This window comes from Triticum aestivum, chromosome 5B (genome assembly GCF_018294505.1).
Source record: "Triticum aestivum cultivar Chinese Spring chromosome 5B, IWGSC CS RefSeq v2.1, whole genome shotgun sequence".
NCBI lineage: Eukaryota > Viridiplantae > Streptophyta > Magnoliopsida > Poales > Poaceae > Triticum > Triticum aestivum.
In genome coordinates, this window is record NC_057807.1 from 670,431,972 (window position 1) to 670,504,060 (window position 72,089).

At 46.0% G+C, this 72,089-nt stretch overlaps 3 protein-coding genes and 1 pseudogene across 3 annotated transcripts; 1 reads left to right on the top strand and 3 right to left on the bottom strand.

The window, feature by feature from the left end:
• Positions 1–27,210: 27,210 nt before the first annotated feature.
• Positions 27,211–30,484, top strand: LOC123114073 (zinc finger CCCH domain-containing protein 25-like; annotated as a pseudogene).
• A 276-nt stretch (positions 30,485–30,760) lies between these two features.
• LOC123114072 (anthranilate synthase alpha subunit 1, chloroplastic) lies at positions 30,761–34,956 on the bottom strand. The gene is made up of 11 exons (XM_044535435.1): positions 34,649–34,956; positions 34,324–34,517; positions 34,000–34,192; positions 33,597–33,748; positions 33,315–33,430; positions 32,967–33,213; positions 32,817–32,873; positions 32,379–32,531; positions 31,975–32,055; positions 31,702–31,788; positions 30,761–31,477 (listed from the first exon to the last, which is right to left on the bottom strand). The coding sequence occupies exons 1-11, from the start codon at positions 34,866–34,868 to the stop codon at positions 31,139–31,141; spliced, it is 1,839 nt and encodes a 612-aa protein (XP_044391370.1). The 5' UTR covers positions 34,869–34,956; the 3' UTR covers positions 30,761–31,138.
• A 9,822-nt stretch (positions 34,957–44,778) lies between these two features.
• LOC123115230 (pectinesterase inhibitor 12-like) lies at positions 44,779–45,330 on the bottom strand. The gene has a single exon (XM_044536450.1). It carries the CDS (start codon positions 45,328–45,330, stop codon positions 44,779–44,781), a length of 552 nt encoding a protein of 183 aa, XP_044392385.1.
• A 1,815-nt stretch (positions 45,331–47,145) lies between these two features.
• LOC123117543 (pectinesterase inhibitor 12-like) lies at positions 47,146–47,702 on the bottom strand. Its single transcript, XM_044538273.1, has one exon. The coding sequence runs from the start codon at positions 47,700–47,702 to the stop codon at positions 47,148–47,150; it is 555 nt and encodes a 184-aa protein (XP_044394208.1). The 3' UTR covers positions 47,146–47,147.
• Between the last annotated feature and the right edge of the window lie 24,387 nt (positions 47,703–72,089).

The window sequence follows — 72,089 nt, forward strand, 5'->3', positions numbered from 1 at the left end:
GGCAACGACATTGATGTGTACCTAAGGCCATTAGTTGAAGAACTATTACAGCTGTGGAATGGAACAGGTGTACGTGCGTGGGATGAGCACGGACAGGAAGAATTTGACCTAAAGGCGTTGCTGTTCGTGACCATCAATGATTGGCCTGCTCTCAGTAACCTTTCAGGACAGACAAACAAGGGATACCGCGGATGCACGCACTGTTTGGATGATACCGACAGTATATATTTGGATAGTTGTAGGAAGAATGTGTACCTGGGACATCGTCGATTTCTTCCGACAAGGCATCCCGTAAGAAAGAAAGGCAAGCATTTCAAAGGTGAGGCGGATCACCGGACGAAGCCTCGCCACCGTACTGGTGCTGATGTACATGATATGGTAAAGGATTTGGAGGTAATCTTTGGAAAGGGTCCTGGCGGAAAACCTGTTCCGAAGGACGCTGACGGACGCGCACCCATGTGGAAGAAGAAATCTATATTTTGGGACCTGCCATATTGGAAAGACCTAGAGGTCCGCTTTGCAATCGACGTGATGCACGTGACAAAGAATCTTTGCGTGACCCTGCTTGGCTTTTTGGGCGTGTATGGGAAGACAAAAGATACACCAGAGGCACGGGAGGACCAGCAACGTATGCACGGAAAAGACGGCATACATCAGGGTCAGGCCAGCTACGCTCTTACCAAAGAAGAGAAGGAAATCTTCTTCGAATGCCTGCTCAGCATGAAGGTACCGTCTGGCTTCTCGTCGAATATAAAGGGAATAATAAATATGGCAGAGAAAAAGTTCCAGAACCTAAAGTCTCATGACTGCCACGTGATTATGACGCAACTCCTTCCGGTTGCACTGAGGGGGCTTCTACCGGAAAATGTTCGATTAGCCATTGTGAAGCTATGTGCATTCCTCAATGCAATCTCTCAGAAGGTAATCGATCCAGAAATCATACCAAGGTTACAGAATGATTTGGTGCAATGTCTTGTCAGTTTCGAGTTGGTGTTCCCACCATCCTTCTTCAACATCATGACGCACGTCCTAGTTCACCTTTGCGAAGAGATTAACGTTTTGGGTCCTGTATTTCTACACAATATGTTCCCCTTTGAAAGGTTCATGGGAGTCTTGAAGAAATATGTTCATAACCGTGCTAGGCCAGAAGGAAGCATCTCGAAGGGCCATGAAAATGAGGAGGTCATTGAGTTTTGTATTGACTTCATTCCTGACCTTAAGCCGATTGGTGTTCCTGAATCGCGGCATAAGGGCAGACTGGAAGGAAAAGGCACGCTAGGAGGGCATCAAATAATATGTATGGACGGGCATTCTCTCACTGAAGCACACTACACAGTTCTACAGAATTCCGCCTTGGTGGCTCCGTATATGGAGGAACACAAGAATTTTCTACAGTCCAAACACCCGGAGAAGTCTGACGACTGGATTACACGCGAACAAACGAGGACTTTCGCCGGTTGGTTGCAGAAACGTGCCCTGAATGATGGCGATATTCAAAATGACCTGTACTCGCTGTCCCAGTTACCATCTTCGAATATAATGACTTTCAAAGGGTACCAGATAAATGGGAATACATTTTACACGATCGCCCAAGATAAGAAGAGCACCAACCAAAACAGTGGTGTCCGCTTTGATGCAACAACCAACACGGGAAAGGAAACATATTATGGTTACATAGAGGACATATGGGAACTTAACTATGGATCAGGTGATTTGAAGGTCCCTTTGTTTCGGTGCAAATGGGTCAATATGACACGAGGCGGGGTAACGGAAGACCCGCAGTACGGAATGACAACAGTGGATCTCAACAATCTTGCGTATGCAGACGAACCATTCGTCCTAGCCAATGATGTGGCGCAGGTTTTTTATGTGAAAGACATGTCTTCCAGGCCGAGAAAAAGAAAAGATAAGGAAGCGAATGGATCATACGACGAGCCAAAGCGCCACATAGTTCTTTCAGGAAAAAGAAACATCGTGGGAGTGGATGACAAGACAGACATGTCAGAAGATTATGAAAAGTTTGATGAAATTGCTCCATTCACAGTGAATATTGACACGAGCATCCTGTTAAATGATGAAGATTTTCCATGGTTACGGCGCAAAGGGACACACGCGAAGAAAAAGTTTCACACCGAAAGATCTGGGATGTGATCGGCTTCACTATCATCACTTTCTTCTGTGTTTCACACCCAGGAGGGAATGTCTGTAATAATTAGGGTAGTTATGTGTTTTGGCATTTGAAACGCGAAGAAATTTTATGTGCAAACAAATTCTTTTCATGCATTTACTGATTTTTTCCAGCTAAATGACCCTGAAATTGAAAAGCATTTCAAATAAACTCAGAAAAGGTTGAAAGTTGGCATGGTATCATAATTTCATACAAATAGCATGTGCAAGAAAGTAGAGAGGGTTACGGCAAAAACTGGATGCACTTCGTGTATAAAATGGACAATCTCTTTCGAAGTATCAGGGTTTCCGACGAAAACTGAACTGTTACAAAGGCATTTCATTTTTTAAATAACCTAAGCATTACCAAATTGAATATAATGATAAAACACACTAATATTAAACATAAGAAAAAAGAATCACTGAAAAAACTTTTTTCAAAGTTAAGTTATTCACAAACTAGTGATTCACACAAATTTCAAATAATTCAAAATTTAAACTATTCAAATTTGAAAACTACCGGCACTAACAGAAAGTTTGTAATTTTTTGTACCGAAAGCAAAAATATTCACAAAGAAACTCTAAATACAGCAAAAAACAACTCAAAAATAAATAAAACAAAAATAAATAAAGCGAAAAAAATTAAGAAAAAAAAGCCCGCCTACTGGGCCAAAGCGGCCTGCATACGACTAGCAACACAACCTTTTGTTGGGCCAGGATGCAGGCCCGCAAAGGCCCAGTAGGCCCACTGGGCGAAGAGGACAGGTAGGCCCAGTAGGCCAGGTAAGGAGAGGAGCTCGAGAGAGCTACCGCACTGGGGCTTATAAACCAGTGCGGTAGCCCTTCGACTAGCGAGGTGGGACTAAACTTGCGCACCGCCTGGAGCCAGCGCACCCCCTTTAGTACCGGGTCGTGGCTCCAACCGGTACTAAAGACCCCCCCCTTTAGTACCGGTTGGTGCCACGACCCGGTACTAAAGGGGGTGCGCTTCCCGCCGCTTGGCCTGGCCAAAACAGACCTTTAGTACCGGTTGGTGGCTCCAACCGGTACTAAAGGTCCATCCTATATATACTACACTTGAAAAAAATTTAGTTTCCCTCTGTTCTTCCCTCTGTTTCCCTCCGTCGCGCCGCCCGGCCCCGATCGTCGCCGCCCCCGCCCCTCGTCGCCGACCCCGGCCGTCGCCGCCCCTCGTCGCCGACCCCGGCCGTCGCCGCCCCTCGTCGCCGACCCCGTCGACGTTGCCGCCCCGGCCGTCCCCGTCCCCGTCGCCGCGCCCCGCCCCACCCCGTCGTCGCCGCCCCGTCCCGTCGCCCCGGCCGCCCCGCCCCGTCGTCGCCGCCCTGCCCCGTCGTCGCCGCCCCATCCCGTCGCCCCATCGTCATCGCCTCGCCGGTGAGCTCGCCCCGGCCGCCATGTCCACTCACACACACTACACACACACACACACACACACACACACACACACACACACACACTACACACACACACACATTAGTTTGTTTGTTATAAATTTTTCTGTTTTTTAGTTATAAAAATGTTAGAAATTATTCTGTTTTTAGCTATATAAATATTAGAAATGTTAGTTTTATAGAAATGTTATAAATGTTTTCTGTTTTTAGTTATAGAAATATTTATAGAAATGTTAGCAATTTTTCTGTTTTTTAGTTATATAAATATTAGAATTGTTATGGAAATGTTAGTTATATAATCAGAAAATTTTAGAATTAGTTTTAGTTAGATGAATTAGATTAATGTCAAATTGTTAGAATTTGCATATATATAGAATTTTAGTTATCACAATCCAATCATTTAAAAAATGTTACTTTTTGCGGGCATATAGTATTTGTTCTCGACGATATGCCCGGCCCGCATCCTCGCCGTCGACCCGTTCGCGACGACGTCCTGCTTGAGGGGACCCATGTCCGGGACTGGGCTCCGCCGGGCTGGCACTGGGAGGTGCTACCTGGAGGGGCGCGCCGCTTGGTGAGGAACCCGACCTCGGGTCCCGTCGTCGACCCTGATCTTCTTTGGTGGCGTTCGCGTGGGCCACATTCGGTGCAGAGGCAGCCGGCCCCGCCGGAGGTGGTGCGTCGCCGTATCAGGGAGGAAGATGAGCACGTCCATCGCTACATGGCTGCTATGGACGACGTCAGGTTCTCCACTACTTGGCGGGTTCTTTGGGCAGATGACCGGAGATATGATCCTGTGATGGTTCCTTCTCTTTGGGTGTGCACCGCCCGCGCCCCAGGAACCGCGAGTGGCGCCCTAGATTCTTCTGTAGTACTCGATCTTTATTAGGTACCTAGCCAGTGATGTATTCGATATATAATATTCGAGACGATGTATTCGAGATTATATATATTAAGACGATCGATAATGTATTCGAGATTATATATTCGAGACGATGTATTCGAGATTCAGTTTTCCTTATTGATTAATTGCATCCATGCATTGTAATTTGAATACTAAATTGTTTTATATTTCTTCTGTATTATTAGTAAAGTAAAAGCTATGGCGGACAATACCGGCAGAGAGAGAGAAGAGGAATTGTTCGACATCATACGCAGCCCTCACAGGCTAGATGATCTGAATGAAGCAGATGACGGCTCCCAATATCTTAACAATACCGGAGAGGGTGATGAAAAGATATTCGATCTCGACGACCGGGCTGATGAAGTCATGAACTATGATTATGATTATGACACAGACAATGTTTGTGATGACACAGACAATGCTGATCTTCAAATAACAAACACTACCGGCGAGGTATATTTATATAAGCATGCATCATGGTGATCATCACATGTTTTTTTATTGAAGATATATTAACGAATCGATCTTTCTTCTTTCAGCCCTCCGGATCGAGCAAATCTGCTTCTACAGACAGCAAGACAAAGCGAGGCCCGGGCAGATTGTTGAAGGATGGTGTAAAGTACCACATCGAATCCATCAAACCTAGTGGCGAACCCCTCACGCCTAAGAACATTGCGAACAAGTGGACTCGTCAGTGCGGAGTTCTTGTGAAGGACAAACTCCCTATCTCCATTCAAGAATGGAAAGAGCCAAAGACTAAACGTCCAGGTGTTACTTGGGTCGACAAAAGAGCCAAAGAAGACCTGGTGAAATCTCTGATGGAACATTTCACCCTACCAGATCATTTCACTAAAGCAGATGTGGACAAAGTCAAGGCCGCTGCTCTTAAGAAGATGGCAATTGCATTCAACACCCACAAGAAAACTGTATGGGCCAACTACCTCGCTAATGAAAGGAAGACTCCAGATTTCACGGGAACACTGGAGAAGCAAAGAGAACACTGGGACGATTTCGTGACCTTCAAGGATTCAGAAATATCTACGGAACGGTCGATGAAAAACAAGGCAAATGCCGCAAGAAAGACGCAGTTCCATAGGCTGGGTCCAGGTGGCTACGCGGTGGGATTGCCTAAGTGGGATAAGTCTGAGCAAGAGATGGAGGATGCAGGGGTCACTCCGATTACCCGGCACTGGCCCCCAGGTGCAGAACTTGGTTCTATGTGCATGGGGGAGCGTTGGACCCGAAGACAGGCAGAGTTTCAAAGAAGGCAAGTCTAAAAGGAGCCGAACAAAAGATAATTGACGCAATAGATGAAGCTCGAAGGGGGGTGTTCACGCCCAACAGAGAGAACGACGAGCTTACGCGCGCCCTGGGAAATCCTGAACACCCGGGAAGAACACAAGGCATGGGCGTTATTCCCTGGTATGAGGGCTTTTCAGAATGGAACGAGGACTACAGGAGCCGTGCAAGAAGGAAGATGGAGGAGGAGAAGAAAAGGAAGCTGGAGGAGGAGCAGAGGAAGCAGGACGCAGAACGCCTTCAAGGCCTAGAAGCAAGGCACGCGGACCTGGCACTCAAATTCCAAGCAGCAGCAACAGCAGATCGACTCACTTAGCCAGGAAAGGGGGTCTCAGCAGCGGCAGCAGCAAGCGGATGATCGTCCAGCATTGGATAGCACCGTCCCATCCATGCCGAGAAGCAGCGTTGGTTCTGCCCCGGGCGACACACTGCTGGATAAATACGCTGTGGATGACATCATAGAGAACACTAACTGTGAGCTACACTCCAAAATGAAGAACATATCCATGAAGGTGATGGACGGTGTTGCTTTTCCAGTTACCCCCGAAGCAACCTACCATTGCATCCCGATTCCAGAGGGCTATGCTCGTGTCATGGTTGATGAAGTGGTGGACCCATATTCGGGGCTAACGCTTGATATTCCTGGAGGTGAAGACGAGCGCACACTGGGAGAGGCCATACATCGTATCATCCTATGGAGAAAGGATTGCATCATCTTTCGAAGTCCACCGACACCGCGTCGTCTGCCGACTCCTCGAAGTCCGCCACCGAGTCAACAGACTCCCGCTCCTCCAAGTCCACGAACGCGTGAGACGACTCCTCCTTGAAGTTCGCCACCTCCTCCAAGTCCCCGAACGCGTGAGCTGACTCCTTCGGTTTCAAGCCCGGCACGGCGTCATGCCACTTCTCCGGTTGCAAGTCCGGCACCGTGTCAGGCCACACCTCCTGCTTCAAGTCCGGTACATCGTCAGGCCACTTCTCCTGGTCCAACTCCACGTCAGCCGTCTCCGCCGACTCAGCAATCGCAGAAGAGACATCCCGCAGCTTTGGTGCGTAGCGGCACGAGTCGAGGTAGTTCAGGAAGTACAGGCGAAGGCAAGCGATATAAATATGGTCCAAGCCTCGCTCCTCTTCCTCAGAGGCCTTATGACATGACTAAGGAGCAAAACACAGCGATAGTGCAAGCCCAAGTGGACGCCCATTTTGGACCGAAACCGGAACCACCGCCAAAGGAGAACGTGCCTGAGAAAGTAATTGACCACTTCATTCGTATGGCTAGAGAACCAGCTCCCAAGCCTGTTGACACGGACTATGAGCGCCAAATCAGGAAGGCACATCGAGCACGACTACAGAAGGAAGCGAGCTCAAGCTCGAGCCAACAAGCAGCTGGCAAAAAATGCGGGAAAACCGTTCCCCAGTTGGGAGAACAGGCGGCGCAAGCGATCCCCCTGCTTGTTGTGCCAACAACACATGAGAGGAGTAGTACGCGCGCCAAATATTATTGTGGGCAAACCGTTAGCGTTCCCCAGCATGGCGATGTGGTAATAACAGAGGATCATATAATGCAGGCTCAAATGCTCAATATCTCTGTTGGACAACTCCTCGAAATCGAGCCCATGCCTACGCTTAAAGAATCGGAAATAGCATGGCAATATGTCCGGGGCAAACCTTTGGTCCATCCAGACAAGGTCAAGGACCTCCCAACGAGAATGTATCAATTGCATCAATGGTACATGAACATTACCAAGATTTCCAATCGAGAGTCCCTCATGGTGAATGTCAAGCATGAGCATTATTACCATGAGAAAGCTCTGGCCATTGAGTATCCAGAACTATTTCAGTTATTTCATCAAGACGCACTCGACAAGTCTATCGTCAGTTGCTATTGTCTATAAGTGATTTCTTTCTGTAATTTAAGTCTCAAGCTAGTTATGTAGTGATAATTTTGATCAATCATTATATGTAATTATCCTAACTATATTCTTTTTCTGTGGTATTATATGCAGGATGAAGATGTATGAAATGAAAAAAGCTGGACGCTATGGCGTTGGGTTCATTGACCCAAATACCATTAATCAGGAAATATGGGAGATTGAACATTGTCAAGCTGCTGTAGAGGAAAGCATGCTAGAGTTCTTGAAGCGCCTCAATACCAATGAAGATATACTACTTCCTTACAACTTCCCGTGAGTCACACTGTCTTGTACTACGAATTCTGTTTTTGCTTACTAGCTAGCTAGATGTTAATAATTGAGTGTAGACGGTTTATGGTAGTTGATTAATTTTATGCACATGCCCGCTTAATTAAGACATGCAAACGTGTGCGTATGCAGTTGGCACTGGGTCTTGTTAGACATTAAAGTCGAGGAAGGAAAAGTTGAATTACTGGACTCACTAACTAAAGAAGATAAAGACTACACCATCGTGAAGGGGATAGTCAATAGGTAATTTCAATCATTATTAACTATTAGTTCCTGATATGAACTATTTAATAACCCCTTTATTAATTTTCTTTGCCGGCGGGCAGGGCATGGGCAAAGTTCATCAAGGTGACTCCAGGCACATGGCCAAAAAAGTTGTTTTGGCATCGACCCAAGGTAAGTAATTAAGTAGTACTAGCTATCTCTTTAATTCTTGTTTCAATATCATTAATTAATTATCATGCTTGATTAATCATTATCTGATTCGATTCCATTCTCATAAAGGCCCTGAGGCAGGCGTCGGGGAATAATCTGTGTGCATTCTACGTTTGCGAGAACATTCGTATGATGACGTGCGAAAGGAGCAGATCTGATAGACAGGACTGGGTACGTTTTTGTCAGAACACTATTCACACCATTATCGATATCTAGTCACACAACTAACACACATGCATATTGATCTCCTTCTTAACAGTTCAGATCGGTGCGGGATAAGCTCCTACCATCGGACCGCATACAAGCACTTCAAGAGGAAATAGCCGGATTTTTGCTCGACCAGGTCATAGATCCCAAAGGAGAATACTATTACCCGCTACCGCCCCCATGAACCACTTGTCATCGTGCTCCGAAGGCACCAAGGCAACATGTAGGAGAAATTGTATATGTATATACATGTGTATGTGTGAATAGTTAATGGTGTTGGCTGTGAGACATTCGATGATATATATTATATATATATATATATGCGGTTCTACATACGAGAAAATCTATTTAATATATATGCATAACGTGTACAATTTGTAGTATCGTGAAATACCAGCAAACAAAAAAGAATTAAATGGAAAATAAAGCCAAATTGAAAACACAAAATTAAAGCAAAAATTTAAAAAAAACACCCAAACATTTAGTACCGGTTGGTGTTACCAACCGGTACTAATGTCCTACACGCACACGGGCCTGGCTCATGCCACGTGTTTGCACTTTAGCGCCGGTTCGTGACGAACCGGTACTAAAGGAGGGGGGGGCTTTAGTCCCCACTCTTTAGTGCCGGTTCGCCAACCGGCACTAAAGGCCGTCACGAACCGGCACTAAAGCCCGGTTCTGCAGTAGTGTACTAGGGGAAACCTTATGCACAGAATCTTAGCAGTAGCACCGGACAAAAAGGGGCGCTACTGCTAGCAGTAGCGCTAGCCGCAAACATGCGCTACTCCTACCTACTTAGCGGTAGCGCGGCTCGGTAGGGCCACGCTACTACTATAATTCCCTAACTGTTCCTGCCACGCTAGGTTTAGCAGTAGCACGCCCGCGCTAACCACGCTACTGCTAATGTAATAGTAGTAGCGTGCTTTTTTTGCAGGTCACTATTGCTAATTTTGAACCTGGCCACATGGCGAGCCCCGCTTACCAGTAGCGCCTCTTCCAGAAGCGCGCTACTGCTTTATTAGTAGTAGCGCATTTTACACCCAGCGCTACTGCTAAACTGTAGCTATACCACCTTTTTCCTTCCCCCTCCCGCATCCTCTCTTCCTTCACTTTCCCCTAGCTCCCACCTCCTCTCTCCCTCACTTTGCTTCTTCCTCACTACTTCTCCCCCCCCCATTACTCTCCTTATTCTACCTATCTTTCTCTCTCTTTATTACTCCTAACTAACCACACACCACCTCTATTAATGCATCTCCTTTCTATTTTTCCTTCCCCCTCCACTAGTTGAACTTGTCTCCTCTCAAACTAGCTAGCTAGGTAGATCTAGCATTTAGTGAAGTGACATATGTACCTCCCTAACTAGGTCTAGCCTTGTCAAGAAGAGCTTTGTCCATTTTTTATCATTCCATAGGTTGTGTGGCGACACCTAGACATCATCATCACCGTGCTCGATCTCGAGATAGATGATTAAAAATTTATGCTTTTGCAAGAATGGAAATATGTGTATGTGTGCGATATGACATAATCGGGCGATATGATGGAAATTGTGTGTATGGCATGAGTTGGCGCCGGATTGTGCTTGTGAGTTGCCTATGTTTTGCCAAAATGTTGATTTATTTTCGTTTCGGCGAATTCCGGGCAAACTCTATATGTCCTATTTTTAGGGAAGGTCATGCCGAATTTTTGTATGACTTTGATGCATGCATACATTTTTATAATCAATTTGTTTATTATTATCACGCATGCGTTCATGATGGTCAGTGGAACGATGGTGGGCAGGTGGTTGCGGTCGGCGGTGCAAGACATGAAAGAAAATAACCTGGCAGAGATTTATATGTCTATGTCAAAGATGCAAAGGAGGGGTTTGGCTCGACCCCTATGATGATGGTCGTGTGATGGCGCACCTACTCATGACTGGTTTATGGATGGCTATACTCGATGGATAACTGAAGATGAGGATGATGATGTTGAGGACGCCGACGGGGCGGGCAATGAGGACACGGGGCAAGACGAAGAGATGATCGATAATGGCGGCGGGGAAGGGGCCGGACATGGCAGCGGAGAAGGGGTCGGACATGACGGCGAGAAAACATGGACTCCACGCCGCAGACTTCATCGGTACTAAGTTCAATCGTGCAGGACCCTCATGTTCAAACACTGCTTCGCAAGGAGACGACTACTGACAGAGCTGCTTCTAGAGAGGAGGCCAAGAGGCAGCAACGGACCAGCATTGAAGCAGCGAGCTCCACCCACCAGCACTGCGACTCCCAAATGGTCGTCGTCCTGCCACCAGGCACCCTGGATCCCATCCAAAGCCCGAGCCTTGGACCGACCGGCAATACCCAACCACCGATGGAGCCGACAATGCCTACCTAGACCAAAGTCAATCTAGCACCAAGAGCCACTAGGATGGGGAAGGTGTGACGCCCAAATAATTAAGCTATAGTAACCCTTTGCTAACGCTGCCACGTCACCACTATTACTATAGTTAAACTTGCGAAGATTCAAATCCCATTCAAATTCAAATTTAAAACAAAGGCAAACATCAAAAGTTTTCAAACATTAAAACTAAAATGTTCAAAATGCAACAAATAAATCCTAAGTCATTATGGTGGAGGAACCACATTTTTGTAAAAGGATTAAATGCGCTAAAATGATTCAAACAGTAGGGGACATTTACATCTGTGCCCCTAACTCGAACCCACTACTCAGTTTTGCCCCTAGTTTTCGGGTATGCTCAGTTTTGTCCCTCTGTCGTCAGTGCCACTTATAGAAATGCCCCTCCGCTCTATTTCCGTCCAATCAAGGCTGTTTGACCGCTAACTTGCCATCAGTTTGACATATTTGCCCCTTTTCTTACATGTGGGCCCTCTCTTACCTCTTCGCTTCACTCTCTCTGTGTGCTCTTTCTCTCGCTCGACCCTAACCCTAGCTCTCTCTTCCCCAAATCGCCCCCTCACGTGAACCCTAGTGGCTTCGATCCCCACCATGGAAAACTCTAGATCAATGGCGGGCACGGTGGAGATTCGGTTGACTTGACTCTTTATGTGAGTTGTGCTGCGATTCGGAGCCAACCGCTGCGGATGGAGGTCAACGGTGGTTGCAGCACCGGCGGCGGCCATGAAGGGAGCACAAATCCGAAGGGGTAAGTGCAGTACTTTCACATCTGAAGCCTGCTATACATATTATACTTCGATTTGATTCCTAGTGTTCATCTGCGTTCGTAGTGCTCATTTGGTTCGATTTTTTTTCCTGTTTTTCATTGTCATTCGTAGGGTGGACTATATATGTCTGGATTGTAGAATGGAAACAACTCTTCTAGTTCCTACTGGTACAAAAGCAGGGACCACGGGATTTTCATTTCCTTTGGTAGTGGAGAGCACACTGAAGTTTGTGCAGTTTAGATCTCATATATGTGCTAAATACCCGTGGGGAATACATGATGCAGTTGAATTCAAGTACTGGTATATTGATAGTTCAGTTTGGGTCCCAGTCCAATGTGATGCTGAGTTAGAAAAAATGTTTAGAAATCATGCTCATTTCCCAGTCAAATTGGAAATCAATGTCATACAAAGAAAAGGAGGATTGACATAGAGCAGTGGCAGAAAATCACAATCTACTAGTTCTAGAGGTAGGAGCAGAATTTCCAGGGGGAGAAAAACAAGTGTTAGCAGTCAGAAGAGAGCTTCAGATGTAGGAGAGAGCTCTATGCAGGTACCAGGAACACCATCAGAGCAAGTGCCTATTTATGCAGGTCCTACTCAGAGCAGAGATTCTGTTGATCCAAATATTGAGGAGGGACTTCCTGATGACTGGCCTACAGATGATGAGGATGAAAGGCTTTTCCCTCAGTTTGTTACAAAACAGAAGTCCAAGAAGATAGATGATGATGGGGATGAAGATTATATTCCACCACCAGAAGGAATGTTTGATGAGCCAGGTGAAGATGAGTTGGAGGAGGACCAGGACATGGGATATATTGAGGATTCTGATGATGGAAGGCTAGATGTGCAGTACAATAGAGATGATCCTTCTTTAAAAGAAGGAACTATATTTTCCAGTGCTTTAGACTGTAGGAATGCACTAGCTACATTTTCAATTAAAACTCAGAGTGAGTATGTAGTACACAAGAGTGATCCTACCAGGTTGACTGTTCATTATGCTTATAAGAGGTGTAGATGGAGGATGCATGCCTCCTTAATGAGAAATATCTCATTGTTTTAGGTACAAACAGTAGGTGCATATGTAGTTACATTGCAAATATTTTTCAGTTATTTGTTGCAGCAAGTATGTCTGACATGTAATTGAACTTTCAATATTGCAGGTCAAAGTGAACCAGTCTGCACATACTTGTCCAAGTGTAAGCAGAAGGCAAAGAATAAAGTCAGCTAAGTGCAGATGGGTTGCTGATGCAGTGAAGCATTGGGTTTTAGAGGATTCAGAGGTTGGAGTTACAGAGTTGAAAAAGAACCCGAAGAAAAAATATGGCCTGCAAGTCCCATACATGAGAGTGTTCTATGGAAAGCAGATGGCACTGGATAACATTTATGGTAAGTGGACTGACTCATTTCAATTGTTGTACACTTACAAGGCAGAAGTTGAGAAAGCATCTCCTGGAAGTGTAGTTAACATTGACAAGCACACTGTAGAGTACAAAATAGCTGGAAAAGCTAGACAAAAAGAGTGCTTTAGAAGAGTGTTTGTTTCTTTCAAAGCATGCTGGCAGGGTTTTTTAGATGGATGTAGGCCCTATCTTGCAGTAGATGGCACAACACTGAATGGCAGATATAAAGGCCAACTTGTGAGTGCATGTGCAGTGGATGCTTGCAACTGGATCTTCCCAGTAGCAGTTGGAGTTGTTGAGTCTGAAAATACAGATAGTTGGACATGGTTTTTCCAGAATTTAAAAGAACTAATAGGACATCCACCAGGTCTTGTCATCCACACAGATGCATGCAAAGGACTAGAGACTGCTGTTGAAGATGTATTCACAGGAGTTGAGCACAGGGAATGCATGAGGCATTTGGCAGCTAATTTCTCCAAAAAAAAATTAGAGGAAAGTTTTTTGATGATAATTTGTGGCCTTGTTCATTGACATATAGCAAGAAAAAACACAATTATCATCTTAGACAGCTATACAGCAAACCTGGTGTGAGAGAGTACCTAGAAGAGCATCATAGCAAACTATGGGTCAGGGCCTTGTTCAATGAAATATGCAAAGTTGATTATGTCAATAACAATTTAGCCGAGTCATTCAATTCCAAAATCAAGAAGTGGAAGGGGATACACATTGTGGACTTGCTTGACAAAATTAGGCAGTTCATAATGGAAAAGTTTGACTTGAGACAGCAGATTGCAGCTGGGACATACAATGGGCACATCATAATCCCAAAAATCATGATTATGCTTCATGCAAAATCAAAAGACCTTGATATGTCCATAGTGAAAAGAAGCACATTAGAGGCAGAGATTACTGCAATTGACAAGGAAAAAAGAGAGTGGAGATATCCTGTTAATTTGCAAACACATACTTGTAGTTGTAGAAAGTGGCAAATAACAGGACAACCATGCATACATGCATTGTACTTTATCACTTCAATGAGAGGTCCAGTTAGTGAGATTGATCAGTATGTTCATGAGTATTTCTCTGTGGAAAAATTCAACTCTACTTATGCTGATAATCTGCCACTTCTGGAGGGCAAGCAACAATGGGATGTTGTAGACCCAGGATTTAAACTGAGTGCTCCATTGCAAAATAGACCGCCTGGTAGACCTAGGTAGACAAGAATTAGGGCTAAATCAGAGGGAAAAGGACTTGGAGGAAGAAAGAATAAGTGTTCAAGACGTGGAAGATTGGGCACAAAGGCAGCCACTACAAAGAGTCCATTGACCCTGCATTTGGAGAGGAAGAACATTGGGGTGCTGATAATGCCAATGATGAACCTCTAGCTAAAAATGATGAAGCAACTAATGTTGCTATTGAAGCAACTGATGTTGCTATTGATGCAAGTGCTGAAGATGTTGCTATTGAAGCAACTGATGTTGCTATTGATGCAAGTGCTGAAGATGCTGCAAATGATGTAAGTGAAAAAAATGCAGGTGCTGGAGATGTTGCTAATGCAAATGCAACTTTTGCAGATGCAACAATAGTCAGTAGTGCAGTCAGGTACTTTTTTGGTTTATTTTTGAAGTTATTTCTTAAATTCTTCAATGTTTGCTAACTGGCCTCTCCCATTTATTTGTGACTTTGCAGCCAAGAAAGAACTACAAAAGACCAGCTGAGAGGGGACAGTCACCACATAAGAAGAAGTTCAAAATTGCAGAAGAGGAGATTATAGGTTCTGTCACTGGAAGCAATAATCCTACCAATTCTTCTACTCCAAACAAGGTTGTGAGCAAAACTGTGAGCACCAGGAGGAGTTCTAGGCTCTCTTCAAACCCAGCTTGCACTACCAGGAGGAAGAAGAACAAGTAGATGTGGTAGTACTTGTAATGCTGTGAAAACTGAAAGGTCATGTACTAGATTTGAAGTTTGTTGTGGCACAATGTTGTGAACTCTCTTATGTCTCAATGTGATCATGTCCTATGTTTGGTCCAGTTGCTAGTGTGCCCATTTAACTGTCATTTTTGTCACATTACTGCTGCACTGTCACATTACTACATTGCTACAAAATGGAACACAATATACTCAAAATAGCAAACTCATTTCCAGTTACAACTTGTCACATTACACCAGATGAAACTCATTTCCAATGTGCTTTGGAACAAATACAACTAATTAAGATAGCTCACACAGCAATACATTACATTTGATTACATACCATAATCCAGCTAGTATGGATTCTTAAACCACTCAGAAAAAACTGATACCAAAATGCTAATGCAAATTACTATGAGAAATCCCCATGTTTGCATAAGTTCATTTCTCTTCTTGATCTCCAACTTGAGTTTCTTGTTCTTCTCTGTTAAGTACATCAACCTCCTCTCCAAATGATGGGACTTTAGCCAGCTTTTCTCCAATCCAGCATGAAGTTCCTCAAATGCACGAGCAACACAATCTGTGGGAGGGGGATCAATCCAAACTACCCAGTCGCATTCATCAGGGAGCTGCAGAATTAATCTTACATTATACAACAACAAAATGGCAAATAATGACAGCAAAATGAGAGGACAGACAGAGCGAGAATGAGAGTTAATCTTACATCTAGGGGGCAGCCTAAGAATCTTCTTCCCGTGCTTGCACCTCCCCAGGCGACGCGACGAGCGGGGATGAGACCGTGCCCTGCGCACCGCCGCGTCATGCTCATCTCCAGCCCAGAGAATGACGGATGGGGGAGGTAGAACTCGGATTGAAACTGAACAATCCCAACACCATCGACCTAAACGCAGGAAATCCCCAATCTGATGAACCCTAATTGGGACAGAAATCCCCCCAGATTGATCCACCGACGAGACACACTTACCTCGCAAGCCACCGACGAGCTCGACGTCGACATGCCGCCGCCCTCCAAATCGACCCACCGTCGGCCTCTGAATACTGTTGTGGTCGCTCTCTCCCCTCTCCAAATCAAGCCGTCGAGAGATTGAAGAAGAACAGAGAGGGGCAAATATGTCAAACTGACGGCAAGTTAGCGGTCAAACAGCCTTGACTGGACGGAAACGGAGTGGAGGGGCATTTCTATAAGTGGCACTGACGGTAGAGGGGCAAAACTGAGCATACCCGAAAACTAGGGGCAAAATTGAGTAGTGGGTTCGAGTTAGGGGCAGAACTGGAATTGGCCCCAAAAACAACTATTTAAACGCCTTTGGTATTTTATAAAATACTAAACTATTTTATATCGGGCCAAAACTTTTTACAATAGTGGATTGTTCTGAAACGTTATTTTAGGGGCTATAGTCATATTTTACTAAACTAAAATTAAACATGTAACTAAAATAAAACAAAAGAGAAAAATAACAAAAAGTAAAACTAAAACAAACAAAAAGAAGAAGAAGAAAAGAGACCAAACCCTCCCCCGGGGCCAACCGGCCCAGCTGGCACCAGGCCAACAACCGGTCGGCCCATCCCCTGGCCTATACCCCCTGAGGGCACCGAACCCTAGCCCCACGACCACCACTACCCCCCACTCACTCGCTCTCCCCCTCCCCCGATCCAGATCTGGATCCGGGATGAAACCCCCTCGCCGTCGTTCCCCATCGCGCCCGACACCTTGCCGCGTCGGAGCCCCACCTCGCCGGCGGTGCTCGTGCCTGAGGAACCACCGCCTCGCCTCCTCCCCGATGCGCCCCGACGCTACTTGCCGTCCCCAGCGCCACCTCGTCGACGCCGCATCGCCACCCCTTGGAGGACGACCTCGCCGGACCTCCTCGCTGTCCTGCCTCCTCCTCCCCACCGGCCCGCTTCCTCTCCGCCGTCGTCCTCGTCGTCCTCCCCATGCCCCACTGCCCCGTGCCCTACAAACCCCGGTGAGGCCCCCGGCCTCTCCTCCTCTCCTCCCACCGCGCCCCGGTGGCCCTTGCACCGGCCATCGCCCCGTGCGCCTCTGCGCTGCTCGCGCCCGCGACGCCTAGCTACTCCTCCCGCTTCTTCCCTGGTGCTGCTACCGCTGGAGCTCCACACCGGTGCTCCGCCCTGCCCCTGCTCCTGTGGCCATGCACTGCGTGCCGTGGCCGCCGTCGTTCCGCTTCCCCCATGTGGCGCCGCTCGGGTCCACCCCCGATGGCCGACGCCCACACTGGCCAAACGCCACCGCGCCCCGATGGCCTCGCCTCACCTCCCCGATCGGGCTCGGCCGTGCACGGGTGCGCCCGTAAGCGCACCGCTGGTGCCCGCGCCCGCTAAGGCCATGGGCCACTGACAAACGGGGCCCACGCCCAGAACGATTAAAAAAAGGAAATTAAGAATAAATAAATAAATAATAAATAAATAAAAATGTTAATTAATTAATTAATTAATTAATTAAATTAATTAACTTAATTAATCCTATTTAATTAGACTAATTAAACATTAGTTACTTATTTAGCTTATTAAACTAGTTAATAGGTTAATTAGGTTATTGTACCTATGACATGCGGGACCCACACGTCAGTTTGACTAAGTCAACACTCTGTTGACTGCTAACGTCAGGCTGATGTCATGATGATGTCAGCGAACACTATTCTGAATAATATTGATCTAAAATAATTAAATAAAATCTAAAAATGATTAAATTTTTAAAAATTAATATAAAATAAATCGTAGCACGGATGGAAAAACTTTGTACATGAAAGTTGTTCAGAACGAAGAGACGAATCCAGATACATAGCCCGTTCGTCCGCCACGCGTCCCTAGCATAGTGAACCTGCAACATTTCACCTCCGGTTCATCTATCCGAAAATGCGAAACGCCGGGGATATTTTCCCGGATGTTTTCCCCCCTTCGTCGGTATCACCTACTACCGCGTTAGGGCACACCTAACACCGCGTATTGTCTTGTTACGCTTTGTGATGCTTTGATTGCTCTGTTATTTATTGTGTTCCCTCTCCGTTACTTCTTTCCGATAGACCCCGAGACTGCCGGCGACCCCCAGTTCGACTACGGTGTTGACGACTCGTCCTTCTTGCCAGAGCAACCAGGCAAGCCCCCCTGGTCACCAGATATCGCCTATTCTCCTCTATACTGCTTGCATTAGAGTAGTGTAACATGTTACTGTTTTGATTAATCCTATTCTGTTGCATGGCCTGTCATTGTTGCTACATCTGTTGATACCTTACCTGCAATCCTAAATGCTTAGTATAGGATGCTAGTTTACCATTAGTGGCCCTACATTCTTGTCAGTCTGTCATGCTATACTATCGGGTCGTGATCACTCGGGAGGTGATCATGGGTATAAACTATATATACATACTATACAAATGGTGACTAAAGTCGGGTCAGCTCGTTGAGTACTCGCACGTGATTCTAATGTGGGGGCTGGAAGGACAGGTGGCTCCATCCCGGTAGAGGTGGGCCTGGGTTCCCGACGGCCCCCGACTATTACTTTGTGGCGGAGCGACAGGGCAGGTTGAGACCACCTAGGAGAGAGGTGGGCCTGGCCTGGTCGGCGTCCGCGGTTACTTCAAAATAACACGCTTAACGAGATCTTGGTATTTGATCTGATTCTGGCCACTGGCCTATACACACTAACCAACTACGCGGGAAAGATATGGGCACTCGACGTCGTGGTATCAGTCGAAGCCTTCATGACGTCAGCGACTGAGCGGCGCGCGCAGGATTGGAATGTAAGCCTGCTCTTGTATTAAGGGGGCTAGTTCTGCTTCCGGCCGCGTACGCAACGTGCAGGTGTGCAATGGGCGATGGGCCCAGACCCCTGCGTGCATAGGATTTAGGCCGGCGTGCTGACCTCTCTGTTGTGCCTAGGTGGGGCTGCGACGTGTTGATCTTCCGAGGCCGGGCATGACCCAGGAAAGTGTGTCCGGCCAAATGGGATCGAGCGTGTTGGGTTATGTGGTGCACCCCTGCAGGGAAGTTTATCTATTCGAATAGTCGTGTTCCTCGGTAAAAGGATGACCCGGAGTTGTACCTTGACCTTATGACAACTAGAACCGGATACTTAATAAAACACACCCAGACAAGTTCCACAGACAACCCGGTGATCGCTTTTCCACAGCTTGACGAGGAGAGGATCGCCGGGTAGGATTATGCTATGCGATGCTACTTGGAGGACTTCAATCTACTCTCTTCTACATGCTGCAAGATGGAGGTGGCCAGAAGCGTAGTCTTCGATAGGACTAGCTATCCCCCTCTTATTCTGGCATTCTACAGTTCAGTCCATCAATATTGCCTTTTTACACGTATACCCATGCATATGTAGTGTAGCCCCTTGCTTGCGAGTACTTTGGATGAGTACTCACGGTTGCTTTTCTCCCTCTTTCCCCCTTTTCCTTCTACCTGGTTGTTGCAACCAGATGCCGGAGCCCAGGAGCCAGACGTCGTCGTCGACAACGACTCTTACTACACTGGAGGTGCCTACTACTACGTGCAGGCCGCTGACGACGACCAGGAGTAGTTCAGGAGGATCCCAGGCAGGAGGCATGCGCCTCTTTCGATCTGTATCCCAGTTTGTGCTAGCTTTCTTAAGGCAAACTTGTTTACTTATGTCTGTACTCAGATATTGTTGTTTCCGCTGACTCATCTATGATCGAGCACTTGTATTCGAGCCCTCGAGGCCCCTGGCTTGTATTATGATGCTTGTATGACTTATTTTATTTTTAGAGTTGTGTTGTGATATCTTCCCGCGAGTCCCTGATCTTGATCGTACACGTTTGCGTGTATGATTAGTGTACGATTGAATCGGGGGCGTTACAGAAGGGGAGGTCATGTCCACGGTGCGTCGGCAATGGGTGGCCCGGCCAACTCAGCGCCACCCTCCCGCAGGCCTCCCCACACACCACCCCGGGATGCCCCACTATGGCGCTCCTAGCCCAGATCCGTGAGAGGCCAAACCCAGCCGCTCACCCATCGACGAGGGGCGCTAGACCAACCGCAACCAACCGACAAAGAGAGCCTCGAGGAGCAGCACCACAAGCCACCCGCAGACGAGCTGATGCTGGAACCGTGACCAACCGTCGTCGCGGCCAGCTCCACACTGCGATTTTGATGCACCACTGCCAAGAGCCCACATCGCCGGGAGAGCTGCCACCGCAGACCATCTGAAGCCAACACTACAACCATTCATTTGACTAAATCAATAAAAACTTCCGTAAGGCCTGGACATAGCATGCTCGATTTCGATGATGATTTATAACATGGTTTGCCTACTATTAGGACCAGTTTTTACGTTATTTATTATTTGAAATGTGCTCCTCAATAAACCTTAAAACTAAAATATTGTCCATATTTCAACCCATCTACGGCCCATGTGCGCATATATGGCACAACTAAATTTTGAAAACTCCAATTAGTATGAATTTGCTAAGGCGAACATAGTGGAGCTCAAGCTATGTTCGAAACTCCTATAGATATTTTTTTTGCCGGGATCAAAACTCCTATAGATGCATAGCAGGGGAGAGACTTTGGCTATATATACACGTGTGTACATGTATTTGAGTATTTTCATGTGAATATCCGTGTGATTTTTGTGTGAAAAAAAGGAGGAAGAGTCAGTTTGGTTCGGGAGAACAATTTTCTTTTTGCTAAAATAGTGCCATTATCGACCTTGGCTATATGATTTAAGTTGATTGATTAAGGCCTAGACATAACATGCTCGATTTCGATGATATTTTATAGTATGTTTTGCCTACTATTATGAGTAGTTTTTACGTTATTAATTTATTTGAATTGTGTTCCTTAATAAATCTTGAAACTAAAATATTGTCCATATTTTTCCAACGTCTTCACATTATGCACGACATCGACCCTCTAATCGACTATACTACATACAATCTTCATATATAACAAATCTATTTATAAGTTATATAAGAAATTATATGAGACATTTGAACTAATGATATCATTCAATATAAGCCAAAATACTACTCCCTCCGTTCCTAAATATTTGTCTTTCTAGATATTTCAACAAGTGACTACATACGGTGCAAAATGAGTGAATCTACACTCTAAAACATCTCTATATACATCCGTATGTGGTAGTATATAGAGTCCACCTTTTCCTCTAGGGTTTCCTAGAGTCCACCTTTTCCTCTGGCGGCGCCGCCAGAGTCCACGAGGATTCTTCGCCAAATTGCCAGATCTCGCCGGCAAAACTAGGGTACGAGATGGGACCAACGATCGGAGCGCATGGAGAACTGCAGCGCCGCGGACATGGGAGCGGGGGGGGGGGGGTCGAAGGAAGGCCAGGGGGTAGGAAGGAGCGGGGATAGAGTTAGGGAGGTTGGAGGGGGCGGCGACCACGCTGCATCCCTTCTGGAAGGAAGTAGAGAGGATGATTGGGAGGTGAAGGAAGATGACGCAGGTAGTGAGGAGGAAGAAGAGCTTGGATGGGATCACTATGGCGCAAACCCTGATCTAGAGGACGCCTTTGAAGGTCTGAATTTACATGGAGAGGAGGAAGAGAATCTGGATCTTTCGGGAGAGGTGGAGGAATTGATCAGTGAGGTTCGTTGGCTTGCCCTTTTTAGGGTTCATACTCTGCGTCTGTTCAGCCACGCGGCGTTGTTGAATTCTATGAGGAACGCGTGGACATGTGCTCAAGGCGTAACCTTCAATATTAAAGGACCAAATTTGTTCCTTGCCCAATGCCACTGTTTGGGAGATTGGAAGAGGGTGATGGAGGGAGGACCATGGCAGTTTCATCGCGATCTAGTGGTGCTAGTGGAGTATGATGGCTTCACCAATGTGGCTGACTATGCTCTTAATATGTATCCGCTGTGGGCGAGAATCAAAGGCTTGCCAGATGGTCTCACGAGGAAGAAGGAACTAGCAGAGAAGGTTGCGAAGAAGGTCGGTGATCCACCATTTACAGTGGTGGTTAATGAAGGGAGGATTAACCCTTCAAACTTTCTAAGAGTGAGGGTTTTTGTAAATGTAAACCAGCCACTAGTGAGGTTTGTGCCAATCACATTGAAAGAGAGGAAAAAGTACCCCGTAAGGTATGAGAAACTGCCGGATTTCTGTTATTACTGTGGCTGCATGGGCCATGTTGTGGAGGAATGTGGAGACGGTGTACATGACCCGGATGACTGTGAGTGGGGGGATTGGTTGCATTGGAGTAATGACTCGGAGGGTGCAAGTGATGCTAAAGGAGGCAGGGGTGGTTCGTGGTCGAATGCAGCTGGAAGAGGAGGAGGAAATCCTGGTGCTAGTCAAGGAGGGGGTAGGAGTGGTGGAAGAGGAAGGAGTGAGAGAGGAGGGAGAACTGGGGCAGTAGGAGGCCGGGGGGGGTGATGACTCAAGGGATGACGTTATGGAAAATCCTAATGAGCCAATCGGGGGAGAAGGAGGTAAAAGTGCTCGGAAGAGACTCATTAATGCAGATGGTTTAGTGAGTATTAGAGGGCAACAAGTGTCGCACCTTGCTGGGAAAGTTTCAAACACAGTGTTGTTGCTAGAGATCGGAAGCGGGAGGGAAGGCAATGGTGCGGGTGGCCTGCAAAACGCTACACCAGGAAAGGTGCCTATTGTTAAGAGGAGGAAGCAGGGGGAAGATCTGGTGGAAGGAGAGGATGTCTTAATGGTAACAAGTACGGCGGCCTCCGGCACGGAGGGCCGCCAAGCCCAATGAATCTTATTAGTTGGAACTGCCGGGGAGGGGGGAATACCCGGACAGTTCAAGAGATAGCGACCATCTCGCAGTCGCATTCCCCCACGTTTGTATTTTTATGCGAGACAAGGCAAACAACAAATAAAATGAAGAGAATCAGGAGCAGAATTGGTTTGAAGGGGTCCGAAGGAGTAGATAGTATTGGGATGAGTGGTGGACTAGCAATGTTTTGGCACGAATCCTGCGACGTCAACATTTTGGACAAGGATGATCGCTTCATCGATGCGCTAGTGCGGGTTAATCCGGACTCAGTGCAGTGGAGACTGACGTGTGTATATGGAGAACCAAGGGTTGAGAATAGACACATGATGTGGACAAAACTAAAGAACCTGAAGAATGCCAGTAATCATCCATGGTTAGTAGTGGGAGACTTCAACGAAGCTCTCTGGGATTTTGAGCACTTGTCAGCGACACCAAGACCTAAGGCTCAAATGTGAGATACACTGGAAGTTTGCGAGTTGGTGGACTTGGGGTTCTCGGGGATCCCCTTCACATACGATAATAAGCGCAGCGAGAATAACAATGTTCAAGTTCGGTTGGATAGAGCAACAACGACTAATGCATGGAGGAATCTTTTTCCTTACTGCAATGTTATGCATGTTGTCTCCCCTTGTTCAGATCATATAGCCCTAGTGTTGAAAGGTGAACCAGAATCAAAGCGGTCAGGACCAAAAACAAGGAGATATGAAGTTTTCTGGGAGCGTGACGAGAACCTACCGAAGATCATCAAAGAGGCCTGGGACTCGGTGGGGGCTGTGGATAATCTGGAAAAGCTACAAACTGCGCTGCGGAAAACTATGGCCACCCTTGGTGTTTGGAGCAATCAGCGGTTTGGTAATGTTGCAAGAGAATTGGCTAAGTCCAGATCACAGCTTGAGGAACTTATGCATATGAATGCGGATCGGCAGGAGATAAGGAGGATAACGGACAAAATGAACAAGCTGATCTACCAAGAAGAGATGCTCTGGATGCAAAGATCAAGAATCTCGTGGCTCAAAGAAGGGGATCGCAACACCAAATATTTCTAGAGTAAAGCGGTGTGGCGCGCAAGGAAAAATAAAATTAGAAGTCTCACGGATAGCATTGGAAACATTCATACAGACTTTGTTGAGATGTCAAGCATGGCCACAGAGTATTTCAAAGGTGTTTTTGCTGCTGATCAGAATCTAGATGCGTCAGAGGTGCTAGACCTGCTGGAAGCAAGGATTTCGGAGGAGGATAATTGTGAAGGAGATTGAGGATGCGATGTTTCAGATTGGTCCTCTAAAAGCTCCCGGTCCGGATGGATTCCCAGCTAGATTTTATCAGCATAATTGGAGTACGCTGAAGAACGGTGTGGTGGTTGTGGTGAAGGAATTCTTCGAGACCGGGATTCTCCCGGAAGGGGTAAACTCAACGGCCATTGTGCTCGTACCCAAAATTCCCAACCCAACAATGCTTACACACTATAGGCCGATAAGTCTTTGTAATGTAATATACAAAGTCATCTCGAAGTGCTTGGTTAATCGTTTGAGACCTTTGCTGGATGTCATCATCTCCCATGAGCAAAGTGCTTTTATACCGGGTCGGCTAATAACATATAATGCACTAGTGGCCTTTGAGTGTATTCACCATATTAAGCAAGAGAAGGACCCTACAAAGAGCTTTTGTGCATATAAACTTGATCTCTCAAAAGTGTATGATCGTGTGGATTGGTCGTTCTTGAAGCGAGTGATGCAAAAGCTGGGATTCTCTCATAGATGGGTGGACTGGATAATGTCATGTGTCACATCTGTGAGTTACTCTGTCAGATTAAATGGAACCCTCTTGGATTCATTCGCACCGACGCGAGGTCTTTGGCAAGGCGATTCTCTCTCACCTTTTTTATTCTTATTCATGGCTGATGGTTTATCTTCTATCCTTAAACATAAGGTTTCAGCTGGCGTAATCACCCCGTTTAAAGTGTGCAGACGGGCCCCTGGTGTCTCACACCTATTGTTTGCGGATGATACACTATTGTTCTTTGAAGCTTCAAAAATTCAAGCAGAAGAGGTGAAGGCTGCGCTGGAAGTATATAGTAAAGCAACCGGCCAAAGCTTGAATCATGAAAAATGCTCAATCCTTTTTGGGAAAGCATGCCCAACTTCTGTTCAAGAGGAGATCAGAGGGGTGTTACAGGTGTCCAGTGCGGTATTTGAGGAAAAGTACTTGGGGCTCCCAACACCAGATGGACGGATGTCGAAAGGAAGGTTTCAAAACCTCCAGATGAGCTTAACAAAACGCATGTTACAGTGGGGGGATGGACTCTTGGCGCAGCCCGGAAGGGAGGTCCTCATTAAATCAGTAGCGCAAGCCCTACCCATGTATATCATGGGAGTTTTTAAACTTCCATTTTCTGTTTGTGACGAGCTCACAAGAATGGTCAGGAGCTACTATTGGGGCTCGACCAAGGGAAGAGAAAGGTTCATTGGCGATCATGGGATAGTCTGATGCAACCGAAGAGTAAAGGAGGAGTGGGCTTTAGGGATTTCCAACTGTTTAACCAGGCCCTGTTAGCTCGACAGGCCTGGCGTCTCATCACCAGACCACAATCACTTTGCGCCCAGGTGTTGAAGGCCAGATATTACCCATATGGTAAACTGGAGGATACAATGTTTAATGGGAATGCATCTTCATCATGGCAAGCGATCAGCCATGGTTTGGACCTGCTGAAGAAGGGGATCCTTTGGAGAGTTGGTGATGGCCGAAGCATCAGAATTTGGCGCGACAACTGGATCCCCAGACCTTTCAGCTTCAAACCGATAACCATACATGGTACATGCAGAATCAGGTTTGTGGAAGGTTTGCTTAATCCTAATGGCTCATGGAATTTGGCATTACTACAACAATACTTCCACCCTGTTGATGTTGGAGAAATACTGAAAATTAGAGCATCTCCGAGACAGGAGGAAGATATCATTGCTTGGGGGCCGGGGAAACAAGGTAGATTTTCTGTAAAAAAGTGCCTACAACTTTGCATTTGATGAGGCTTACCGATCTGTAGAATCGTCCTCCAGTGGGGCACCTGATGGCAGAAGGAAAGTGTGGCAGCTGATTTGGAAATGTGATATTCCACCTTCGGTCCGTAACTTCGCGTGGAGGGTGGCAGTGGATTCTTTGCCAACGTGGAAGAACAAGCACAAACGTGGGCTGGAAACCTCGGATCTCTGCTCGCTCTGTGCTATAGAAGCTGAGGATAATTTTCACCCTTTTGTTCGCTGCCCTCTTGGCCAGGATTTATGGCATTCGATGATGGAAGTATGGTCATTGCCAGATATCGATATGATAGAGCATACGGGGAAAGAGTGGTTGCTGCATGCACTAGATCCTCTATCGTATGTTGATCGATCCATGCTTCTGATGACCTTGTGGCGTGCTTGGTTTGTCCGGAATGAGGTGACCCATCATAAACCCCCACCACCAGTAGAGTCTTCGAAGAGGTTCCTTGTTAGCTATCTAGATTCACTATTGGGACTGAAATCTGGTGTATGCAATTATCAAGGGAAGGGGAAGAGCCATGTTGCTGCGCTATTGGTGAACACCAGAGAACCCTCGCGCAGTGGTCGATGGAAACTACCGGATGCTGGGTGGGTCAAGTTAAACACGGACAGGTCGGTTGATGAAAATGGCAGGGCCGGTGCTGGCATGGTCCTTAGGGATGACAAGGGTGCTATTATTTTTTCAGCATGTCGAGCACTTTTCTCTTGTAGAGATGTGTTGGAAGCTGAGCTTTGTGCGTGCATGGAAGGGGTTTCTTTGGCGATACAACGCACTGAGCTACCAATTCTGGTGGAATTGGATTCTATGGTTGCTGTGAAGATTATTCAGGCGCAAGGGATGGATAGATCCTTATACTCAGCCATCGTAAGAGAGATTCAGTACCTTTTGAATCTTCGTAGATCTTGTATTACTTATGCTAGTCGTTCTCAGAATAAGGTTAACGATAGCCTAGCTTCCTTTGCGAGAACTGAAGGTAGGATTATGACTTGGTTTGGTTCTGGGACCTTCAGTAGCTGTAGAGCTAGCCCTCGATGATTGTAATTTGCTGGATTCTGAGTAATACAAGTCTTCTACCTGCAAAAAAAAAAAGTATGTGGCAGTCCATGTGAAATCTTTAAAAAAATAAATATTTAGAAACGGAGAAAGTACATATGTGGTGATCTCTTGTACTAGTCTTTTCCCCCCCTTGGGTTATGGAACGTTCGAAATTCTCGTTCCCCCTTTGGTTAGTGTAGACTGGAAAGGGTGGCATCACCACCGACGTTAGATCTAAAATCTACGGTGGAGATTGCACCCTAGGACCGACCCTAGGCTGTTGGACTAGCCAAGAACCCTAACCCCCCAAAAAAATCCCCACCTTCTTCCCCTCCAAATCTCCCAATCCGCCGCCCCTTCGAGAAATTCCGCCCGAGCACCGCTTGTTCCCTCTAGGTAGGGGAGGGACCCGACCCACCTCGGCGGCGGCGGCGGCGGCGAGTCGGGGAAGATGAATCCCCTGACGCAGGTGAAGCGGACGCAGGTGATAAACCAGAAGGAGGCGGCGCTGGGCCTCAGCGAGGACGCCTCCTGGCACGCCAAGTTCAGGGGCTCCGCCTACGTCTTCGTCGGCGGCGTCCCCTTCGACCTCACCGAGGGCGACCTCCTCGCCGTCTTCGCCCAGTGAGTATCAGACCCGCACCCCCCGACCTACCTTTTCCGCTCGTTCCCCGCTCCCGACGGATTTCGCAGGGAAGTGTTCTGACCGGCTTCCGATCTCCTCTCTCAGGTACGGCGAGGTGGTCGACGTGAACCTCGTGCGCGACAAGGCCACCGGCAAGTCCAAGGGCCTCGCGTTCGTCGCCTATGAGGACCAGAGGTGCACGGTTCTTGCCGTCGGTGAGGCCCCTTTCCCCTTTCCTACTAGGTCGCTTCTGTCTGTGATTCCAGTTGGTGCTTTGCTGAAGTGCTAATATTTGTTCCGCTTCGTCTTCGTGCGGCCGCGTAGATAACTTGAATGGAGCTAAGGTTCTTGGGAGGATTATCAGGGTTGACCATGTGGAGAAGTACAAGAAGAAGGAAGAGAAGGACGAGAAGGAGCTGCAGAAGAAGAGGGAGGAGCGCGGCGTGTGCTATGCTTTCCAGAAAGGCGAGTGCAACCGCGGCAATGCGTGCAAATATTCCCATGATGAACAGGTATCTATGCCGCCTCTGCAATTTTCCAATTTTTATTCAATTTTTGCTAGGAATACACACAACCTATTAACCATCGTGCTCATAGTGATTTTCACCGGAGATGTTTTCTAACTATAGGGTGAGCGCGAAGGATATTGCCAAATCATTAGGTAGAAAATTAGTTTCTAGCCAGTTGATTATTCATTAGGAATTCTAACAAGCAATTAACTACCTGGCTTGTAGCAATATTTCACTGCATTGGTCCAACCGCCCAAGTTATTATTTGATTATTCATTAGGAATGCACACAAGCAATTCAGAACCTGCCTCATAGTAATTTGCACGAGTGAGGTTTTTCCACTACAGGATGAGGAAAGGATAACCAGATCAATTATTAGGTACAAAATTAGTTCCTGACATTTCATTCCAATGATCTGTGAAATAACGGTCTGTGGTATAATTTACACCTACGTTTTTCAAGATGAAGATATGCTGGAAACTTGTACTTGCACAGTAAGGCCTACTTTTGTTGTGGTCATCATTTTACTTCAGTCAAATGGCCTATTACCTTCCAAATTATATGTTGTCGAATTCTATGAAAGAATGGGGGGAATGAACAGTAATCGTTGCAAATAAAGGCTCCATTTATGCATTTATTGACTTGTTCTAGGTTTGGTTACATGCTATATATTGTTTGCTTATTGGATTGTGAATGTGTTATTTTAATGTTACTTGGCTGGAAACATTTGCCCTTGGTACTAGGCCTTATAGTTTATCAGTAACCTTCTTAAGTACTACCACTGAACCGTCATGATTGCCTACTAATTCTGGTATTCGTGGTTATATTTCAGAGAAATGCAAACACTGGTTGGGGTTCTAAGGAGGATGACCCAAAATGGGAGCATGATAGGCACCGTGGTCCACAAAATAAGGGGGAATCCCGTGGCATCTGCTATGCTTTCCAGAAAGGCGAATGCAGTCAGGGAGATTCCTGCAGATTTTCACATGATGAGCAGGTAGCTGCCCAGGGCTGTGGCGTCTGATATGCTTTCCAGAAAGGCGAATGCAGTCGCGGAGCTTCCTGCAGATTTTCGCATGATGAGCAGGTAACTGTCCTGCTTGTGCATTCACCAAGTAATTATATAGACTACTAGCTTGTGTTAATTTCCACGAGAAGTTTTTTCGGGTATGAACAAGTTATATTGCCAGTTTAGTTATTAATAGAAAATGAGTTGTTTATCATTTCGCCATGATGTTCCTTTAGATTATTTATATACTGATATTTTCTCAAGGTGATATGCTGAAAACTTGTGCTTAACTGCTTATCACAGTAAGGCCTTTATATTGCTCTGGTCATGTCTATACTTCACTTGGATGAGTCATTACTTGCAAAATATATTTCATGAACTCCGTAACAGATATGTTGATTCGGAGTAACATTCTCACATTGTCAGATGTTTTAACATTTGTTGTTGGAAACACTAGCACATTTTTTTATTGCATTGCGCTAGATATGACTGTATCCTAGAGATTGTTGCTTTGGGCAGGATTAATGATATTTTTGCAGCATGCTACATGCTTCTCTGAATGTAACAATAACTCACCAATTTATGGTTATGGTGCGCATTTTCTATTGTTGCCTGGCTGGGAATATGTGTCCTTTATACTTGGTGGTATAGTTCATCAGTAACGTTGTGCAGTCATTCCAGTAAAAAGCCATTGCTTGGCAACTAATGCTGATGTTTGTGAATTATATTTTCAGAGGAATGCAAACACTGATCGAGGTTCTAGGGAGGACAGCAATGCAAGGCGGCAGCATGACCATGATCCACCAAAGAGCCACAAAAATTTCGCTGACAGGAATAAAGAAGAGGCGAGATCAGGGGGTTTCCTCAAGATCAGAGTTGTACAGGGACCGAGATTCCAGGTCAGAGACATGGTGATGGAGACACAAAACATAGTGACAGGACCAGGCACGAGAAATCCCCCGAGAGATCAAGAGGCGACAGACAGAGAGGCGATGACAGGGGAAGAGAAGAAAGATCGGACATAAAAGATAGAGATAGGAACGGGTACGAGAAATCGCCCGAGAGACCAAGAGGCGACAAGCAGAGGGGCGATGACAGGGGAAGAGAAGATAGATCAGAGAGCAAGCGGTCTAGGCACGACAGAGATTCTGGTGGCCGTTACGAGAGAAGAGGCAACGAAGAGGGGAAGAACGGTACAGGAAATCAGAGATAAAACTTGGGTTTTCAGGGCACGTGCTGCCGTTGCTATTCTAGTCTGGTTGATTATTTGTACTTGTACAACGTGGACAATTTTGTGCAGTCCCCTGATGTTTGCTTGTTCTTTTCATTTATGAGGTTTCTGAACATACCAGACCATGGATGATTTTGCAGGGTACCAACTCAATCCATTGGTTTACACAGCAGGGTTCATTATAGTTATATAATACTCTCTGCATCCCAAAATAAGTGTCACTGAAGTTGTACTAATTTTTATTTTGTTTTTTGCGGTTCAAACTTGTGTTAATACAGTGACACTTATTTTGGGATAGAGGGAATACTTATCTGGCTAATCTTGTACCCCTGTGGAAGGTTTTATCGGTTGTAGCACTATTAGCACCTCCAACATGTAATTTTAACATAAAAACTGACATGATTAGAGCACTGTATAAATTTAATCATTACCGAACAAGTGTTCAATATAAATAAGTATCACAAAATCATTGTAAAATGGCAGAAAAACAAAGGTGAAAGTTGACAACTTCAGTGAGTGATGAGCTGGAGATGAGATGAACAGAACTACACAACCTAAATGACTTGCATCTTTAAGCATCACCCACTACTTACTATAGTAACGCATCATTCTCCCAGATTTCAGTTGAAACAAATTACATCAGCTATGGCTGTAATCTCATACCCACCTTAGCTGGTAAATGTCCAGTCTGCTGTACATTTTATTGACTGAACTTATTCCACTAGCTACAACTGTTTATTCGGTGAAGCAAAGAACCCACATCAAACACACTCCGAAGGTTTCTGCTACAGACTTCAAAAGAGAGAATGTGGACGCCAATCTGGTCCTATGCGTCGGACAAGTCCAGGAACGTCGACTCGGCGAGATCGATTGCGCGAGCGAGCCCGGCGGCCTTGTTCTGGCACTCCTGCTGCTCATCGTCCGGCTTACTGTCGGCGACGATCCCGGCGCCGGTCTGGATGTGCGCCACCCACTCCTGGCGCGCGTTGCTGCTGTCTGTGCCATACGAGTACATGGTGTCGAACCGGGACGCCGTCGGGAAGACAATGGTGCGCAGGGCGAGAGCGATGTCCATGTCACCGCGGAAGGAGATCTGGCCAAAGCCACCACTGTATGGCCCGCGCATCGTCACTTCCATCTCGTCGATCAGCTCCATCGCTCTCACCTGGGAGATGAGTTTCAGAAGGAAGCATGTGGGAGCTTGCTCAGTGAATTCAGGGTTGAATCATGGAGGCATTGAATTTGAACAACAGCTTTCTGGAACTCAGAAATATGATTGATTTGACACTTATCTATACTCCGTTTGGCATAGCCGTTGTTCTTTCCAAAACAGTTTTTCAGTTTCAATGCATCTAGGTGATGATGTGATAGCAGCAAGCATGCACTTACCTTGGGAGCACCACTGACGGTTCCAACAGGCAATGCAGCTCGCAGGGCATCCCAACATGTAAGTTCGTCACGCAGCTCCCCAGTAACCTACAGAAGTAGACCCACACATTATGAGAATTGTTAACACAATTTCAGCAAAAATAGATGGATATCGTTAGATTTACTTCCAAGAAAATACAGAAAAACATATACAATGTTGATTGTGTATATTAGTATGATATTGCATCAAATGACTATTTGAAGTTGTTTGTCTGAAGAATTAGACTGACTTACCGTCGAGCTAATGTGCATGACATGCGAATATCGCTCAATATTCATCAATTTCTCCACCTTTACTGTTCCTGGTTTGGACACCTGGGAAAAATGGTGAAGTTGAACACAACTCAAACTAGATGAAGTCAAAAGTGTACCAAAACAGCCAACTGTTTTTGATCAAACAAGATTGGTTGAAATTAGGATAAAATTCCACTGGATCTAACTAAGTAGAGATTTTATTATCACTAATGCGCCACTAACAAAACAGAAATGGATGTCAATAGTTGCCAGCCAGATTAAATGGTGGCCAGGAGGAACTTGATGGCACATGGGTACCTTACCAACCTTTATTTGGCAAATTGTGAAATGTATTAGAGATTGAATTGAATGGAAACTATAAAACAAATGGGTGACAGACAAACCTTTCCAACATCATTCCGACCAAGATCTACCAGCATAATGTGCTCGGCACGTTGTTTTTCGTCACTCAACAGGAGCTGTTCTAGAACCTTGTCTTCATCTTTTGTTTTTCCTCTCCTGATTGTTCCAGCAAGAGGTCGATTGACAACTGTCCTCTGAGAAAAGGGAAAATAACAGATCATGTTATTCATTTGGCACCTACAACTTTTCTAGAAGATTGTGGGCATGCAAATATCAAAGAGTTCCGCAATAACTTTCTTGAATTATTAGCACACAACAACAAAATGATAACTATAAAATTGTCTCCATCTTGTAAAGCAAATAGATAGCACATACGATACGAAAAGTTAACTTCCACTACATATTGCAGTTACAAACAAGGTTTGGAAGCAAGCCCATAACTAAAGATGCGAAAGATAAAACTCCCTATTTTGGCTTACCTTTGCGACCCGAGTAAGAATCTCAGGACTTGATGCTACGAGAATACAACCTCGTGCCTGCAATAATGTTACAGGAGATTAACCTTACTGATTATTATGTGGCACGATCATGACTTTTCTTGCTTAGAATACTGCAAGTATTCAGATTACCTGTAGATAGGCCATATAAGGGCTAGGATTGACAATACGCAATGCGCGATACACCTCAAAAGGGTCGGCGAATGTACGTCTCTCAAAACGTTGGCTTAGTACTACTTGAAAAATATCACCTGCTAGAATGTGTTCTTTTGCTTGCACAACAGACTTCTTGTAGTCCTCGCTAGACATTGTTGATTTCTGTAGTGCTGAGCCGAATTGCCCAACGTTAAGCTTAATGGAACCAGCAGAAAGGGTTGGGCTACATCAATATTTCATTGAACTAGATCAGTGGGGAATAGAAAAATTAGAAGAATAAAACTAAGGCATATAAAAGAGAGTTGGCCAAACTTTAAAACTCACACATTACTGCTATGCAATCTTGATAACAGAGCTTCCAACCGATTTTTCCCATCTTCATATGCTTCATCAATTGAGTGATAGCAGTCCAATCTCACCCAATGAATAACATGTGTTTTCTGCATCGAACAAAACACATAATATAAGGTAAATGTCTTGAAATATCTGAATAAATTAGCTGATTTGAGATATACTTTAAATGAGCTCAATTTGTATAGAAATCAAGCGACATACGGTCGTCTGAATTAGAGAAAATGCATAAAAGTGTTCCATAATTATCCATACCTTTTCAACATGATCAAACACGACCACGTCATTGTAGAGGCCTAAATGAATGTCAGGAAGGTTCCTATCATCCTCTGGCGCCTTAGAAAACGGAAGCTTCTTTGTCTCAACATAACGCACCGTATCATATGAGAAGAATCCAACCCATCCTCCTACATAGTTTTCAAATACAATTAACATTCTTCTAGAAAACATAACCAGCGCTCAACAAAGGCTGAAGATCACACTCTCTGTAGATGAAAAGGGCATCCACAGTGGACCCGTTCAACCCAATGTGGCATGGCCAAAAAGGACCATGGTATATGCTTAATTAGCAAGTACTAACTGCATGCCCCACTACATGGCAGCATATGTACAGCATTAAGGTGATGAAAGTGACACACATATACTGTATAAGTCTTACCACAGAAGGCATCAGGCAGGCCATCAACTGTAATCTGCGGATTCCACTGCGCCATGATGTCCCTTGGGACGGTCATGGGGTCAGCCGCGTACTGCTCCTCCTTGGTCCTCATCTCGTGGTCCATGACCGTCACCTGGTTGGCCTTGGCCACGATCTCCATGGCCGGCTGCGCCCCCACCACACTGTACCTCCCCTGCAGAGTGCAGATTGCAGATTGCAGACCAACCAACAAGCCGGCACGAGACAGATTCAAATGATACTGATTTTATCTTGGGGAGGATATGAATGGATAATGAAGCAGCCAATCGTGAGGCAGGGACGAACCACATTGGTGCCCTCGGAGGCCTGCTCCACGGACTCGAAGAGGAAGCTGGGCGCCTCGCGGTCGTCCTCCCGGACGAGGCAGCGGTAGGCGAGCACCGGCGTGAGGTGGTCGGAGAAGATGCAGCGCTGGAGGGGCAGCAGCGTGTGCCCCGCCGCCGCCCCCGACCTGAAGGCCTCCTCCTCCTCCCGCACCGCTGCCGCATTCAGTCAGTCAGTCAGTCGCGCAAGGCCAAAGATAATCAGCGCCGCGAGGTTCCGGAGCAGGCGGAATGTGCTGCCCGCGCGCAGCACGGGCCGGGCGGGAGTGGGGAGGGACAGGACTCACCGACGGCGTCGAGCTTCTGGAAGGCGGTGGCGGCGCGGCACGCGACGCCGGGGCGCGCGAGGGGCGACAGCGGCGGCGAGGCAAGCGCGCTCGCGCGGCAGCCGACGGCGAGGCGCCCCTGCGGGGGTGGCAGAGGCGGCGGGAGAGCCCTCCTCGGCACGCGCGCCGACGGCTGCGCGGGGCGCAGCGAGAGCGAGAGCGCGAGGCCGGCCGCCGCCATCTGATGTGCTGACTATCTGTGGCGAGAGAGACTGGGCCTCACGGAGGGGTAACGGCGTGCGGAATCGGGGAGGCGGGTAGGGAGGGAGTGGACGGGGTCTCTGTCTCCGATATGTAGGCCGCAGATAAGATGGGGACTTACTGGCTAGCGACTAACTGTACAAATCAAATCAAATCAAATCAATGGCGATTCGATATGATTAAGCCATCCGCAGCCGTACGATTGATGCAGTCGTCTTCCTCACGAGCGTCTACGAAAAAAAAAGATCCCCTGCCTCTCATCGCTCCCTTCGTCTTGCGGGGCCACACGCTCTCCGGTTGCCGCACCTCGCAGGATGTCCTCGTCGCCGCTCGCCGCCGAGCACTGCCGGTCACCACCTGCACTTGTCGCTGACTCCACGCATGCAACAACTGTGGCATGCGGTTGCAGCTCCGGTAGCGACCCTTCCAGCTCCGATGGCAACGCCCCCCGTCGCTCTCCGTCGACGCTCACCACCGGCACGCTCATCACATCGTTTGAATCTAACGATGTGATGAACTCGCTGAATATGAATTCGTCAAGATCATCGTTTTCATATCCATCATTCCACGCTAAATCCGTTGGTGACCTAGAAGTAATGGCCAAAAGAATTAAAAATCAGCTCGGACATTTCATCGAACACGTAGAGCGCGGGCTGAAAAAATGGGGAGTTTGATGTACCGGGGCGGTGTCCAATAGTGGCGAAAACCCGATGGCAGATGTACGGAGGAGGACAAACAGAGAAGAGAAGAGGGATGCTCGGGCAAGGAAAGGGGACGCGAATTTGAGCGAATTGGTGCGAGCCCTAGCTGTCAGTTTGATCGTGGCGGGCATGTTCAGCGCCCCAGATTTGGGACGGATATGGGGAGTGCCGATCAATCCTAGTGTTTGGGCGGCTATGAGGAGATCAGTTGGGTTTTTGTCCAGGCGTTTGGGGTGGGTATAGGAGATCCGGTTGTAGATGCTCTGAGTCACAGCGCGGTTCATTTTCCACCCTTATATATGAATGTAATCTAGTACTTTGCTTGTATGTAGAATCTATTTAGTGAGGGCAATTTACCTATCAATTTTCTACGTATCGTGCATAGGGCGGGGAATTAGGGAAGAAATAGTTGGCCAATAACACACTAGTCCCACATAGCGAAGAATTTTGAAGGCTTCATCACAGGGATTCTGAGTTTGTGCATGGACACTGAAACCTCCATTATTTATAGCAACAACTTCAATAACACAAAGTTCCTTTGTAGCTCAGGCTACAAGGAACCTCTTATCCTCAACCTTTCAGCCTTACTTTGAGATCCGTACTCTCCAACTAACTTGAGTAAATAGCATAAAACTACTACTTTACAGGCTAGGGTTTCAAAACACTACCACTTTTTAATTTTTCTCAGAAAGCTACCAGTCGAGCGGTCCGCTGTTTCAAAAAATCCCTAATATCCATTGCTTAAAGATTAAACCTATTTATGACATATCGGACCCGCACCTAAACATTCCGTTTATTTGACTGTGTGTTTGACCGTTAGCTGACATGTGGGGCCCAGTTCCACCACAAGGAATCTAACCATCTGAATTAGGCTCAGTTCATAGTTGCTCTTAGTCGGCCGTCTTCTTTGTTATGAAATTAGCCTAGCATATTCATAGGGAAAATATGTGCATTTGTGCGTTCATAAGACGAGTGTGTACTTGACCATGGGCAGCCCGGTCCGAATAGCCCGACCCAAAAATCCCGGGTCTGCATGCCATCGGGCCGGGCTGAGCCCTAGCATGCCACCGGGCCGGGTTCAGGCCTGCAAATTGAGCCCAACGGGCAGATCAAGCCGGGTTTGGGCTTGCACAAAACAAGATTTTAGCCATAGCCCGGCACGGATCTAATTTAGTAGTCCCGACGGTCGGGCCGGGCCGGGCTTAGGCCTGGGTTTTCAGCACCGGGCGTTTTTGGCCTGGCCCAGCCCGGCCCGATGTATGCCAGGTATATATATATATATATATATATATATATATATATATATATAGCGCATGAGGGTGTGCCATTTGCAAAAAGAAAAAATAATCAAATCCATACATCCATACATCCACGACCCATCCTTTAATCATTCGCAGAAAAGACAAAACATCCATCGATCATTTGCGATTTACCGTGTTAAAAAATTCATTCAAATTCATCCATCCATCCATCCAATCATGACCCGACCCATCCCGTAATCATTCGCAAAAAGAGAGAGAGAGAGAGGAGAAAACACCCATCCACGCCGTAACGCGATGTCGCGTGAACCGCGTGTGCGTCGTCCCGTCTCCGTTTGTCGCCGGTTTTGGCCCGGCCCTGCCTGGAGACAAGCAAGACGCGCGCGGTCGGAAGGGAAAGATTGTTGCTACGTGCAAGATTCTCAAATCATACAGAGCACTGTTAGAAATTAGCGCACTGTTACCGCATGCTGCGAAATTATTAGCTGGCGATGAATTTCGGCATGGGACAGAAGAATCTGACTGTGCATGCACCACGTTCGTCCATCCGGTCACGTCGAGGCTAGTAATTAGTAAAGTGAAATTTTACTAGGATGAGACGAGGATATTGCCTACAAACTGAAGAGGTAACATGCGCAAGTTAGAGCCTCTTTTGGTTCATAGGATAGGATTATCGTAGGAATAGGAATTTTGTAGGAAATGAGATGACATGTATCTCAAATTCTATGAGTAGGAATAGGAAACGAGATGTCATTCGGTTGGCACCAAAGGAATTTTTCCATTGAGTCTAGGCTCATTTTTATTTTCCTATAAAATGTGAAGGATAGGAACCAATCCTATGTAGGAATAAGAATCCATTCCTATGAACCAAAGGGCTCTAAAGAAAAAAAATCCTATAAAAGATCCTATCCTCTAGAATTCCTATGAAATCCTCCAAACCAAAGGAGGCCTAGAGAGATAAATCAGCTGCTGCGTGTTTGGGATGCGTGAACGCATGCAGGATAATCATCAAGCACACATCAAGCTGGTGCTTGTTAATTGTGTTGGTAACACTCGCTAGCAGAGAGCAGTATGTAGAAGCAAGGTTAAAGTTTTATCATTGGTGAGAAGTGTCACGAGAGCTGCTCCTGTGCACACACATGCGCAGGTCAGGTGTAGTTACACTCCTCTGCTCTTATAGCTGCTACCACGTGTCAGTCAGAGCAAGCGAACACACCACAGAAAGCAGAGCGCCAGGCGGGCAGGTCAACCGGGAGGAGCTAGCACCGGCCCACGGGAAGACAAGGTATAAGTTACAGTACGAGCAACTCTAGCAAATGCGCTATCGTTATACTATTTGCTTTCCTACGAGTTTGTAGGATATGTTCCGCGCTGGAGCCCTCGCGGTGCCGCAAATATTTTTGCGGTCAAATATTGATATGAACCAGAACTCAGATGGATGCACGGAATAATTTATATAAAATAGACATGCCGCAATAATTCACATTCAAAATCACGCACAATATCAAAAGGTAGCAAGTTTGTCTCTACAAACACGCAATTAAACAAAATAAAGCAACATCATTGTTGCCAAGATCGTTGCCACCACCACCGGCCATAGCACCACGATCACCATCTTCAACAACATGGCCCGTCGGAGGGGGTGGAGGAGGAGCCCGGCCTCGCGTCGCAGCCACCTTCTTGCTCGTCGGGCCCTTCGCTTGCGACTTTGGCCTACCGGCGGAGGGGTTGGAGGAGGCAACCATACTCGAGCCGGCGACCGCAGCGGAAGACGTTGGCGTCACAGCGGACACGACTCCATGAAACAATCAAAAAGTACAGATACGTTTGAGGAGTATCAGTCGTCGTCCCTTGCATCACCAGTAGGGCGGCCTGCCGCACCAGGGGCGATACTCGTTCGCACCAGCAATGACTTCCCAACAATACCATCACGACCCTTGGAGCACCGACCTGCCCTATAGCACTAGGGCACTCTCTTCCCCGACTAGTATCAAGGCATGTACAAAATGGGACCAACCATTGCCGCTTCAAGATGAGTCCACCGCTAAAACGACGACCGCTCTGCTGTAATCTGGAGCCTAGTGCCACGGACATTCAACGACAGTGGATACCAGTGCAGCGGAGCCTCTATTGCACCGTCGACCGGCGAGAGCCAAGATCCGATGCTCGTCTTGCAGGAGCCCCGCTACGGACGCGCCCTGCTGCAGGCATGTCGATGCCAATTGTCGCAAAGCAAGGGCAACACTCGCTAGAGTTCGTTGCCCTAGACTATTTCTCCCCTGCGCGCGCACGGTGGTGAAAGGACGATGGCTGAAACGTCTGGTGGCTTGGGGGTCATAGATAGGAGCATACTGGATGGCTTATGGGATGATTGATTTTCCCCAAGATTATAAGGTTGACAATTAGCACACTCCTTTCGTCATTTTATTTTGCTACCAACTTTTTATTTATTCATTTCTTCTAGGCTTATTTTGTTTTTTCTTTATTTTTTATTTTTTCTTTTCTTTCTTTGTCTTCCTTTTTATTTTTTAAGATGTGATGATAATTTTTACAATGTGTCAACATTTTTACAAATACATGATGAATATTTTCTTAGATATGTGATGCACATTTTCAACATTTTTTATATATGATGAACAATTCTTAGATACATGATGACTGTTATTTTTAATACGCAACAACCATTTTAGAAATATGTGATTAATTTTTTTAGATATATGTGCAATGAAGTTTTTAAGAATATGTGAAAATGTGTATAAATACACAATGAACAGCATTAAATATGCCATATACATTTTAGACCACCATGATGATTTTTTTCATAAATATGCACACATTCTTTTGTAAAAGATGGTTGATATTTTCCCTTTTAAAATATATGAAATTAAAAAATTCTTGAAGAAAATAAAAAACCCGGCTCATGGCCAGACATGGGCCTGGCCCAGGCATGCGCCCGCGTGGGCGTTTTCATGTCTATTCGTCGCACTGTGCAAGGAGTGGGGGGACTCACGCAGCCTGTCGTGCCTGGAGACAAAATGTGAAACCAGCAACAATTCCCGTATGAGATTCACATAGAGCCATTGGGCGTGTTTGGTCGCAGTTTGCAACAATAGTTGCATTGCATGTCCATCTTCAACCAGTCTGGTTGATGAATGCAGCCTCATGTGCAGCAGATGCAATCTGTTTAGTTGCCTGCATCGCATGGAGAGGCACTTACCCCTGCTGTTTGGTTGTCGTTTTTGTACTTAGGATATGAGCAGATGCAAACTTCAGCTGTTTGATTGCAAACAACGTTTATGTTCTACTCACCCCATTCAAATGTGATGGACTTACCACCACATGGTCAGCACAACAACAACAACACAACAGCAGGCAACCAAATGAAATCAAACACAGCAAGCAAGGAAATGACACAAACTACTTAACTACATAGCATAAGTCTAAATTAATAGCAGGGGCATCCTCCTTCCCTGCTCCATGCCAGGGTGTGCTCTTGGTCAAAATATGAACAAGTTCCCAACACAAGTCTCTCCACACGCCATAAAAGTTCTCCACTAACACCTTACTTAACTTAACTACATAGCCTGCTCGATGTTACCAACGCAATTGTGCCTGATGCAACGAAACCTGCACATGACCGAGGAGTCGTGGTCGTAGATCTGAACCTTCAGTCCGAGTCCTAAGATGCGCACAACGACGAGGTCGCCGGGGACAATCCGGTGGCGGCGGCAGAAGTAGTTCCAGTCCCGGCCAAGCACCATGTGCCCCTTGAAGTTCTGGACCTGCACCCAGAACACACACTGCTTGTTCGCCGACAGACTGACCATGCGCAGGAGCCGCTTGATGACCAGCCAGGTGTTCATCACCTCCACGAACTTGCGAGGGACGACGAGCATGATGAGGTCCTCGCTGTCCTTGATCTGCTAGTACAAGTGCAGTGGCTCCCTGGCCCCCCTCCTCATGGCCCTGGCTCGGAGATCGTCCCCTTGAACGAGGCACACTCATGAAGGCGATCCTGCCAGGCAGGTCCACCGTCCCGAGCCACCTGTTTGTGGGGATGAAATCCTCGGCGCGCTCAGCTCCGGCCACCACCTGAGCTCCTCCTCCCGCCACATCCAGTCAGTCTTCAATATCTTGTCAGGTGAGATGACAAGTATTAGTGCACAAACTCTTTGCAAAATGGCACTGATCAGAGACATTTGCCCAAGAGCAAATGCCACTGATCAGTGCACAAACTCTTTGAGCAAACGCCACTTATCAATGGCACTTGCTGTTAGGCAAATGGCACTGATTAGTGGACTTGCCCAATAGCAAGTGCCGTTGATAAGTGGCATTTTACCCAACAGCAAGTGCCATTGATAAGTGGCCACTTATCAATGACACTTGCTGTTGGGCAAATGCCACTCATCAGTGGCACTGATCAGTTGACTTGCTGTTGGGCAAGTCCACGGATCAGCGACATCTGCTTTGCTGCAACTGGCACTCATCACTGCACTATCCTAAACATGAAAACATCTAAAAATAGCAATAGCAAGTGCCAATAGCACCCATGTGCAGCCATGCAAATTTGGCACCATCATAAAATGATCCTACTACATGCACGTATAACATTTAACACAAACCCTAGATTGAACAAGTATGTTAGCAACATGAAACATGAACATGATCCTAGCTTGAACATGAACATGCCATCAGTCAACATGATTCTAGCATTCATCAGTCAACATGAACATGCCATCAGTATAACATTCATCAGTCAACACGAACATGATTCTAGCATGAACACATCTACTAGCATGAACGCAGATCATAGGACACACTAGCAGTAGCACAAGAAAATTATCCTAGCACACACACTGTACAAAACAAGAACAAATCAGTTCGATTGGATTCGATTGGGATCGCATCCAATCAGATCTGCTAGAATCCTATCTAATCCTATTGAATCAACTAACTACTAGCACATGCCTAAGAAATAAACCCCTAATCTACATCTACGAGCAAGCATCGAGGGGGTTTGACTCACCGGAGCACGCGCAGCCGCGGCGAACCGAGGCCGGGGTGAAAACCACAGCGGGAAGGAGAGAGGTAGCAGAGCAGAGGAGGAGCCGGCCCCGGCGACGGCCTGAGGCATCGGCCCCGTGCTCAACGCCACGCCGGAGGTCGAGAAGGACGGCCCGCCGACAGGAGAAAACCCTTGGACGGGGGTCAAGAAAACCACCGTGGCCAATGGGGTCCCAAGAAGGGGCGGCTCCGTCGACGGCGCCGAGCCCAGGACCACGAGGTCCAGAATCAGCGCCGGAGCAGGAGCGACCGGCACCGCATTGGCCGGCGCTGGTGGTGGCCTGCAGCAGATAGGCAACGACGCTCGCAGCACCGACGCCAAGTCCCGGCCGGAGTTCTGAAGCCCGGCGAGCGAGCGCTCCTGGATGCTGGCGATGCGCTGGTCGACGGGGGTCTGAGGGCGGCGCGGCGATGGGCGAGGCGGAGCCATCGGAGGAGAGGAGAGGGAGGGGCGGTGAGGGAGAGAGGGAGCGATGGGAACATTGCGACTGGGCGGTGACATGAGAGTGGGGGCCAAGTTATGAGACGTCCCCTCCGTCTCCCGCGCTGCCCGAGGCGTGCAACTGCCCCGCACGCGTGGCCGCGCCTGGGCGAGGCGGAGCCATCGAAGGAAAGGAGAGGGAGGGGCGGTGAGGGAGAGAGGGAGCGATGGGAACATTGCGACTGGGCGGTGACAGGAGAGTGGGGGCCAAGTTATGAGACGTCCCCTCCGTCTCCCGCGCTGCCCGAGGCGTGCAACTGCCCCGCACGCGTGGCCGCGCCTGGGACTTCATATTTGCCGCTAGTTGCGGCAAGGTGCTGACGTTTCGCACAGGACGCTGCTAACATGGGCCGGCCCGTTTCGCACAGGACGGTGCTAACATGGGCCGGCCCATTTCTGTTGGCACGGCCGCAATATGAAAAACCCAAAAAAACAGAGGGCGCTAGAGCCGCGGATCGATCCTGGGACCTCGAAGTCAACGGCGCGCCGTGCTAACCGCTGCGACAGTCAACTTCTCATGTGAAAATCGAAGCGCCAGACTTAAAGATACATAGAACAGCGACAGGGATCGAACAATAACCTAGTGCAAGTGAGCAGCGCTAATAGCCACCATAAGGTGCAAACATTTTCATATTTCATAGAGAGAAAAAAAAATTAAATTTGAAACATTTTTGGGAATCTAAAAAAAATCAAAATAAGGGAACAACATGAAAACGACATTTTTTCCCCGAAATCAACAAGAATTTCTGGAAAATGAAAACATTTTCTGAAAAACAGGAACAAAAAACTGAAAGCGCGAACATTTTTCAAAATTACGAACAAAATTTTCAAGACGTGAACAGTTTTTTGAATTCCCCGGAACATTTTTGGAATTTGGGGTCAAATTTTGAAAAACATGACCATTTTGATGATGTGAACAATTTTGCAAAGAGGGAACATTTTTGGAAATCCCCATTTTTTGAATTGGTGAACAAAAGTTAATAAATATGAACATTTTTTGAATTCCTCAAATCTTTTTTAACTTCCGAACAAAAGTTAAAAACAGAAGCATTTCTTGAATTTATGAACAAGTTTTGAAATCCAGAACATTTTCTGAGAATGTTATATTTTTTAATTGGTGAACAAAAATTTAAAACAGAAACAATTCTTGAAAATTCAGAACCAAATTTTGAAACAGAAAACAATTTTGTAAATGCTATTTTTTAAGTATACGTGAACAAAAAATTAAAAATGAAGGCATTTTTCTATAGCTCCAAACATTTTTGTAAATACGAACTTTTTGGTAATACACGGACAATTTTCGAAACTTCAAACAATTTTTGAAACACGAACATTATTTCAAACACACAAACATTGAGTAATTTTTTAATATGTCTAATAGGCCAATTTTGAGTATTTTTTTGAACGTACGATTTTTTTTCACAAACACAAACAAAAATTGATACAAATTTGGATTTCCAAAACATTTTTTGAAAGAACAGTTTTTTAAAGCATGAACATTTTTTGAATGTGGAGAACAAATATTGAAACGGAGAACAAATTTGGAAGCGCAAATAATTTTTTAAAGCACGAACATTTTTTGAATCTTGAGAACAAATTTTGGAATGGAGAACAATTTTGAAAAATCCCAAATAAATTTGGGGGCGTTAATTCTGTTTGAATACGTGAACAAAAAGTTGAAATCCGGTACTTTTCTGAATTTCGAAAGTTTTAAACTTTTTTGTGTAACAAGAACAATTTTTAAATTTTGAGAACATTTTTTTGAAAACTGTACATTTTCTGGAAACACGATTTTGTTGAATATTTAAAAAAAGATAAGAACACATATGGAAATAAAAACCAAAGAAATAAAATGGGTTGAAAAGAGAAATTAACTCGAAAAGGAAAACAGAAATAAAACAAAAAAGTAACGAAAAAAAAAGAAAAGAAAAAGAACCAGAAAAAGGAAGAAGAAAAAAACAGAAAGAGTAAAAAAAAGAAAAAGAAAAAAACAGTTCATGAACCTTCTAGATGGTTCCCAAAACCAGTAAGAACCGGCTGGAAACGCTCTAGATGGTTCGCAAAACCAGAACTTGTACGAACGCTATAGATGGGCTGGCCCAAAATCGCTCCCCAATCGCATCTCTCTGCGGGCTGTTTTAAGGTCCGTGCGGGCCTCAAACCGCATGCAGACCAGGCAACCAAACAGGCCGCGCACATCCCGCGCGTGTCTGATTGGGCTGCATGCGGGCAACCAAACATGCTCATTGTGTATATGGAAATGACATCGCGCATGTTTTTTTTTGATGAAACACATCGCACACGTTGGACAACAAATGGCAATTCCATTTTATGCGATCGATCGAGCAAATGGGAATCAAACACCAGCTAGCTACGTAGCTACGATTACAGCAGAGGCTTCGGCGCCGGCAAGCTAGCAATCGCATATGCCAATTGGGACAGCCAGTCGGCGTAGATGTTCTCCTTGCCCAATGGATTCTTGTTCGCGCTCCCCTCGAACAAGAGCACGTCGCACTTGTCGGGATCTTGGTTGGCCTCCAGCAGTTTGTCCGACGCCGCTTCGACGCGCCCGGCACGGAGGTCACCGAGCGCGCCCTCAAGGGTCCTGTTCATCTCCTTGTAGTAGCGGAGGCAGCCGCCGAGGTTCTTGACGAGGTCCTCGACGACGAGCACCGTCGACGTGACGTTGGCCACAGTGAGGTTGGTGGCCACGACGGCGAGCTCACGCGCGTCCTTGGCGGACGCGGCCGCCGGGTCGGACGAGAGCGCGCCCACGCAGGAGTCGTACTCGTAGCCCAGTTGCCCACCGGCTCGGCCGACGGCGGCGCATGTCCTTGTGATGATCGCGGACGGAGTGCCGACGGCGAGGATGCCGTCTCCGGTAGCCAGGAGGAGGATGAGGGTGAGGAGTGAAGCAGCCTGAGGATGCATCGCCATCGTCAGTCCTACCCACCTCGCCTTGACCATCATATCGCAACGAATAGAGCGGATTAAGTAACAGTAGGAATGAAATTAATACGTACTATTTCACCAGCGATGGGGAAGATAGGTAACACATGGAAATATATCAATATTTTGCTTTTGCAATCTTTACCAAATCAATCAGATCTAGCTAGCTTTAGAGTCTTTAACCATCGGAAGATAAAATCTCGTATTTATTGAGAGAAATAGGTTACTACATCGTGCGTTAATGACTGCCATTTGTCCATCATATATTGATTGGAAAGTTTGGAAGTAATCATACAAGGATGATTTTCACTTATTTTCACCCCACCTCCCACCACCACCTCGCACCTCTGATTTCTCGTGATAAGTGCCGATTCAATTTTTTTTGATAAAGGGCGTTTTTATTAACTCATAATGCAGCATCAAGTGGATACAAAGCATAATGAGCGACACCCGGCCTCTGCATAGCTAAGATGCACATAGCCTTAACGAAGAGTCTAGCAAAGTATGTATAAAAAAAAAACAAGTTGGCAACAATAGAGCCATATGAGTCCAAAACTATGCCAATGTCGACGGGGGAGGTGGACCGATCCGGAGATTATGTTGCCACCCATGTTGGGTAAAAACCTCCCTGGCCACCCGCTCCAACCGCATACACACCGTCTTGAACAGCGATTGATACTCCGTTCGATGTAGCGTAGACCACATACGAAGCCAGTGCGTACAACGGTAAATAACCTGCATAGAAGAAGAGGTTTTGCCATTAAAAACACAATCGTTTCTACATAGCCAAAGCGACCATAATAAGGCAGACACTCCCACCCGTATTAGCGTACTAAAAGTATTTGATATTCCATCGAGCCAGTGACCATATACATTGGCAACACTTGTTGGTGGATACAAATTGGACGCTATTTGGATGACTGACCATATAGAACGTACGAACTTGCATTGAAAGAAGAGGTGTTTAATTGTCTCATCATGAGTACACATTAGGTAATCAAGAATTTAAAAATCAGACCATATATGTGAGATCACTTTTCTAAAAGATAGGCATAAGATTTTTTTTCCAATAACCTTCCAAAATAAAATCAAATATTACTCAATAACAAATTGCTAACGACATGCAATATATCATTTATTATCTATTATTAACTCTAGTATTGAATCACAGCCACAATTTTTCCAATGGTTAAGACCACAGAAGTAGAAATCAAGAAAAAGCATCAAGTGCTGATGGTCAAAAAGACCACTAGTTTCAAGAAGGCTAAGGAAAAGAAAGAAAACTTGAAGAAGAAAACCCAAGGCTGGATCTAAACCTGAGACTGGATGTTTCTATTGTAAGGGGAATGGTCACTGGAAACGAAACTTCCCCAAGCACTTCAGATAGGAAGGTTGGCAATGTCAATAATGCACAATGAATAACTTTAAATATGCGATAAATACTTTAGACCATCATGGTGATTTTTCCATAAATATGTACACATTCCTTTTTGAAACATGGTTAATATTTTCCCTTTTAAAATATGTGAAATGAAATTCGACCCCTATTCGTTGCACTGCCCAGGGAATAGGGGGACTCATGCAGCCTGTCGTCCAGGGAAGCAAAATGTCAAAGAAGTAGGAGTAACAATTACAGCACGAGAGATGCTATGATCTGTCACATAGAGCCCATTGTGTAGATGGAGGTGACATCGCACACGTTGGACAACAAATAACAATTTTATGCGATCGATGGCGCAAATGGAAATCAACTAGCAGCAGCTGGCTATAGAGTACGGTGCGAAAGAGACCATTAAGAATCAAACTTAACGTCGGTGCCGAGGAGGATTCGGCAGCTGCAAGTCAGTAATGGCGTATGCCAGTCGGGACAGCAAATCGGCGTCGGTGTTCTCCTTCCTCATCGGGTTCTTCTTCGCACTCCCCTCGAACAATTGGATGTCGCAGCTGTCGGGCACTCCATTGGCATCCAACAATTTGCCGGACGCCGCCTCGACGCGCCCGGCACGTAGGTCACCGAGTGCGGCGTCCAGGGTCTTGTTCATGTCCCTGTAGTAGCGCAGGCAGTCCCCGAGGTTCTTGACGAGGTCGTCGAGGACGAGAACCGTCGATGTGACGTTAGCCACGGTGAGGTTGGTGGCGATGACGGCGAGCTGACGTTCGTCCTTGGCGGCCGCGGCCGCCGGGTCGGCCGAGCGCAAGCCCACGCAGGTGTCGTAGCCCACTTCCCCGCCGGGTCGGCCGACAGCGGCGCATGTCGTTCTGATGATCGCGGACGGAGTGCCGACGGCGAGGCTGCCGACTGCAGCCGCCAGGAAGAGGATGAGGGTGAGGAGTAAACCAACCTGCTGATGCATCGCCATGACCGTCATCGTATCGTGCTTACCGTCACTCTCATACCGCAGCAGTCAGCGGCGTGTATTTATGCAGGCAAGGAATGGAACGGAACAAGTAACAGTTGAAACGAAATCAATACGTACTATTTTACCAGCGACGGGAAAGATAAGTAATACATGAAAATATATCAATATTTTTCTTTTGCAATCTTTACAAAATCAATCAGATCTAGCTAGCGCTTTATAGTTTTTTTAACGACGCAAGGTAAAATCCCGTATTGACAGAAATCAGGGGGATGATTAGATTAGAAAGAAAAAGAGAAAAAAGACAACCGTTGGATGAGGTGGGAGCACGGATTGAAGCATGGAAAGGGAGCAGGCAAGCCGGATCCCAATCCACGGGGCGGCCGGTTCAACCAATCAAAACATACCGTTTTTGGAATCTTTAGGCTGGTCATAGTGGGGAGTAACTTAGACTAGTAACATACATATGTTACTAGTCTATGTTACTACCTTCATAGTGGGTAGTGTCATAGGTGTGGTAACATAGTTGCCTTCATTTATTACTTTGTAGACTCATTATGCATTGGAAACCGCTATGTGATGGTAACATATTATGTTACTCTATTTGCCTCTCTCCTCATTAACTACTTGCCACATCATCATTTTTGCTTATGTGGCATCTATGTTACTACCTATGTTACTCCCACTATGACCAGCCTTAGCGAGTTAGGTACTCCCTCCTTCCATCTATATAGGGCCTAATGCGTTTTTAAGACATCCTTTGACTATTGACAAGATTAATAATACATGACATGCATAATGTGAAAATTATATCATTGAAAACTCCTTTCACATACGAATTTGACAATGTACTTTGTGTAAGTTGCATGTCATATATTATTGCTCTAATATTTGGTCAAAGCTAGCCTTGAAAAACGTATTAGGCCCTATATAGATGGAAGGAGGGAGTAGGTCGGCATACTGGTTTGTTTTTGCCTCTTCACTTTGATTTTTCATGCTTGCTTTGGCAGGTACAGATTCAACTAAATCACGTAAATAGTATGTAATTAAAAATTCAAAAATCACACCAAATAAATGCTACTCATCTTTGTAATTAAGAATTCCAAAATAGATGACCCAACTTTGTACTAACTTTGTATTTAAGTTAGTACAAAGTTAAGTCATCTATTTTGGAACGGAAGGAGTATTATTTTTCTAAAATATAGAAAGCAGATTTTTCTGAATGACATTTCAAAATAAAATCAAATATTTCTCAATAACAGATTGCTAATCCCGTGCAAATACCAATTATTATCTAACATTGACTCTAGTATTGAATCACAATCACAATCTTCCTAATATGAAAACGAAATCTCAAACCTTAAAAGGGAATGCGTAGATAGTCATTCATCCCCAGGTTATCTCCGTAGATCTCCTCCCTCCCACCCAACGAATCCCACCTCCTCGTCATCTTTACTACTTAAAAAACAAGTAGAACTGTGCGTTACTACGACCTACAATGCATATAGATGAATCAAACAAATGATTAAAGTCGCCTTCAAGATCAAAGTTCATTTCTTCCTCATACGTTCGGGTGTGTTCGGATATCAAATGGTGTTGGGGATATAACTATTTGTGTAAGCCGTCCAGGAGGGGTCAGGTTACGCAAAGAAGACTTACCAGAAAGAAGCCCAAGACCAAGCATGAAGATGGCGGTTCAGTAAAGGGCTTAAACCCACAGGCGACTTAAGGCCCGTTGTAGTAAACCGCCATAATGGCATGACTTGTATCATAAGGTAGATTTAACTAGTCACCGAGCCGGACACTGTTTATAAGCCGGTCTGGACTCTATAAGTCAGAGGGCGTCAACCCGTGTATATAAGAGGACGACCTACTGGCGGCTTAGGGCAAGAAACAACTCATCGAGAGCCGGGCATAGCGTATCTCGCTCCCTGGTCATCGAAACATCAATACCAATCCAACTAGACGTAGGCCTTACCTTCACCGTAAGGGGCCGAACTAGTATAAAACCTCTCGTGTCCCTTGTCCCGAATAACCCCTTCAAGCTTCCTAGTTGCGATGGCTCCACAACTAAGTCCTTTCACGAGGACATCTAACGTGACAATTCCACGACAGTTGGCGCCCACCGTGGGGCTAGCGCACGGTGGATTTGAGTTCTTGAAGGGCAACTTCGAAGGGCTCAAGGGATACGTAGTGGGCCGGATGACCAAGAGTCGTCGCGGCAAGATCTACATCGACGACGAAGGCTGGGGCCCCGACGCCGGCTCAACCGAGTACGGGTACCGGGTCCCCTTCGGCGGAATCCACGTCTTCATCGGTCGGATCGGAGAGCCGGGCCCTGAGCTGGACAGCTGCACCGACCTTATCGAGACGGCTCAGCGTGCGAGAAAGACCCGAGCTCAACCCGTCATGAAGCGTGCTTTTGTGGGCTGCATCCACAGAGAGGAACTTTCTGAAGGATCTGAAGATGGTGGTGAGACGGCCGTCCTGTCAGACAGTGATTCATCCGCCGGTTAACAGATTCGTTGTACCAGGTGCAAGACGGCGTGCTCAGGGGCTGTTCCGATGGCATTAGTATTCCGGACCCCTATGAGCCGCCAAGATGGGCAGGAATCTTTATGGCTGGGACTCAGCCCGGCTCTAACTCTACAGCTGTTGCCACAATAACATCTGGGATAGGGACAGCCGGGGCAGGTGGCCCTGTGCGCCCGCCGGCTCAGGTGCTGATAGACCTCATGGACAAGCTTACGGCCCTGTTAACCGTCATGGTTATCCCTGCGAACAAAGATGAGCATGATGCGGAGGTGGCACGGGTGCGTGAGGAGATAGCTCAGGCCAAGGAGGCCTTGGCAGCTGAGGATACTAGACTAGCTACAGAGAGGGCGACTCTCGACGCCCGGACACAGCGGTTGCAGTCAGAAGCTTACCAGCTCACGATGAGCTTAAACGCGTCCAATGAGGTAATGAGGAGGAGACACCAGAAAACCCAATCCCGTTTACCTCCGAATTACGACCCTCGGGTTCTTTTCGCTACACCGGGAGTCGGCCCAAGTAACCCGCCAGATGCCAATCAGTTTATGACAGCCGAAGCAGGAGGACCGACTCAGCCTTGAGAGATGCCACCTCCTCATGTGAGCATGGCACCACCGCGTTATGTGCCGATACCGGAGGGTCACTTTTCCAACCCCATGGAGAACATAATCGCGGCTTCGGTGCGCTTGGCGGCTCTGCCGATGGACGGTGATGACCCGACGGCGGTGGAGACCCGGAGGGTCAGAGAGCTTCTCCAGACGGCCCTGGCTCAGCAAGAGACCTATTCTTACAGTAGGGACATGATTCATTCAACTCCTTCGCCTTGGTTAGCACCACCTCATCAGAACCAAAGCCTGAGTTACAGCAGGCACATGGAATCTGAAGCTTTATCAAGCAACGCCCAACGCGGTAACCAACACGGTGGCTATAACCCGGTGCAAGACCAAGTACGTCAGGAGAACGAGCGAGCGGCTCAGTTGGCGGCGCAACAGGCAGCTCATCAGGATTCCCCGGAGTATCCAACGACTTCTGTTGAGATGGGAGTAGCCACCAGAACCGGTGGTGTTCCCTGTTTGGTACCGGCTTTGCGTAATGTGCGTCTACCCAAGGACTTCAAGGGACCTCGAAAGGTGCCAAATTACACGACCGACTTATAGCCCGGAGCATGGATCGAGAGTTATGAGATGGCCATGGAGCTGTTGGAAGTCAGTGACGCGACAATGGCTAAATATTTCACCATGATGTTAGATGGAACGGCCCGGTCTTGGTTAAAAGGTTTGCCACCCAATTCCATTGGTTCATGGGAAGAGTTCAAAGCCCGTTTCATCCAGAACTTCAAGGACACCTGTAAGCAATCTATGTCGATCGTGGACTTGACGAATTGTAAGTAGGGGGAGGGTGAATCCACCACCCATTGGGTACGCCGGGTCAAGGAGATAATTCATTCATCTGACAAGATGGATGCCGACTCTATAGTCCTTATGTTGGAGAAGAATTACAGCTTTGAGCCGCTGAGGCAGAAACTGGGACGCCTTAAACGTGACTGCAAGGATATGGGTACGCTGATGGCGGATTTAGTTAAATATGCCGATTCTGATAGTACCAAGGACCCCGCGTATGACAATGAGAAGACAAGGAAGGGAAAAAGGAACGGCAATGGAAAGGGTCAACAACATAACCCGATGAATCAAAGCGGCAACAAGCGTAAGGCGGAAGGCAACCCGGAGTTTGTAGCCAATGCTAATGCACAGGGTAACAATCAGAGATGTAAGGGCAGCCCGCCCCCTCGGTCTGGCGGGTCAGGCCCATCTCTTGAGCAGTTACTTAATGAGCCTTGTCTAAGACACGGCACCCGGGAACGACCCGCTACCCACTTATGGAAAGATTGCGCGATCACAAAGGCTTTTAAGAATTGCAATACATTTGGAGATAACTCCGGGTCTGGCGGCGGCTTGGGAGTTGGCGGTTTTCATGGCCCGGGCGGCGGTTCAAACTCCGGCTGTCAGGGACATCCGGGCGGTAATAATCAGCAGCAGTCTGGTCAAGGAGGGCAAGAGCAGCAGCAGTCGGGTTATCAAAGCCATCCGAAACAGTTGAGTGGTGGGTAGTATCATGTGTTTACCACTAGCTTATGCAAATGTGACCAGAAGGTTCATAAGAGGGTCGTGAATTCTATTGAGCCAGCAATTCCTCGTTATTTAAGATGGTCAGAACAACCCATTATATGGAGTAGAGAGGATCACCCTCCACGGTCGATAATCCGGGTCAGTTAGCCTTGGTGGTAGCACCCTAGGTTGGTGGATATAAATTCACTAAGGTACTCATGGACGGAGGTAGCAGCATCAATATCCTCTACTACGAGACCTTTCAATGCATGGGGTTGACGGAGAAGAATTTGAGAACATCCAACACTGTTTTCCATGGGGTGGTTTCGGGCAAGTCGGCTTACCCAGTTGGCAAGATTGAATTGGAGGTGGCTTTTGGAGATGAGTATGATTCCAGGGCTGAGAAATTGACGTTTGAAGTGGTTAAAATCAGGAGTCCATATCACGCTCTATTTGGGCGACCGGCTTATGCCAAGTTCATGGCGCGGCCATGTTACGTATATTTACAGCTCAAGATGCCGGGTTACAAGGGCACCATCACTGTGCATGGGAGTCAAAAGGTGGCCTTAGAATGTGAAGAAGGCGACGCGACTTACGCTGAGTCTGCCTGCGCCGCAGAGGAGCTCAAATTTTATCAAGACAATGTTGACCCGACAGATATGACCTCCCTAAAGAAGCCAACTACTGAGCATGACCCAATGCTGAAATTTAAATCGGCCGCTGAGACCAAGCTTGTTGACTTTACCCCAGGAGATGCTTCTAAGCAGTTCAGTATTAGTACCAATTTGGATCCTAAATAGGAAAGCACGCTCATCAAGTTCATCCGTGAGAACCGGGACATCTTTGCATGGAAGCCTTCTGACATGCCGGGTGTATCGAGGGAACTCGCTGAGCACACTCTCAATATTGATCTGAAGTATAAGCCGGTCAGGCAGTTTCTCCGACGGTTCAACAAAGAGAGATAGAAAGCTATTGGGGAAGAGGTCGCCCGGCTCTTAGCGGCCGGGTTTATTGTTGAAGTTTTTTACCCGGAGTGGTTGGCTAACCCGGTGCTAGTACTCAAGAATAATGGCACTTGGCGGATGTGTGTGGATTACACGGACTTAAACAAGGCTTGTCCGGCTGATCCCTTTGCTCTTCCCCGTATTGATCAAATCATTGATGCTACGATGGGTTGTGAACGTTTGAGCTTCTTGGATGCTTACTCGGGTTATCATCAGATCAAGATGGCAGTTAAGGACCAGGAGAAGACAACTTTCATCACTCCGTTTGGAGCCTTCCGTTATGTATCTATGCCATTTGGACTCAAAAGTGCCTAGACGACTTATCAGCGATGTGTGCAGAACTGTTTGCATGATCAAATTGGGCATAATGTTCATGCTTATGTAGATGACATTGTGGTGAAGTTCAGAGAAAAGGAAACCTTGATATCTGACTTGAAAGAGACCTTTGATAATCTCCGGGTTTACAAGATGATGCTTAACCCGGCCAAATGTGTGTTTGGTGTACCTGCGGGCAAGCTCTTAGGTTTTCTGGTGTCAAACAGAGGCATTGAAGCTAATCCGGAGAAGATTAAGGCGATTACCTCTCTGGCTAAGCCGGCGTGCATCAATGATGTTCAGCGGCTGGCGGGTCGTGTTGCCGCTTTAAGCCGGTTCATAAGCCGGTTAGGGGAGAAGGCCTTACCGTTATATCAGATGATGAAGAAAACAGACACTTTTGTCTGGAGTGATGCTGCTGATGCCGCCTTTGAAGACTTAAAAAGACAGTTGTCTGAACCACCGGTTTTTGCAGCTCCTATTGATAAAGAGCCATTGCTGTTATACGTGGCTGCCAATTCACGAGCCGTCAGTGTTGCTATCGTGGTGGAGCGTAAGGAAGCTGGCAAGGAGCATCCGATTGAACGGCCGGTTTACTATATCAGTGAGGTGCTCATTGAGTCTAAACAAAGGTATCCACATTGGCAGAAACTCGTTTATGGAGTGTTTATGGCCAACCAGAAGTTGAAGCAGTACTTTCAAAGTCATCCTATAACTGTGGTAAGTTCTGCCCCTTTGGGAGATATCATCCAGAATAGGGAGGCCACACGACGATTCGCCAAGTGGGCTATCGAGCTTGGGCCTCATGGTTTGAAGTACATGCCATGTACTGCTATCAAATCTCAGGCCTTGGTGGACTTTATCAATGATTGGACAGAGTTACAGGCACCTGAGGAGAAGCCAGATAACACATATTGGACTATTCAATTTGACGGGTCCAGGCAGTTAGAAGGCTCGGGGGCTGGAGTTGTTTTAACTTCCCCTTGAGGTGACAAATTTTGTTATGTACTCCGGCTTATGTTTCCATGTACTAAGAATGCAGCTGAGTACGAGGCCTTACTCCATGGTCTCCGGATGGCCAAGGAGATGAACTTAAACCGGGTAAAGTGTCTGGGCATCTCAGATCTCGTGGCTCAACAGGTGTCAGGCAAGTGGGACTCCAAGGATCCTCTCATGGCGGCTTATCGTCGTAGGTAGATGCTGTGGCTGGGCATTTTAAGGGTTATCAAGTGGAGCATGTTGATCGAAGGAAGAATGAGGCGGCTGATGCTTTAAGCCGGCTGGGATCTAAATGTAAGCCGGTGCCACCTAACGTCTTTCTTGATATTCTGCATAACCCTTCTGTTAAGGTGCCTACTGAGGAAGAACTAGCGGTGCCAGACCCGGAGGCACAGCTGGTGGCGGCTCTTCATGTCATCCCGGATTGGACCGTGCCGTATTTGGCCTACATGACCCGGGGGGAGTTACCGGAGGATGAGACTTTGGCAAGACAAATTGTCAGGCGATCCAAATGCATGACAATTGTTAATGGTGAGTTGCATCATTGCAGTGTAACAGGGGCGTTTCAACGCTATGTGTCACCTGCAGAGGGACAAGAGATACTTCGTGAGATTCATGAAGGAGATTGTGGTCATCATGCCGGCTCAAAATCTCTTGTGGCCAAGGCCTTCCGTCATGGTTTCTACTGGCTCACGGCTCATGCTGATGCGGAGGATCTGGTCAGTAAATGTGACGGTTGTCAAAAGTTCTCACGACGTGCTCATGTGCCGGCTCAAGAATTGAGGATGATCCCAATTACTTGGCCGTTCGCAGTCTGGGGGCTTGACATGGTTGGACATTTCAAAAGGTCTAAGGATAAAAAGACACATCTCCTGGTGGCAGTGGATAAGTTTACAAAGTGGGTTGAGGCGGAACCAGTCAGTAAGTGTGATGCGGCCACAACGGTTCAGTTCATGAAAAAGGTGATCTTTCGTTTTGGTTTCCCACACAGCATTATAACTGATAATGGCACTAATCTCTCCAAGGGAGCCATGGAAGAGTTCTGTCAACGAGAACATATCCGGCTTGATGTTTCGGCTGTTGCTCATCCTCAATCCAATGGTCAAGCAGAAAGAGCTAATCAAGAGATCCTGAAAGGTATTAAGCCCCGGCTCTTTGTCCCCTTAAAACGGACTCCGGGTTGCTGGGTGGAGGAGTTACCCTCTGTACTATGGAGCATCAACACTACGCCTAACAGATCTACGGGTTACACACCTTTCTTCATGGTCTATGGAGCAGAGGCAGTTCTACCAAGTGACATCCGACACGACTCACCCCGTGTGGCGGCTTATGTTGAGACGGATAATGAGAAGGCTTGTCAGGATGCACTTGACTTGTTGGATGAGGAGCGAGACTTGGCAATAGCCCGCTCGGCGATTTACCAGCAAGACCTGTGCCGCTATTAGAGCCGCCGGGTTAAGAGCAGAACCTTTCAGGAAGGTGACTTGGTACTCCGGCTCATCCAAGATCAATCCGACATGCACAAGCTATCTCCACCTTGGGAAGGACCCTTTGTGGTCAGCAAGAATCTGAACAATGGGTCATATTATCTCATCGATGTTCGAGAGCACAAAGACTCACGTAAGTCAGAGGAGGAGACCCGCCGGCCGTGGAATATTGCCCATCTTCGGCCTTATTATACTTAAGCCACCGGCTCTTAAGATATATATATCTTTGACGATGTACATATTATATCAAGCAATAAAGCAGGACCTCTGTCCTTTTTTCCCATAAAGAATGTTTTTATGTCTTCTTTATCAAGTGGCGGAAACTACCAACAGGGAGCGGATCATATCTGAATCCGGCTTTCCCTTTGGTCCAGCTTATGATCATATCTGAATCTAGCCATGATCACTTGGGGGCTTCCTGTTCAAACATAGGTCGTATTCGAACCAAAGAGAACATAGCTGTCGATACCCGCTTGATCGGCATATTGCCAAACCCACTTGGGGGCTTCTTGATCATATTTGAATCACAGCTTAACCCCTTTGGGTCTGACGTGGATCGTATTCGAATCATCGTCATTAAACAACTCTTATGGTCACTTGGGGGCTTCCTATTCAAACATAGGTCGTATTCGAACCAAAGAGAACATAGCTGTCGATACCCACTTGATCGGCATCGCCAAAGCCACCGGGGGCTATGTGATCGTATCCGAATCTTAGCTTAACCCCTTTGGAAAGGTTTACTAATCATATTCGAATCAGAAGCCTGTGAATGTTGTTTATTATCCATCATAAGCATAATTATTTTGACTATTTTGAGACCTTCTGGAAAGTGTTATGAGATGGTTTTCGTCTCAATGTTGGTCACACCAGGTTGTTAAGTACCAGGTGAGCATCATACCAGCAGGAAAGATTATCAAAGGGACCGCAGGTATGCTATTATGATTATGTTTTACAAAGATAGTCATAAACCGGCCTGTATATGATATCTTCGGTTCATATTCTGGGTTATCAATATTTTATGTGACCTCCGGCGCGATAAACCGCCAAGGGAACTTTTGTTTGTTTTATGTGTAGGATAAGGCAAGCAAAATTTGAACGCCAAGGGAATAAACGGTTAACATAAGCCCGAAATCTATAGCAATAGCGGCTTACGAAAGTGTTAAGCGCTCGGAACATGTGCGAAGGCATGACAAACATTGAGAAGTTTTTTCTACCCTATTACAAGACTCCTCGAGCCTGAACAAATGAAGCATTGTTTTTGCAAAACACCTGGTGACTTACTCTTTCGGCGGGCTTGAAGGCTCCGAGTTATCCTTCTCCGCCTCTCTGTCGGCTGTTTTGTCCTGGAAAGTTGACGAGGCCCAGTCAATGCCGCTCAAAGCTTCAAACTCAGCTTCATCATCTATTAAACCGGCTAGGTCCACTTCAGGGGCAAAAGTATGCTTACGAATAGGAGGGATCAGGCTGACTTCATCATATGGAATGTTTGGAATTCTCCGGTTCTCACTGTCATAGCCCGGAGAGTACTTGGTGAGGTCAGTATCGTTCCCAATAAGGGTCGCCACGGGACGAATGACTTTGACATAGGCAATGAAGTCATGATCATCAAATACAGTACTGTCCTCCTTCCGACTGAGGTATCCAAGAGCAAGGTCGGCCGGGTCTAGCTCTGGAAGCCATGCTTTTACCTGGCTCAATGCGGCTACGGCTCCGGCTCTTGTGGATGCCCGCCTTAAATCCTGAATTCGCTGAGGTAGCACAACGAGATGCTTCAGCACGTCCTGCAAAAGGCGGAGAGTGGTGTTTGATAAGGCTAAAACGGCCAAGGCATGTTGTGACCCGGAGTACAGCTGTTCCACTAAGGTGTAAACCGCTTTAAGCTTGATCAGCATGTTTTGCTTAAGGTTGGCAATCCTGGGGCCTGTGTGTGTACAAGCATAACAGTAAGCCGGAGGTAACTATTACAATAGTCATTGGAAGATTACAATGTTTGATGTTTTGCACAATAACTTTCCGAAGATGGCTGAGACCATTTGAGATATCTGTCGTTTTAAGTCGGACAGCTCGGTTGTTGCCTCTGCAAGAGATGCTTCTGCCGTCTCGGCCTGAGTCACCAGTGAAGCCTTCTCATCAGCCCAGGCTTTCTTCTCTGACTCAAATTTTTTCTTCAACTTCTCATTTTCAGAGACACTGAATTCAAATTTGGAGTTGGCCTTCTGAGTTTCAAGTTCTTGAGTTTCCAGACGACTCTTCAGGACAGCAAGCTCCGACTCAAATTGACTTATGGTGGCCTGCATTGATACTAGGTTATGGTAAGGATCACGGTAAGGTAACATTCAAAGTCCCAAGCATTTTACAAGTAAAGATACTTCGCACTTGGGGGCTAATGTATGCTGAAGAATTTTTAAACCTACCATACCGGGTCACACATATTAAGTCTCACTTTACAAGTAAAGATACTTGACACTTGGGGGCTAATGTGTATCGCAAATTTAAAACTATCATGTTATAACCAGGTTAAATATATTCTCTTTAAACCGGGCAAACTAACAGTAAAGCAGATTTCTAAGTCTACAACATATTTATTCATAAGCAATAGACTTGGGGGCTGGTACAGTAAGTAAGATTCAGGAAAAAAAGCATAAGTTATACCTCCGATTTGTGCTGTATTTGTTTTACCATGTCAATTTCCAGGTCACGGCTATTATGCACTTGATTCAGATAGCCCGAGACTATATCACCAATGCTTAAGTGAGTATAATCAGCAATGTCCTGCTTGGCCTTTCGGCGTTCAACAAGTTCTTCCTTGGCACTACATTTGGCAAGGACAGTAGGCCGCCCAGGTTCAACAAACTGACTTTTCACAAATTCAACTTCCGGTTCAGACGTCTTGATCGGGCTATGAGCTTCCGGGTTATCGGAGCTATGGAGAGTATCTTCGGCAGGCGGGTCAGAAGTTGGCACCGGAATGTCAGAGGCTGGTTCAGGAGGCTAATGGGTGGAGCTGTCTGGAGCAGACGTATCAATCACCGGTTCAGTCACAATCGGGTCTTGGGACGGCTTGTTCTTCTTTGCCCTCTTGCTGGGTTTCACTTGCATGCTGTTAACAAAGGCAGAAGGATGAATACTCAAACCACGGGTAAGGTAAAGTTTAAGGTATATAAGGTTACATTACCCGAGAGCAGTTTTGAAGTCGGCATGTTTGATTGCATGGACTCGCCGGAGGAAGGTGAGGTATCCTGATAATTGGAGTCAGAGGAATTGAGAGGTTGGCGAATTAAGCCCGCTAAAGGTAAATCAGAACGTAAATCAGAAATAACCTCAGTCCGACGCTTCCTGGTTACGTCAGGTAAGCCGGAGGAAAGTTCTACGTCTTGATTGGCCCGAGTCTGCCTCCGGTTTTCAAGCTGTTGTTGCTTCAAAAGAAATTGAGGATCTTGATAAGCTAGAGGATGTGAAAATCTTACTTTCCGGGTCACCCTTCGGATTTTTTTGTTTTGGCAAAGGCTCTGAGTCGGAGGAGATTATAGTTACCTCTTCTTCAACTGCTTGACTGTTCCCTGTATCCTCCTGAAAGGATAGAATGTCAGTAAAATAACGACAAGGGAGTTAAGAAAGTCAAAGGATTACCTCTTCATCATCCGAAGAAGTATCATCCAATTTGAATAAGTCGGAGGCGCTGGGTTTCTTCTTCTTTGAGGTTCCCGTCTTGGCGGCTTTCCTTTCGGTTTTCTTGGCTGCCCTGGCTTGTTTGGCAGCATCATGGTCATATTTGACCTTCCAGAAGTTTTCATCGGCCTGTGGAAAAGGATAAAGAATTATGAGCACAAATAAGGTATAACGTAGCAAAGAGTATTTATTAAGATTGATAACTCACTGCAGGGGCCGGGTTCTTCTTGCTGAAGGGAAGTAAGCCGAAAGCATTACTGGTTACAGTGCCCTCCTTCAGCAGCGACTGGGTCGTAGCATCCACCACATCATCTGGTAAGTCGTCAGGCCTATGGCGTAGCGGGTCATCTTTTTCGCCTGTGTAAGTACACATTAAGCCGAAACGACGGCTTAATGGAAGTACTCGCCAAGTGACCCAGACTCGAACCAGATCGATGCCATTTAAACCGTTTCCCAGGAGAGCTTTGATCTTCTTGATGGTGGGATTGAGAGGTAGACGCTTGACGGCCGTCAGTTTGTCCGCTAGTGGATGGTTGGACTCAAGGCGCAGGGAAAGGAAGCCGGGCAGAGGGCTCTCATCAGTCGGTGAAGTATCCTGGCAATAGAACCATGTCTGGTTCCAATCTTTGGGATGACTCGGTAGTTCAGCGTAAGGAAAAAGGCAATCTCTCCGCCGCTAAATTGAAATGCCGCCAAGCTCAAGACTAGGCCCGTTGGCACGTTCATTCCGCCGGTTCAAGTAGAAAAGCTCTCTGAACAATAGCAGACTTGGCTCCTCTCCCAGGTACACCTCGCAGAAGACTTGGAAATTGCAAATATTTGACACGGAATTGGGTCCAATGTCTTGAGGTCTAAGATCAAAGAAATTCAAAACCTCCCTGAAGAATTTTGAGCCGGGAGGAGCAAATCCCCGGTTCATATGATCCGTAAAAATTATTACCTCCCCTTCTTTGGGTTGAGGCCTCTCTTCAGAAGGGTCAGGGGCACGATAAGACATGACCTCCTTTTTTGGCAGATGGCCAGACTTCACAAATTCAGATAGTTTACTCTTAGTGACTATGGATGGGACCCAATTGCAGGTCATAGGGGCCTTGGTTGCCTTAGGTGCCATGACAACAGTTGGCCTACGACAAAATAAGAAGTTCCGGTTCAATTTTAACCCGGGAGAAATATCTTAATTATTCAAGATGGCGGCTTAAGAAGGGGCCTAATGATATAAGGATAACTATGCAACAGTATTTAAGCCGCCACAAATATCAAAAACAGTTCCAACTTCTTAAGGTCATGAGAAGCAAGCAACGTTCACAGTTCAGTGTCATTTATTTAAGCCGGCTACATGGACAGTTGTGTTTAAGAGTATTTGACAGAAGTGGTTTTCCGAGTGATACAACCAGGTTTCATAATCTGCTACTGATGTTTGAGATCAAAAAATGACACCGACAAGAAAATTTTCTAGACCTAAAACTGATGCAGATGAAGTTCAAGAGCTCGAATGGGGCCTCTGTGTAACAGAAAGGGATCAATTTACGTCCACAGTAGGTGCGGAAAATCTACCATATCGGTTTCTACCATCTCCAAGATCAAGAAAAGCGGGGGTAATGGAATCTATGAAAGGGAACTGCTAAACAACGAAGAACGCGAAGAACTCGAAGGTCTTAATGTGGATCTAAGAAGCAGGAAAGAGGAGACTTACGGATGCAGGATTGCAGCAGAGGGTCTTCGCATTTCTCTGGTCAAACCAGGTTGATGCAGCGGCCATAGTTGGTGAAGACGAGATCTGCGACGGCGGCGGCGGCAAAGCTCGAGCGACAGAGAAGCAGCAAGAGGAAGGAGACGGCTGGAAGGAGGAGAATGGGAAGACGTAGGTCACGCCTATTTATAAGGAAAGGAAAACTGAGATGGCGCGAGAAACGAGAAGATAAGAATTACTATCCAGTGGCCCCGATGCCTCGGTTTTCGGAATAGTCAATAAAGACAGAGATCCGTTAGAGGATATGGTGGAATAAAAAAGGAATTTAAGAAAAGATGACGTCACGGCGGGTTAACACGGATCCAAAAGATGACGTCAGGGCGGGTTAAAGAAAACCTTTTTCATAGTCAGAAGACTGAAGATTTATGTTTTAAGGTATTTTAAGATTGACATGAACTGGTTCAAATCAATCTGGGGCGTAATGTTGGGGATATAACTATTTGTGTAAGCCGCCCAGGAGGGGCTGGGTTACGCAAAGAAGACTTACCAAAAAGAAGCCCAAGACCAAGCATGAAGATGGCGGTTCAATAAAGGGCTTAAACCCACAGGCGACTTAAGGCCCGTTGTAGTAAACCGCCATAATGGCATGACTTGTATCATAAGGTAGATTTAACTAATCATCGAGCCGGACACTGTTTATAAGCCGGTCGGGACTTTGTAAGCCAGAGGGCGTAAACCCGTGTATATAAGGGGATGGCCTGCTGGCGGCTTAGGGCAAGAAACAACTCATCGAGAGCCGGGCATAGCGTATCTCGCTCCCTGGTCATCGAAACATCAATACCAACCCAACTAGACGTAGGCCTTACCTTCACCGTAAGGGGCCGAACTAGTATAAAACCTCTCGTGTCCCTTGTCCCGATTAACCCCTTCAAGCTTCCTAGTTGCGATGGCTCCACAACTAAGTCCTTTCACGAGGACATCTGACGTGACAATTCCATGACAAATGGCGCCTAGCAGGCTCCCCAAAAACTAACCGTATGGAGAATCCGGGCTCCCCCAAATGCATGTAGATGAATCAAACAAATAATTAAGGTCGCCCCCAAGGGCGAAGCTCATTTCTCCCTCATACGTTCAGGCGGGTTCGGACATCAAACGGGCGCCTAGCGGACTCCTCCAAATCCAACCCATATGTGGGGCAAAAATGTGGTTGTCAGACCATCCGTCATGTTATCTCTCACACGAGGTCCCAACACAAAAACCTTACCCCCACGATGCACCCATCCCTTTTCATGACAAACACTCTCCTTCCTGCTTTGTTTCCCACCGAGACATTTCTCGCTAAAGCCCTCTCCTTTAAAATCGGATGACGCCCACCTCATCTTCGACATGGTGCCCTCTCTCCACACCGTACTTCCTCACATACCTCCAAGGAGAAGTTGTTGGGAACGTAGTATTTCAAATAAAATTCCTATGATCACGCAAGATCTATCTAGGAGATGCATAGCAACGAGACGGGAGAGTGTGTCCACGTACCCTCGTAGACCGAAAGCAGAAGCGTTTAGTAACGCGGTTGATGTAGTCGAACATCTTCACGATCCAACCGATCCAAGTACCGAACGTACGGCACCTCCGCGTTCAGCACACATTCAGCTCGATGACGTCCCTCGTGCTCTTGATCCAGTTGAGGACGAGGGTGAGTTCCGTCAGCATGACGGCGCGGTGACGGTGATGATGATGTTACCGGCGCAGGGCTTCGCCTAAGCACTACGGCGATATGATCGAGGTGTGTAACTGTGGAGGGGGCACCGCACACGGCTAAGGCAAAACTTGGTGTGTTCTAGGGTGCCCCCTGCCCCCGTATATAAAGGAGGGAGGGGAAGGTCGGCCGACCAAGCTAGTCGCGCCGAGAGAAGGGGAATCCTACTAGGACTCCAAGTCCTAGTAGGTTTCCACCTAAAGGAGAAGGGGGGAGGAAGGGAGAGGGGGCCATGCCCCCAACCCCTTGTCCAATTCAGACTAGGCTTGGGGGGCGCTCCTTCCCACTAAGGTCCACTAAGGCCCATCAACTCCCCGGGGGGTTCCGGTAACCTCCCGGTACTCCAAAAAATACCCGAACTTTTCCCGAACCATTCTGATGTCCGAATATAGCCTTCCAATATATCAATCTTTATGTCTCGACCATTTCGAGGCTCCTCGTCACGTCCGTGATCTCATCCAGGACTCTGAACAAACTTCGGTCATCAAAACACAAAACTCATAATACAAATCGTCATCGAACGTTAAGCGTGCGGACCCTACGGGTTTGAGAACTATGTAGACATGACCGAGACACATCTCCGATCAATAACCAATAGCAGATCCTGGATGCTCATATTGGTTCCTACATATTCTACGAAGATTTTTATCAGTCAAACCGCATAACAACATATGTTGTTCCCTTTGTCATTGGTATGTTACTTGACCGAGATTCGATCATCGGTATCATCATATCTAGTTCAATCTCGTTACCGGCAAGTCTCTTTACTCGTTCCATAATGCTTCATCCTGCAACTAACTCATTACTCACATTGTTTGCAAGGCTTGTAGTGATGAGCATTACAGAGAGGGCCCAGAGATACCTCTCCGATACACGGAGTGACAAATCCTAATCTTGATCTATGCCAACCCAACAAACACCTTCGGAGACACCTGTAGAGCATCTTTATAATCACCCAGTTATGTTGTGACGTTTGATAGCACACGAGGTGTTCCTCCAGTATTCGGGAGTTGCGTAATCTCATAGTCTGAGGAACATGTATAAGTCATGAAGAAAGCAGTACCAATGAAACTAGCAGGGCGGTGCTGGGCGGGCTCGGGCGGCGGGGTGAGGTCGAGGGCGGCGGCGGTGAGGTCGAGAGCGGTGGCGGGCGGCGGCGGTGAGGTTGAGTGCGGCCTCGGGTGGCGGCGGTGAGGGCAGACTCGGGCGGTGGCGACAGAGGAGTAGGGGAACAGGGGGGGGGATGGAGGACTTAGCAAAATTTTGAGCCCGCGGGTGGTTAAGTCGAACTAGCAGTAGCGCACTTTAGTAAACACGCTATAGCTAACGTAGCAATAGCGCGTTTTACGTAAAAACACTACTGATAAGTTAAACTTAATTAGGTGCAATAGTTAGCAGCAACGAGTTTTGAAGAAAAACGCTGCTACTAAGTACTTTAGCAGCAGCGCGTCCAGGGAAGGGCGCTACTACTATATCTAGCCTGGAGGAGACACCGTGGCAATTATAGTAGTAGCGCTTGTTTCATCGATGGCGCAACTGCTACCGCGTTATTAGTAGCGAGCTTTCGTCAAGCTCGCTACTGCTAATTAGTAGTAGCGTTTGTTTTTAAACCGCGCTGCTGCTAAGATTCTGTGTATAAGGTTTTCCCTAGTAGTGTAGAGGCATACTAGGGACACTATGTTTTGTCTATGTATTCACACATGTACTAAGTTTCCGGTTAATGAAGTTCTAGCATGAATAATAAACATTTATAATGATATAAGGAAATATAAATAACAACTTTATTATTGCCTCTAGGGCATACTTCCTTCAGTCTCCCACTTGCACTAGAGTCAATAATCTAGATTACACAGTAATGATTCTAACATCCATGGAGTCTTGGTGCTGATCATGTTTTTCTCGTGGAAGAGGCTTAGTCAATGGGTCTGTAACATTCAGATCCGTATTTATCTTGCAAATCTCTATGTCTCCCTCCGCGACTTGATGCCGGATGGAATTGAAGCATCTCTTCATGTGTTTGGTTCTCTTGTGAAATCTGGATTCTTTTGCCAAGGCAATTGCACTAGTATTGTCACAAAAGATTTTCATTGGACCGGATGCACTAGGTATAACACCTATATCGGATATGAACTCCTTCATCCAGACTCCTTCATTTGCTGCTTCCGAAGCAGCTATGTACTCCGCTTCACACGTAGATCCCGCCATGACACTTTGCTTGGAACTGCACCAACTAACAGCTCCACCATTCAATATAAATATGTATCCTGATTGTGACTTAGAGTCATCCGGATCAGTGTCAAAGCTTGCATCGACGTAACCATTTACAACAAGCTCTTTGTCACCCCCATAAACGAGAAACATATCCTTAGTCCTTTTCAGGTATTTTAGGATGTTCTTGACCGTTGTCCAGTGCTCCACTCCTATATTACTTTGGTACCTCCCTGCTATACTTATAGCAAAGCACACATCAGGTCTGGTACACAACATTGCATACATGATAGAACATATGGCTGAAGCATAAGGAATGACTTTCATTTTCTCTCTATCTTCTGAAGTGGTCGGGCATTGAGTCCGACTCTACTTCACACCTTGTAACACAGGAAAGAACCCTTTCTTTGACTGATCCATTTTGAACTTCTTCAAAACTTTATCAAGGTATGTGCTTTGTGAAAGTCCAATTAAACGTCTTGATCTATCTCTATAGATCTTGATTCCCAATATGTAAGCAGCTTCACCGAGGTCTTTCATTGGAAAACTCTTATTCAAGTATCCCTTTATGCTATCCAAAAATTCTATATCATTTCCAATCAACAATATGTCATCCACATATAATATTAAAAATGCTACAAAGCTCCCACTCACTTTCTTGTAAATACAGGCTTCTCCAAAAGTTTGTATAAAAACATATGCTTTGATCACACCATCAAAGTGTTTATTCCAACTCCGAGAGGCTTGCACCAATCCATAAATGGATCGCTGGAGCTTGCACACTTTGTTAGCACCCTTTAGATCGACAAAACCTTCTGGTTGCATCATATACAACTCTTCTTCCAGAAATCCATTCAGGAATGCAGTTTTGACATCCATCTGCCAAATTTCATAATCATAAAATGTGGCAATTGCTAACATGGTTCAGACGGACTTAAGCATCGCTACAGGTGAGAAAATCTCATCATAGTCAACTCCTTTCGCAACAAGTCAAGCTTTGTAGACAGTAACATTACCGCCAGCGTCAGTCTTCTTCTTGAAGATCCATTTATTTTCTATGGCTTACTGATCATCGGGCAAATCCACCAAAGTCCACACTTTGTTCTCATACATGGATCCCATCTCAGATTTCATGGCCTCAAGCCATTTCGCGGAATCTGGGCTCATCAGCACTTCCTTATAGTTCATAGGTTCATCATGGTCTAGTAACATGACTTCTAGAATAGGATTACCATACCACTCTGTTGCGGACCATACTCTAGAAGACCTACGAGGTTCTGTAGTAACTTGATCTGAAGTTTCATGATCATCATCATTAGCTTCCTCACTAATTGGTGTAGGAATCACTGGAATTGATTTCTGTGATGATCTACTTTCCAATTCAGGATAAGGTATAATTACCTCATCAAGTTCTACTTTCCTCCCACTCAATTCTTTCGAGAGAAACTCCTTCTCTAGAAAGGATCTATTCTTAGCGACAAAGATTTTGCCTTCGAATCTGTGATACAAGGTGTACCCCACAGTTTCCTTTGGGTATCCTATGAAGACGCACTTCTCCGATATGGGTTCGAGCTTATTAGGTTGAAGCTTTTTCACATAAGCATCGCAGCCCCAAACTTTAAGAAATGACAACTTTGGTTTCTTGCCAAACCATAGTTCATAAGGCGTCGTCTCAACGGGTTTTGATGGTGCCCTATTTAAAGTGAATGCAGCCGTCTCTAAAGCATAACCCCAAAACGATAGCGGTAAATCAGTAAGAAACATCATAGATCGCACAATATCCAATAAAGTATGGTTACAACGCTCGGACACACCATTACGCTGTGGTGTTCCAGGTGGCGTGAGTTGTGAAACTATTCCACACTATTTCAAATGAAGACCAAACTCGTAACTCAAATATTCGCCTCCACGATCAGATCGTAGAAACTTTATTTTCTTGGTACGATGATTTTCTACTTCACTCTTAAATTCTTTGAACTTTTCAAATGTTTCATACTTATGCTTCATTAAGTAGATATAACCATATCTGCTCAAATCATCTATGACGGTAATAAAATAACGATACCCGCCATGAGCCTCAACACTCATTGGACCGCATACATCGATATGTATTATTTCCAATAAGTCAGTAGCTCGTTCCATTGTTCCAGAGAACGGAGTATTAGTCATCTTGCCCATGAGGGACGGTTTGCAAGCACCAAGTGATTCCAAAATCCCATCAGCATGGAGTTTCTTCATGCGCTTTACACCAATATGACCTAAACGGTAGTGCCACAAATAAGTTGCACTATCATTATCAAGTTTCCATCTTTTGGCTTCAATATTATGAACATGTGTATCTCCATGATCGAGATTCAATAAAAATAGACCACTCAACATGGGTGCATGACCATAAAAGATATTACTCATATAAATAGAACAACCATTATTCTCTAATTTAAATGAATAACCGTCTTGCATCAAACAAGATCCAAATATAATGTTCATGCTCAACGCTAGCACCAAATAACAATTATTCAGGTCTAAAACTAATCCTGATGGTAGATGTAGAGGTAGCGTGCCAACGGCGATCACATCGACGTTGGAACCATTCTCGATGCGCATCGTCACCTCATCCTTAGCCAGTCTTCGTTTAATCCGTAGCCCCTGTTTCGAGTTTCAAATATGAGCAACAGAACCAGTATCAAATACCCAGGCGCTACTACGAGCATTAGTAAGGTACACATCAATAATATGTATATCAAATATACCTCTCGCTTTGCCATCCTTCTTATCCGCCAAATACTTGTGGTAGTTCTGCTTCCAGTAACCAGTCCCTTTGTAGTAGAAGCACTCAGTTTCAGGCTTAGGTCCAGACTTGGGTTTCTTCTCCTGAGCATCAACTTTCTTACCGTTCTTCTTGAAGTTTCCCTTCTTTCTTTTGCCCTTTTTCTTGAAACTAGTGGTCTTTTTGACCATCAACACTTGATGCTCATTTTTGATTTCTACCTCCGCAGCTCTTAGCATCGCGAAGAGCTCAGGAATTGTCTTGTTCACCCCTTGCATATTATAGTTCATCATGAAGCCTTTATAGCTTGGTGGCAGTGATTGAAGAACTCTGTTAATGACACTATCATTAGGAAGATTAACTCCAGCCGAGTCAAGTGGTTATGGTACCCAGACATTTTGAGTATGTGTTCACTGACAGAATTATTCTCCTCCATTTTGCAGCTATAGAACTTGTTGGAGACTTCATATCTCTCAACTCGGGAATTTCCTTGAAATATTAACTTCAATTCTTGGAACATCTCATATGCTCCATGACGTTCAAAACGTCTTTGAAGTCCTGATTCTAAGCAGTAAAGCATGGCACACTGTACTATCGAGTAGTCATCAGCTTTGCTCTGTCAGACGTTCCTAACGTCCACAGTTGCGTCTGCAGCAGGTCTTGCATCTAGCGGTGCTTCCAGGACGTAATTCTTCTGTGCATCAATGAGGATAATCCTCAAGTTACGGACCCAATCCGTGTAATTGCTACCATCATCTTTCTACTTAGCTTTCTCTAGGAACGCATTAAAATTCAAAGGAACGTAGCACGGGCCATTGATCTACAATAGCATAGACATGCAAAACAACTATCAGGACTAAGTTCATGATAAATTAAAGTTCAATTAATCATATTACTTAAGAAATCCCACTTTGATAGACATCCCTCTAGTCATCTAAATGATCACGTGATCCAAATCAGCTAAACCATGTCCGATCATCACATGAGATGGAGTAGTTTTCAATGGTGAACATTGCTACCTCTTGAGCATGCATTGGTTTACCCTTGAAGAGGAAAGGGTGATGCAGCAAAGTAGCGTAAGTATTTCCCTCAGTTTGAGAACCAAGGTATCAATCCAGTAAGAGAAAATGTACAGGTCACCTAGTACCTGCACAAACAATCAAGAACCTTGCAACCAACGTGATAAAGGGGTTGTCAATCCCTTCACGGTCACTCGCAAAAGTGAGATCTGATAGAGATAGTAAAGTAAATATTTTTCGTATTTTTGTTGTATAGATTGGAAAGTAAAGATTGCAAAATAGTAAACAAGATGCGATATAAATAAAAGAGATGTAATATAATAGGAAAGAGACCGGGGGCCATAGGTTTCACTAGTGGCTTCTCTCAAGGTAGCATGTATTACGGTGGGTGAACAAATTACTGCCCAGCAAGTGATAGAAGAGCGCATAATTCTGAAGATATATAAGGCAATGATCATGAACATAGGTATTACGTCCGTGTCAAGTAGACCGAAACGATTCTGCATCTACTATTATTACTCCATACATCGACCGCTATCCAGCATACATCTAGAGTATTAAGTTCACAAGAACGGAGTAACACATTAAGCAAGATGACGTGAAGTAGAGGGATAAACTCAAGCAATATGATATAAACCCCATCTTTTTATCCTCGATGGCAACAATACAATACGTGCCTTGCTGCCCCTGCTATCACTGGGAAAGGACACCGCAAGATTGAACCCAAAGCTAAGCACTTCTCCCATTGCAAGAAAGATCAATCTAGTAGGCCAAACTAAACGATAATTAGAAGAGACTTGTAAAGGTATGAAATCATGCATATAAGAATTCAGAGAAGAACCAAATAATATTCATAGATAATCTTGTTCATAAATCCACAATACATCGGATCTCGGCAAACACACCGCAAAAGAATATTACATCGAATAGATCTCCAAGAACATCGAGGAGAACTTTGTATTGAGAATCAAAGAGAGAGAATAAGCCATCTAGCTAATAACTATGGACCCAAAGGTCTGTGGTAAACTACTCACGGTTCATCGAAGAGGCTATGGTGTTGATGTAGAAGCCCTCCGTGATCGATTCCCCCTCCGGCAGATTGCTAGTAAAGGCTCCAAGATGGGATCTCACGGGAACAGAAGGTTGCGGCGGTGGAAAAGTGGTTTTGTGGCTCCCCCTGATTTTTCTAGGGTATTAGAGTATATATAGACGAAAGAAGTATGTCGGTGGAGCTAAAAGGGGCCCACACGGGTGGGCGGTGCGCCTACCCTTCCTGGGCGCGCCCTCCTTCCTCGTGGCATTCCAGACTTCTACTCCAAGTCTTCTAGATTGCTTTCGGTCCAAGAAAGATCATCGCGAATGCTTCATTCCATTTGCACTCTGTTTGGTATTCCTTTTCTGTAAAACTCTAAAATAGGCAAAAAAACAGAATCTGGCAATGGGCCTCCGGTTAATAGGTTAGTCCCAAAAATAATATAAAAGAGCATATTAAAGCCCATTAAACATCCAAAATAGATAATATAATACTCCCTCCGTCCCATAATGTAAGACGTTTTTTGACACTAGTAGTGTCAAAAAACGTCTTACATTATGGGACAGAGGGAGTAGCATAGAACAATAAAAAATTGTAGATACGTTGGAGACGTATCAAGCATCCCCAAGCTTAATTCCTGCTCATCCTCGAGTAGGTAAATGATAAAAACAGAATTTTTGATGTGGAACGCTACCTAACATATTTATCAATGTAATTTTCTTTATTGTAGCATGAATGTTCAGATCCGAAAGATTCAAGACAAAAGTTTAATATTGACATAAAAACAATAATACTTCAAGCATACTAACAAAGCAATCATGTCTTCTCAAAATATCATGGCCAAAGAAAGTTATCCCTACAAAATCATATAGTCTGGCTATGCTCTATCTTCATCACACAAAGTATTTAATCATGCACAACCCTGGTTTTAGCCAAGCAATTGTTTCATACTTTAGTATTTTCAAACTTTTTCAATCTTCACGCAATACATGAGCGTGAGCCATGGACATAGCACTATATATGGAATAGAATGGTGGTTGTGGAGAAGACAAAAAGGAGAAGATAGTCTCACATCAACTAGGCGTATCAACGGGCTATGGAGATGCCCATCAATAGATATCAATTTGAGTGAGTAGGGATTGCCATGCAACGGATGCACTAGAGCTATAAGTGTATGAAAGCTCAAAAAAGAAAACTAAGTGGGTGTGCATCCAACGTGCTTGCTCACGAAGACCTAGGGAACTTTGAGGAAGCCCATCATTGGAATATACAAGCCAAGTTCTATAATGAAAAATTCCCACTAGTATATGAAACTGACAACATAGGAGACTCTCTATCATGAAGATCATGGTGCTACTTTGAAGCACAACTGTGGTAAAAGGATAGTAGCATTGCCCCTTCTCTCTTTTTCTCTCATTCTTTTATTTGGGCCTTTTCTCTTTTTTAGGCCTCTTTTTTCTCCTTTTTTATTTTTATTTTTTTCGTCCAGAGTCTGATCCCGAATTGTGGGGGAATCATAGTCTCCATCATCCTTTCCTCATTGTGACAATGCTCTAATAATGAAGATCATCACACTTTTATTTACTTACAACTCAAGAATTACAACTTGATACTTAGAACAAAATATGACTCTATGTGAATGCCTTCGGCGGTGTACCGAGATGTGCAATGATTCAAGAGTGACATGTATGAAAAATTATGAACGGTGGCTTTGCCACAAATACGATGTCAACTACATGATCATGCAAGGCAATATGACAATGATGGAGCGTGTCATAATAAATGGAATGGTGGAAAGTTGCATGT

Coding starts and splice junctions, on each gene's coding strand:
- LOC123117543 (XM_044538273.1), bottom strand. CDS start 47,702: ATGGCGATGCATCAGCAGGTTGGTTTACTCCTCACCCTCATCCTCTTC.
- LOC123114072 (XM_044535435.1), bottom strand. CDS start 34,868: ATGGCGGCGGCCGGCCTCGCGCTCTCGCTCTCGCTGCGCCCCGCGCAG. Junction 34,193..34,323: donor CCTCCGAGGGCACCAATGTG/GTTCGTCCCTGC, acceptor TGCACTCTGCAG/GGGAGGTACAGTGTGGTGGG. Junction 33,431..33,596: donor TGTTTGATCATGTTGAAAAG/GTATGGATAATT, acceptor TGTTCGATGCAG/AAAACACATGTTATTCATTG.
- LOC123115230 (XM_044536450.1), bottom strand. CDS start 45,330: ATGGCGATGCATCCTCAGGCTGCTTCACTCCTCACCCTCATCCTCCTC.